General features: G+C 48.4%; 5 protein-coding genes across 7 annotated transcripts; 3 read left to right on the top strand and 2 right to left on the bottom strand.

The window, feature by feature from the left end:
• The first annotated feature begins 7,831 nt into the window (after positions 1–7,831).
• Positions 7,832–8,646, top strand: LOC114702196 (peptidyl-prolyl cis-trans isomerase A-like). Its single transcript, XM_037201190.1, has 2 exons — positions 7,832–7,858; positions 8,014–8,646. Exons 1-2 carry the CDS (start codon positions 7,832–7,834, stop codon positions 8,644–8,646), a joined length of 660 nt encoding a protein of 219 aa, XP_037057085.1.
• Positions 8,647–13,718: 5,072 nt separating this feature from the next.
• Positions 13,719–18,077, top strand: Nags (N-acetylglutamate synthase). Its single transcript, XM_028882565.2, has 7 exons — positions 13,719–14,619; positions 15,117–15,391; positions 15,486–15,699; positions 15,991–16,171; positions 16,439–16,610; positions 16,709–16,891; positions 17,525–18,077. The coding sequence occupies exons 1-7, from the start codon at positions 14,215–14,217 to the stop codon at positions 17,676–17,678; spliced, it is 1,584 nt and encodes a 527-aa protein (XP_028738398.1). The 5' UTR covers positions 13,719–14,214; the 3' UTR covers positions 17,679–18,077.
• A 2,850-nt stretch (positions 18,078–20,927) lies between these two features.
• Tmem101 (transmembrane protein 101) lies at positions 20,928–24,582 on the bottom strand. 3 transcript variants are annotated; one of them, XM_028882566.2, is made up of 4 exons: positions 24,383–24,582; positions 23,912–24,092; positions 22,746–22,892; positions 20,928–21,990 (listed from the first exon to the last, which is right to left on the bottom strand). In XM_028882566.2, the coding sequence occupies exons 1-4, from the start codon at positions 24,517–24,519 to the stop codon at positions 21,682–21,684; spliced, it is 774 nt and encodes a 257-aa protein (XP_028738399.1). In that variant the 5' UTR covers positions 24,520–24,582; the 3' UTR covers positions 20,928–21,681. The 3 variants fall into 3 exon arrangements, with proteins under 3 accessions (XP_028738399.1, XP_028738400.1, XP_037056835.1); XM_028882567.2 differs by having other exon boundaries at positions 24,321–24,475; XM_037200940.1 differs by having other exon boundaries at positions 24,343–24,475.
• A 10,528-nt stretch (positions 24,583–35,110) lies between these two features.
• Lsm12 (LSM12 homolog) lies at positions 35,111–60,488 on the bottom strand. Its single transcript, XM_028882569.1, has 5 exons — positions 60,224–60,488; positions 58,201–58,334; positions 39,843–39,952; positions 38,340–38,466; positions 35,111–36,735 (listed from the first exon to the last, which is right to left on the bottom strand). Exons 1-5 carry the CDS (start codon positions 60,345–60,347, stop codon positions 36,643–36,645), a joined length of 588 nt encoding a protein of 195 aa, XP_028738402.1. The 5' UTR covers positions 60,348–60,488; the 3' UTR covers positions 35,111–36,642.
• Positions 60,489–65,145: 4,657 nt separating this feature from the next.
• On the top strand, positions 65,146–69,364 carry G6pc3 (glucose-6-phosphatase catalytic subunit 3). Its single transcript, XM_028882570.2, has 6 exons — positions 65,146–65,523; positions 67,307–67,413; positions 67,787–67,877; positions 68,048–68,166; positions 68,345–68,486; positions 68,697–69,364. Exons 1-6 carry the CDS (start codon positions 65,306–65,308, stop codon positions 69,058–69,060), a joined length of 1,041 nt encoding a protein of 346 aa, XP_028738403.1. The 5' UTR covers positions 65,146–65,305; the 3' UTR covers positions 69,061–69,364.
• The last annotated feature ends 205 nt before the right edge of the window (positions 69,365–69,569 follow it).

Raw genomic sequence — 69,569 nt, 5'->3', positions numbered from 1 at the left:
TGCTGGGATTAAAGGCGTGCGCCACCACCGCCCGGCACCTTTTTTTTTTTTAAATAAAGTTTTAAACAAAATTTAAAACACTTTAAGCTGAGTGTAGGCTGTACATCCACATTAAGGAGGCTTACTCAGGGGGATCTATAGTTCAGAGTCAGTCTTGGTAGTCTACATGATGATTTTGGGGCGGGGGGCACAACCTAGGATACATGAGGTCTTGCCTTAAAAGAAAAAACCCTTTGAGACTTTAATGATGTCTGTGCCTAGATGCAGTTGTGGTCATGGTGAGGGCAGCTGTACATCCACCTTCAGCTCATGCCTCTCAGATGCTGAGTTGGACACTCAGGCTCTGTGGCTGTAGGCTTTCATACTGTCTTAGTCAAGGGTTCTATTGCTGCAAGAACACACCATGACCAAAAGCAACCTGGGGAGGAAAGGGTTAATTTGGCTTACACTTCAGCATCGCAGTCCATCACTGGAGGAAGTTAGAGCAGAAAGGAGGCAGGAGCTGATGAGGAGGCGGATGATGGAGACGTGTTCCCTACTGGCTGCTCCTCCTTGCTCGGTTTACAACACTTTACGGATGTGTCTCTGTATGAAGTTGTCAAAAAAAAAAAAAAAAAAAAAAAAAAAAAAAAACAGCGCACATCCCTAAGGACGGACTGTATTTACATCTCCCGCTACCGACTGCTTTTTGACTGCCAGGTCCTTCATGTGTGTGCTGCAAACCCCGCACATTCCGATGTATCTTGCATTTAATCCCTACAGCAATCCTTCCAGGCCGAGTTATTAGCTACCTCTTTACTTATTTGGAATGGGGCTCAGAGAGGCGAAGCAACCAACCCAGGATCGCACAGCCCAGAGAAGGCAATGCTAGCTCAGGCTAGTCTAACCTAGCCTTGTGAAGCCAGGCCACCAAGCGGAAGCCAGATTGCAGCACACTCCCCAGCCCTTGCCCGCGCGCGCCCTTCCTCCAGGCGGGCAGCACAGAAGTGGGTGACTCTGTCCTAGAGCCGCTTCTCTGGTCGCCAGTTTTCTCTGCCGGTGCAGGGCTCTCCAGCTCTCTCGCCTTCATCTCTCAGTTGCACCCAGGGCCTCAGTGGAGCGCTGGCCCACCTCCACTCTCCCTTTAATTACTCCTGGCTGTAACGAATGCCTCTGAGCCCCTGAGACTCAAGCTTCATTCTGAGTAGCTTCTTCCGCTCTCTCCAGCCCTGCCCTCCCCTCCCCTGACTGGTTTATCTGGGTTCGACCCCCTCCCCCGCTTCTCCCCCCCTTCCCCGTCCCTGGCCCTGTGGGGGACCTGTGGGGGCCACTGAGGAGGAAGTGACGCAGGCTGAGACCCCACCAAAGGAGGGTTGCCCAGATTGGGGGACGTGTCCAAGTCTCTATCCATCCCTGGGGTTGAGCAGGTCACTCACAAGGACAGCTGCCCCTGCCTCATGCTGACCAGACTCATGTAAGGCCAGCACAAAGACCTTTTTTTTTTCATGCACTTAGCAATCCCCCCTCACCAGAGGCTGCCTGTGTGCCCATTCCTGCCCCCCATCCTGTCACAAGACAGCATGTGCGCCCAGAGTCCACACAAGCAAACAACTCAGTTTAATTTTTTTATGTTTTCATTTTTATTCATCTATTTATTTTGCAGCTGGGTCTCACCATGGAGCTCAGCTCGTCTTCAACTCGTGATCCTCCTGCCTCAGCATCCTGAGTCCTGGGATTAGTAGGGAACAGCAGCACCTGCAGTTTAAGATTTCTTTTTATGCAGATGGATGTTTTGCCTGCTTCGATATCTATGCACCACGTGTGTGCTTGGTGTCTGTGGAGGTCAGAGGAGGAGACATCTGAGCATGGTGATATTTTATTTGTGCTGAAATGTGATTTTATTTGTATGTTAATAAATAAAGTTGCCTGGGGATCAGAGGTTATAGCCATTAAGCAGAAGTCTGGCAGTGGTGGCACACACCCTTAATCCGATCACATGGCAGGCAGAGTCTGTGTGTTCAAGGACACAGCCAGCATGGTGACACGAACCTTTAATCCAAGTACCAACCATAGAGACCTGGAGGTCTGTATAGACAGGCAGTGACGAGAAAGTCATGCGGTTGGGTTTAGAGCCAATGAGAAGGCAGAACAGAAAGGCAATAAAATGACAGACACAGGTTGGGGATTTAGCTCAGTGGTAGAGTGCTTGCCTAGCAAGCGCAAGGCCCTGGGTTCGATCCTCAGCCAAATAAATAAATAAATAAATAAATAAATAAATAAATAAATACAGACACACAGGAAGTAGGTCTCTCTCGGGGGAAGGACAACAGCAACAGTGAGGGGTAAGAAGGCGGTCTTAGCTCTTGGCTGCTGCTCTCTGATCTCTGGGCTTTTAACTCTGCATTTGGCTCTGAGTTTCTTATTTAATAAGACCGTTTAGAATTACATCTACATCTGAGCTCCTGGAACTGGAGATGTGTGTGAGCCACTGTGTGGGTGCTGGGAACCAAACCCAGGTCTTCTGTAAGAGCAGCAAGTGCTCTTAACCTCGGAACTGTTTCTCCAGCCCCACTTCCACCTCCCTCCCCTGCCCACCCCCACTCCTCTATCCCCACCCCCCCTACCCTCCACCCCCTGCCCACCCCCACAGACACCTGTAGTTGAAGTGGAGAAAGTGGATCTGAGGCAGAAAAACAGCTTGGGTTCTGGGGAACGAACACAGGGAGCTGGCTCAGCCTCTCCTCTCCCATGCTATTGAAGGCCTTACAGCAATGTGTACCTTGAAGCTTATAAAAGTTATTGTGTGTGTGTGTGTGTGTTGTGTGTGTGTGTGTCCGTGCACACGTGTACATGTGTGCATGTGCATGCACGAGAGAGAGTGAGGACACAACTTGTAGGAGTCAGTTCTCACCTTCTACTATGTAGGCCCTGGAGACCGAACTCAGGTCATCAGGCTTGGCAACAGGTGTCTCTACCCACTGAGCAATCCCACCGGCGCCCAGAAGTCAACTTTGAATCCTTCACTCTTCAAGGCCAATGTGGTATTATTGGATCATCCATGCAATGACTCACCTGTCACCTAAAACAGTCACAGGAAAAGGCCAGAGTAGGAGTGAGGACCCTACACCCAGGGAGTCAGGGGACAGAGGGCCTGCGTGAAGAAGATCAGGCACGGCCCAAAACTGCCACCCCACTAATTCAGGTAGGTTAAACCCCAGCACAGTTCCCAGGTAGATCAGAGAGTTAAATGTGGGGTAAGACGGTTTGGCTGGTAAATGTACTGGATGCCAAGTACATTTGTACTTGGATCCAAAAGTACTGGATCTTCGAATTTGAGCCCTGGGACCCACATGGTGGAAATACAGAACCAACAAACAAAAGTTGTCCTCTGACCTCCACACAAGCCCTGTGGCATGCACACACATGTGTATAACACACACATATGAAATAAGTAAATGGAATAAAATCTACTTTAACAGTTAAATGGAAAAATAAGGGTCAGAACTTCCAGCTGTTTTGGGAAGAGACCTTGACAAGCTTGAAAGTCACAGCAGCAACCTCAGAGAAGGGTTAATGCCTGGTCCATGGAAGCATTTAGCAGAGGCAGAGCCAGAGCTCTGGAACCAACCGCTGCTGTCAGCCAGGCAAACTCTTAACCTCTCCTGATTCAGTTGCTCAATGACCCTGAGAAAAAAGTGAAGATAATGTTTGTTTGTTCATTTGTTTGCTTGTTTGTTTGGAGATAGGGTCTCATTGTAACCCAGGCTAGCCTCAAACTCATTCATTCTCCTTTTAAATTTGTTTTTGTTTGGTTTGGTTCAGTTTTTGAGACAGGATCTCTCTCTATAGCCCTGGCTGTCCTGGAGCTTGATGTGTAGCCCAGGCTAGCCTCAACTCTGAGATCCTCCCGCCTCTGCCTCCTGAGTGCTGGGATTAAAAGTAAGTGCCACTATGCCTGACCCTTATTTTTATTTTTATTTTTTTTAAATATTTATTTATTTATTATGTATACAGTGTTCTGTCTGCATGTGTCCCTGAGGCAGAGATGCACAGGCTCATTACAGATGGTTGTGAGCACCATGTGGGTGCTGGAATTGATCAGGACCTCTGGAAGAGCAGTCAGTGCTCTTAACCTCTGAGCCATCTCTCCAGCCCCTTATTTTTATTTTTTTAATTACAGTATCTCTCTCTGTGTGTGTGTGTGTGTGTGTGTGTGTGTGTGTCTAGTGCCTGTGGAGAGGCTGAAGTAAGAGCGTGGTCGTGAGTCTCAGGCCAGCCTGGGCTACTGAGCAAGACCTAGTTTCTAATTTTAAGAAATTTTTAGAAATGAGAATGTAGAAGGAAACAGATCAAATACGAGACACAGGTACATTTGTAAGCTGGATAAATTGTGTTTAACCAATTTTCAAGTTTTTCAGTAATTTTCCCAAATTACTTTTATAACAACAACAAAAAAGTATTTTATTTTAAAAAGTAGGTAACCCTGTTGTAACCACCAGAGCCCCTACATCATCTGCCCTCAAGCACCAGCTTCCCAAGCTTCTGCAGGGGCCTCCTAAGTTGCTTTATGACCTTCCCCCGGGGACCCCCCCCCCACAGTCCCCTAACCAGGCCCTGGCCATCGCAGCCCATCCCACCGCTTAAGGCTCAGCTTCTCTCCCAGCTGAGATGGGACTCCGTACCCAGACGGAATAAGGAAACCAGGAGGCCTCCACCCTCCGGGTTCTGACTCCTGATCTAGGGCGGTAATCTCGGACACGAGGGGATCAGAGGTTCGGCCACCCCCTGCCCAGGCCCGGTCCCCGAAGCGACTCGATCGGTTCACTCTGGGGCGCAGCGCTCTTGATTGAGTACCGCGGCGTCGGACGGAGCTGCGTTTCGATATCTCCCTCTGGTGGTCATTATTTGTAACTACATACAAATATATTTTCGCGCGTTCTCAAGGGAGGTGAAGCACCACTGAATATTCATTTTGAAGATATGTTCATAAACCCGGACACTCTGCAGGCCTTCCCTTCACCCGTTCATTTCCCAAAGAAACTTCTGAAACATCCATTAATTGACCATTTTGTAACATTCGAACACAAAAGACATACATGAACTCTGACCACACAAGTTTACAGTGGCCAACAAGAGACCTGGCCTCAAAAATAAGGTGGAAGGTGAAGACCACCATCTAAGGTTATCAGATTCTCTCTTCCATTTCCTCCTTCTTCTCTCTCCTCACCCTTTCCCTCCTCCTCTTTCTCGCCTTCTTCCCCCTCCGCCTCTCTCTTCTAGTCATCTAAAAGTCTCAAAACTGAAGTCCCTGCCAGTACCACTTCTGACAATGTATCTTTTCCTCTCCACAAATCCCAAGGCAGTAATAAAAACACAAAGCATATGGCGCCCTCTGCTGGAAAGCACTGGTAGAACACGTAGAGCTGGAATTCATTAAGGTTTATTACTTTTATGAGTATGTGTGTGGCCTTGGGGAAGTTTTATGTGAGCCACATAGGTGCAGAAGCCTGAACAATAAGTGCTCCTAGCTGCTGACCAAAACCTGTCTCAAAACCCTGTCTCAAAAAACAAAACAGCAAACAACCCAAAAAAATCCAGCCTGGGCTACATAGCAAGACCCTGTCTCAAAATATTTTACTTAGTTTTTTTTTTGTTTGTTTGTTTGGGTGGTTACTTGGTTTGGTTTTTCAAGACAGGGTTTCTCTGTAGCTCTGGCTGTCCTGGAACTCACCCTATAGACCAGGCTGGCCTTGAACTCACAGAGATCTTCCTGCCTCTGCCTCCCTAGTGCTGGGATCAAAGGCAGGCACCACCAATGCCTGGCATTATTTTTCTTTTCTTTTTCTTTCTTTCTTTTTTTTTTTTTTTTTTTTTTTTGGGTTTTTTTGAGACAGGGTTTCTCTGTGTAGCTTTGTGCCTTTCCTAGAACTCGCTTTGTGGACCAGGCTGGCCTCGAACTCTTCTCTCTCTCTCTCTCTCTCTCTCTCTTATGTATTTATGGCTTAAAGGAAAACTACACCTGGAAGACCCTGACTTGCATGTATTGAGTGTCTCAACATATGGAAAAGCATTGGATTTTTTCTATTTTGAAAATATCCCAGGGCTGGAGAGATGATTTGGTAGTTAAGAGCATTAGCTGCTCTTCCAAAAGACTCAAATTTGATTCCCAGCACCCACACTGCAGCTCACAACTGTCTGAAACTCTGGTCTTGGGGATCTGGTGCTCTCTCCAGCACCAGACACACATGTGGTGCATAGACAGACATGTGAGCAAACCAACTGTACGCATGCACAAAAGAAACAACAAACAAAAAAGCTAAAACTAAAACCTTTTTTAAAAAAAGAAAGAAAGAAAATAAGCTGGGTGTGGTGGCGCACGCCTTTAATCCCAGCACTGGAGGCAGAGGCAGGCAGATCTCTGTGAGTTCAAGGCCAGCCTGGTCTACAAAACAAGTTCCAGGCCAGCCAGGGCTGTTACATAGAGAAACCCTGTCTTGAAAGACAAAGAATCAAAAACAAAATCTGAGACATGTTTTTATTCCATACATAAGTACTCAGACTGTGTACTAAAAAAGGCAGAGGGGTTGGTGTGATGACCCACCACAGGTACAGGTACTTGCTGCCAACCTTGAAAGCCTGAGTCGATCCCCAAAACTCACAAAGTGGAAGGAGAGAACTGATTCCCATGAGCTGGCCTCTGACCTCCCCATGTACACCATCACACACACACTTCTGCATGAACACACAAACACACAATAATTTTGTTTTGTGTGTTATAATTTTAAGTGCTGGGATCAAAGGCGTATGCTATCATACCAGCCCACAATAATTTTTTTTTTTTTTTAAGATACGAAGGGGCTTTGGAGATGGCTCAGTTGGTAAAGTGTTTGCTGAAGAGTCATGGGGATCTGAGTTTTTGACCCATTAAAAAGCCAGAAAGAGCCGGGCGGTTGTAGCTAGAGTTTTCCTGCCTTGCCCACAGTCAGGACAAATCTTTATCACCCGCCAGTCCCACAGCCGCTCAGACCCAACCAAGTAAACACAGAAACTTATATTGCTTACAAACTGTATGGCCGTGGCAGGCTTCTTGCTAACTGTTCTTATAGCTTAAATTAATCCATTTCCATAAATCTATACCTTGCCACGTGGCTCGGCTCATGGCTTACCAGCATCTTCACATGCGGCTTGTCATGGTGGCAGCTGGCAGTGTCTCTTTCTGCCTTCCTGTTTTTTCTTTTCTCCTCTCTGTTAGTCCCACCTATACTTCCTGCCTAGCCATTGAATCAGTCGATGTTTTATTTATTTACCAATCAGAACAACACATTTGCCATACAGAACATCCCACAGAAGACGGTGGTGGCACACGCCTTTAATCCCTGCACTTGGGAGGCAGAGGCAGGCAGATCTTTGTGAGTTCGAGGCCAGCCTGGTCTGCAGAGCGAGATCCAGGACAGGCACAAAACTACACAGAGAAACCCTGTCTCAGAAAAAAAGTAATAATAACCAACCAAACAAAACTGGACAAAAAGCCAGAAAGAGGTGCATGCCTATAATCCCAGCATGGAGAAGTGGTTAAGACCATAAGATCCTGAGGCCCGCTGGCCACTGAGCCAATCAGGAAGCCACAAGTTCAGTGAGAGACCCTGTCTAAAACATAACTAATAAACAAGATGGGGGCCGGGCGGTGGTGGCGCACGCCTTTAATCCCAGAACTCGGGAGGCAGAGGCAGGCGGATCTCTGTGAGTTCGAGGCCAGCCTGGGCTACCAAGTGAGTTCCAGGAAAGGCGCAAAGCTACACAGAGAAACCCTGTCTGGAAAAACCAAAAAAAAAAAAAAAAAAAAAAAACCAAGATGGAAGGTCAGGGAGGTGACTGTCAGGTAAAAATGCTTCAATCCCTGGAACCCATACAAAGATGGACAGAGAGAACTGACCCCATAAAGTTGTCCTCTGACCTCCACACAACCACACATCACACACACACACACACACACACCAAACAATAACAATAATTTTTAATTTAAAAACAAAATAGCCGCTTTGCAGATGCCGCTGTCCCCTGTCGCCACTTGCTGCAGCCACCACGGTCAACCCCACCGTGTTCTTCCACATCATGGCCGACGGCGAGCCCTTGGGCCGAGTCTCCTTCGAGTCATTTGCAGACAAAGTTCCAAAGACAGCAGAAAACTTCCGGGCCCTGAGCACTGGAGAGAAAGGATTTGGATACAAGGGTTCCTCCTTTCACAGGATTATCCCAGGATTCATGTGCCAGGGTGGTGACTTCACACGCCATAATGGCACTGGCGGCAGATCCATCTACGGAGAGAAATTTGAGGATGAGAACTTCGTCCTGAAGCATACAGGTCCTGGCATCTTGTCCATGGCAAATGCTGGACCAAACACAAATGGTTCCCAGTGTTTCATCTGCACAGCCAAGACTGAGTGGCTGGATGGCAAACATGTGATCCTCGGGAAGGTGAAAGAAGGCATGGACATTGTGGAAGCCATGGAGTGCTTTGGGTCCAGGAATGGCAAGACCAGCAAGAAGATCACCATTTCCGACTGTGGACAACTCTCATTCTTTCGACTTGCGGGCTTCTTACTCCCAGACCTTTCCTTCTGCAGCTCAGGAGACCACCCCACCCCATCTGCTCGCAGTACCCTGTAATCTCTGCTCTCACTGAAGTTCTCTGGGTTCCATATTCTCCTCATTCCCCTCCAAATCTAGCTGGATTGCAGAGTTAAGTTTATGATTCTGAATAAAAACTAAGTAAGAACCGTTAATATATATATATATATGGAGCGAGAAAGATGACTCAGTGGTAAAGGATCACTGACTACTTTTCCAGAGGACCCGGGTTCAATTCCCAGCATCCATGTAGCAGTTTATAACTGTCTGTAACTCCAGGATCTGACATCCACACACACATACATGTAAGCAAAACACCAATGCTAATAAAATAAAAAATAAATAAATAAATTTTAAAAAATAAAAATAAAAAATATGGTGGACAGCAATAGAGAAAGACTGCCCCCCCCCCCAACATCAGTTTCTGGCCTCCATATACGAACACACACACACAGGCACCCACACTCACATACGGCATACACACAGAGGCACCCACACTCACATACGGCATACACACGCAGAGGCACCCACACTCACACACGGCATACACACGCAGAGGCACCCACACTCACATACGGCATACACACAGAGGCACCCACACTCACATACGGCATACACACACAGGCACCCACACTCACATACGGCATACACACACAGGCACCCACACTCACACACGGCATACACACAGAGGCACCCACACTCACATACAGCATACACACAGAGGCACCCACACTCACATACAGCATACACACAGAGGCACCCACACTCACATACGAACACACACACAGGCACCCACACTCACACACGGCATACACACACAGGCACCCACACTCACATACGAACACACACACAGAGGCACACACACTCACATACGAACACACACACAGAGGCACCCACACTCACACACGGCATACACACACAGGCACCCACACTCACATATGAACACACACACAGGCACCCACACTCACACACGGCATACACACACAGGCACCCACACTCACACACGGCATACACACACAGGCACCCACACTCACACACGGCATACACACACAGGCACCCACACTCACATACGGCACACACACAGAGGCACCCACACTCACACACGGCATACACACAGAGGCACCCACACTCACACACGGCACACACACAGAGGCACCCACACTCACATACGGCATACACACAGAGGCACCCACACTCACATACGAACACACACACAGAGGCACCCACACTCACATACGAACACACACACAGGCACCCACACTCACATACGAACACACACACAGAGGCACCCACACTCACATATGAACACACACACAGAGGCACCCACACTCACACACGGCATACACACACAGGCACCCACACTCACACACGGCATACACACAGAGGCACCCACACTCACATACAGCATACACACAGAGGCACCCACACTCACATACGGCACACACACAGAGGCACCCACACTCACACACGGCATACACACAGAGGCACCCACACTCACATACAGCATACACACAGAGGCACCCACACTCACATACGGCATACACACAGAGGCACCCACACTCACATACGAACACACACACAGAGGCACCCACACTCACATACGAACACACACACAGGCACCCACACTCACATACGGCACACACACACACAGGCACCCACACTCACATACGGCATACACACAGAGGCACCCACACTCACATACGGCATATACACACAGGCACACATACATATGTAATAAAATAAATACTTTTGAAAAGATAGGCATTGTTTTTTGAGCCAGGTTCCCATGTAGGCTGGCCTTGAACTCACTATGTAGCTGAGGATGACCTTGTGCTCATGATCCGCCTTGCTGTGAGGAAGCCTAAATCAGACCACCCAGAAGGAGACAGGTGAGCAAGACAGAGGTCCAGGACTCAGCATCCGTCCTTGCCGATTCTGCCCAGCCATCCTGCCCAACCATCCTGCCCGCAACATGAAACTGTGAAGCAGAGCAGCTGGAGAGACCTTTCTGTATCCCTCACATCAGCATCCACCAGCACAGCTTCCTTTAAGTCACTGGATTTGGGGAGACATGTGATGCAGCAATCTATAAGCAACGGAGGATTATTCAATCATAAGGAAGGTCAAAGCCAGACTTGGGAGGAGGATTATTCAATCATAAGGACAAAGCCAGACTTGGGAGGTCGGGCCTGTTATCCCCACACTTGGGAGGCAGAAGCAGGAGGATTGCTACCAGTTTGAAGCCAGCCTGGGCTATGTGGGGGATTCCAGGCCAGCCTGGGTTAGAGTGGAGTCAATGAGCAAACTGAAAGAGAGGAAAGGAGGGGATGACTTCATCTCAAAACAACCCAAATAAAAGGACGGGGGAGGGGGGGCGGAGAAGGAGGAAGGCCTCTACTCTTAGGGCTGAGGAGTCCGATGTGGGAGGCCTGGCGGGAAGTCAGGTCACTGTTCCCATGCATTCATTACGTTCATGCGGGGGCTGGCCTTCCCTAAGCACGAAGCCTGGGGACACAGTGGCCCCAGGTCCATCAGCCTGGTGTTAATCATTCACTAGGGTACACCTGGGTCCCATTGGCTGCCTGGGGACACAGCCCTCTGGGTGGAAGCCCAGCCAGTATCTGTCTGTTCCCACAGGCTCCAGGGCAATGGGACTGATGCTGGTGACTCTTCCTGAATGGAACGAAGGGGTGGGTGGGCGCTCAGGATGCCCCCAGTCCAAGGAGGGAGGTGGCAGCCCTGTCTCCGGGGAGCTCCAGTCTGAGACAAGGATGGCAGGAATGAGATCAGAAGGAAGAGGAGGAAGACATGCTTGGAGGGGAGGGACCAGAGGATGAGCACTCAGATGGGCTTGAGAGAGAGCCAGCAAGAACGGGGAAGCACATCGGAGGCTGGGGGCTCTGATTCAGGGGGCAGTTTTAGGATAAAAACGATCATAGCTCAAAGGGTGGGTCCCCCTCCTTTGGAGACTGTGAGAAGTGTAATTAGTAAGGGGTGCAGTGGCCTGGCAGTACAGGGGGAAAGGAAAAGGGTCCTGGGGGAGTCCACAGTGTGAATGTGTGCTTGCATCTGTGTGTGTGTGTGTGTGTGTGTGTGTGTGTGTGTGTGCATGCATCTGTGTGTGCATGCATCTGTGTGTGTGCACACGTGCATCTGTGTGTGTGCATGCATCTGTGTGTGTATGTGTGTGCATGCATCTGTGTGTGTGTGTGTGCATCTGTGTGTGTATGTGTGTGCATGCATCTGTGTGTGTGCATGCATCTGTGTGTGTATGTGTGTGCATGCATCTGTGTGTGTGCATGCATCTGTGTGTGTGCATGCATCTGTGTGTGTGTGTGTGTGCATGCATCTGTGTGTGTGTGTGCACGCACGCGTGCGCGCACGTGCGTGCCCCCCACATGTGCCCGTGCCCCCGCACACAGACCCTCCCAGCCTTGCAGCACTGCCTGCCTAGTTTTTTAAGTTAGAGAATGAAAACACCAATGAGGAGGACTCAAAGGTCATGGCTCCTCCCATTCCAGACTCCCAGGCCAGGCACAGTGTGTGTGGGTGTGTTGAAGGGAGAGTTTCCAGGAAAGGGTCGACACGCTTACCCAGCAGCCTCTGGAATTTTTCTCACGTGGATAGATGCCAGAGCCTCTCACATATTCTACCCCACACTCCACCACAGAATGGGGCCCCTCAGGCCAGCGTCCTGGGAATCTCAAGTGGCCACTGCTCCTCTTCCAGGTGGTCTCCTGGGATCCTGGCCTGGGAAACAAAACCACACTAAGAGCTAGGTGTGCTGACACACGCCTGTGTACCCCACACTCAGGATGTTGGAGTGAGTTCCAAGCCAGCCTGGTAGACATAGAAAGTCACTTTTTCAAAATAAGCCCACAGAGAGACAACAAAACACTAGGGAAGATATGATGTCCCGACTCTGAGCTGTGTGACCGTGGCCAAGTCATCGTCCCCTTGCTATGACAGAGTCCCATTTCCTTCTCTATGACAATGGGGGACTAGACTGGATGGGGTGTACCCAGTACAGGACGGTCCTAACTGGGAGCACATGGGAGCGCTTCCACACAATGGACACACTGTTGTCCTGTGACATGTGCATCCCTGCGGATAAGCCGAGTAACCTTGGTTCTTTTCTAATCTGCGTCCCAAGGTCCTAATGACAAATGGGGTGACAGTAATATCTCTCCTGGGGTCACCATGAAGATGACAGATATGGGTTTCATAGAGCCGGCCTTCTGCCTGGGAAGGTGTCACCTAATACCATTGTTAGCCCCGTCACAAGCTAACTTTCCAAGTTTTCAAGCCAGCAGGCCATACTGCTCTATCTGGAATGGAATGGGTTTTTGTTCTCACCTTATTCTTAAGCATTTTTTTTTTTCTGTTTCTGGCAAGTGACACTGGCCTTCAAGTCACAATCCTCATATGAATAGATTTCAGCTTTAAACGGCCTTAAAGCGTTAATACTAACAAAGAGGCACTTTGGGGCTATGATAGTATTCCTCAGGGTAGCTCCTGGTGGCTGGAGTTGACAAACCCGGCTAACCTGATCATGAGCTCAGACAAGATTTAGGCCAAGTGATGGTAGTACACGCCTTTAATCCCAGCACTTGATGAGGCAGAAGCAGGCGGATCTCTGTGAGCTCGAGGCCAGCCTGGTCTACAGAGTGAGTTCCAGGACAGCCAGAGCTATACAGAGAAACTCTCTCAAAACACAAAAACAAAAACAAATAAAAAACAGGGTTTCATTAGCCCAGGCTGGCCTTGAATTGCTTACCAAGTCAAGGATGACCTTGACTCTGATCCTCCTGATTCCACTTCGGGAATGTTGGGGTTACAGGTATGCAACTATCATGCTGGGTTCTGTTTGTTTCCGGGTTTTTTTTTTTGTGGGGGGGGTGTCTTTTTTTTTCTTTGAGACAGGGTCGTCTCCCTATATTATAGTCCCCTGGCTGTCCTGAAACTCACTATGTAGACCAGGTTGGTCTTGAACTCGTGGATACAGGCCTGCCTCTGCCTCACGAGGACTGGTTTTTATCTTCTGATTAAAACAAGGCCCTGCTATGTAGCCTAGGTTCACCTAGAACTCGCAACAATCCTCCTGCCCCAGCCTCCCAGAAGCTGAGATTACAAATATGCCCCACCACGTTCAGCTTGACAACAGGACTTTGTTTGCATCCAGAGGCTACAGTAAGGACCACGCCGTGTTCAGTTTTCCCAGACTCCTCTTTCCAATTCAGGTCACCTGCCAGCACGACCCTGCAGATTCTCAAAGACACACCTGGGACACCTGAGCACTTCCTGGAACCGGCATTGGCAGTGGATTAAAGAGCTCCGCCACTCTAAATCTGACCCTCGTGACCATCTCTAAAGGTACCAGTCTCTTCCACCCGCCCCAAGGGGCCGAGAATTGTAGAGGCCCCGCCCTCAGGTCTGTGAATTGCCCCGCCCCAAACGCACCCAGAAGCCACTCGGGGCCTCCTATTCCGCCCCGCCCCGGGTCTGATCCAGCCCAACTCAGCCGCAAGTTAAGAACCCCCCCAGTGCTGTGCGCTCCAGACCGACCGCCACCTGTGGGTGGGGGGGCGAGTGGGTTTGGTTGTCGTCATGGCGACAGCATGGGTAGCCACAGCCCTGCGGTCGGCTGCTGCGGCCAGAAGGCTGCGCAGCCCCGGAGGTCCTGGGGGCTCCCGGAGACTGAGCGACAGCGCGCGGCGGCGCGGGGCGAAGAGCGCCAGCCCAGGACGCCGGCTCAGCACTGCCAGGGCTCGCGCAGAGGACGCCGAGGGCGCGAAGGGTCGTGTCCAGTCTCCTGCCGTCGAAGAGCCGTCGGGGACACCGCCTCCAACTCCTCTCGAATCCCCTGCGCCTCCCGCCGGCAGATCGCTGGTGCAGCGGGACATCCAGGCCTTCCTGAACCAGTGTGGTGCCAGCCCCGGAGAGGCACGCCACTGGCTCACGCAATTCCAGACCTGCTACCACTCGGTGGACAAGCCTTTTGCCGTCATGGAGGTAAGCCGATTCCTGTGTCGCCGTGTCACAACAAGGTGGTGAAGGCTGTTCAAACATGTCGTCAGTCTCGGCATGCCAAGCTGCGAACCCCCAGCGCAGGGGCGTTGAGTTAGTGCTGGGGGTGTGGGAAAGCCGGGAGGCTGCAGAAACTGTGCCTGGGTGCTGCTAGGAGGATGGGAAGCCCAGTACTCCAGCGGAGATGTCTGAGACAGGCCCCTCACCACGGACGCAGTTAGGGGTTCAGTGGGCAGAGCTGTCTCATCACCCCTCCCCCCAAGGTGTCCCAGAGTCCAAGGCCGCTGGGAGGAGCCGAGGGAGGAACACTAATGCTAGATAAGGGGGTGGCCAAGACCCAACGGGCAAAGGGCGGAGTAGTTGGCCAAAAGTGGGGCCTGAAGGCCCCTTAGTAGAGTGCAGTCACTGAGGGTCCTAAGGTCCGCGTAGGAACAAGCCCCTTAGAGCCAGTGTCGTGTCCCTGAACGCCTGCCCCGGTACAGGTGGATGAGGAGGTGTTCCAGTGCCCCCAGGCGGTGTCCAGCCTGGCTTTCGCCCTGGCCTTCCTGCAACGCATGGACATGAAGCCGCTGGTGGTCCTGGGGCTGCCGGCCCCCACGGCACCTTCGGGTTGTCTTTCCTTCTGGGAAGCTAAGGCACAGCTTGCTCAGAGCTGCAAGGCGCTGGTAAATGAGCTGCGGCATAACGCGGCTACTGCTGTGCCCTTCTTTGGTGGTGGATCAGTGCTGAGCGCTGCGGAGCCCGCCCCTCATGCCAGGTTAGTGTCAGCCCAGCCCACCCCGGCATCCTCAGAGCGGGCCACCCTGCTGGCTCTGCTCTGGTCCCTCTCAAGCACCATATCTGGCCCACAGCTACGGCGGCATCGTCTCGGTGGAGACAGACCTGTTGCAGTGGTGCCTGGAGTCCAACAGCATCCCCATCCTGTGCCCCATTGGGGAGACGGCCGCGCGCCGTTCGGTGCTTCTTGACTCGCTGGAGGTGACCGCGTCTCTGGCCAAAGCCCTGCAACCCACCAAAATCATCTTCCTCAATAATTCAGGAGGCCTGCGGGATAACAGTCAGAAGGTGTGCCCCTCTCCCGTGCCACCTCATGGCATTAGGCAAGACTGAATCAGTCCCCTGTCCTGAGTCCTCAGCATGACTCCATGGCAGGCCACAGTTACTCTCAAGCCGAAAGAGCAGGAAGGGTTAACAGAAGATGGGAGGGGGGCATTGGTCCTTGGTGCCTAGGTCGAGCACTCCGGGAGGAAGTCAAGGTTAAGTGGTCAAAGAGAGGTCCACAGGACAGGGCCTACTTTGGTACGGGCGGGTATCGGAGGCTGGAGGCTGGAGGCTCATCTTCTCCCCGGGACTTAGATCCTGAGCAACGTGAACCTGCCCGCTGACCTTGACCTTGTTACCAACGCCCAGTGGCTGAGCATCAAAGAACGGCAGCAGATCCGGCTCATCGTGGACGTGCTCAGCCGCCTGCCACACTACTCCTCTGCTGCCATCACGGCCGCCAGCACGCTGCTCACGGAGCTCTTTAGTAACAAGGGTGAGGGCTGCAGGAAGGTGGGCCGGGCTGAGTCCCAAGGGTGAGCATCCACCAGGCCTGGCTGCGGGCCAGCAGGAGTGGCAGCTTTTCCCAGCCAGGCTGGAGGCTGTAGGGAGGAGAGGCTGCACCAATGAGGGGGGGTGGGCGGGGTTGAGAGAACCCAGACCGTGAGGACCCGGAGGAAGAAACTTGAACTGGGGAGATGGGTGGAAAGCGCACCTAGTAGTGGATCTGACTCTGGCCCAACTCACTGTCCAATCTCCCCAGGCTGTGGCACTCTGTTTAAGAACGCGGAGCGGATGCTGCGAGTGAGCAACCTGGACAGCCTTGACCAGGGCCGCCTAGTGAACCTAGTCAACGCCAGCTTTGGCAAGAAGCTCCGGGACGACTATCTGGAGTCGCTGCGCCCTCGGCTGCACTCCATCTATGTCTCCGAGGGGTGAGCCTCTGGGCCCCAGAGGGCAGGGCCTGAGGTCCCTGGCAGGGCAGCTTCAGGCCAAGGGGAAGTCCCAGCCTGCCTCTCTCCCGCTGCGCCAGGTACAACGCGGCAGCCATTCTGACTGTGGAGCCTGTACTAGGGGGCACCCCGTATCTGGACAAATTCGTGGTGAGCTCCAGCCGCAAGGGCCAAGGTTCCGGCCAGATGCTGTGGGAGTGCCTTCGGAGGGACCTGCAAACGTTGTTCTGGCGCTCCAGGGTCACCAACCCCATCAATCCCTGGTAGGCCTTGCCCTTCTCCTCCAGGAGCCCCAGCCAGCGTGCCCCGGCAGCACAGCTGGGCAGTCATCCCTCCGTTTCACTTGCTCCCTTCTTCAGGGAAAAGTCTCCTCTAAGGTCAAGGTCGCCTAGTGGCATTCTTCAACCCTACATTGCTGTTCTTTAAAGCAAATGGCATTTAACTAGGATTCTGATCAGTCCTGACCCTTCCAGCTCTCCTTGGACTCGGTTGGCCAAGCTCCTGACTCTAGGCTCAGTCTCTGAGGGACACCTTCCTCTTCCATTCAGCAGCCACATCCTCAGCCCCCACTGCTCTGCTCCGTGGGCACTAGAAAATAAATAACAAAGTACCAGCTCCTTTGCTACATGAGGCAGTGGGGTGGGCAGTGGGGTGAGCAGGGGATGCCCCTGCTCTTACCCTCCTCAGCTATGAGGTCCTAACAAGTCACCCGAGATCTCTGAGCCTCGGCTGCTCTTTAGGGAAATGGCAATATAGACTTCATGAGATGCTCTGGCCACTGATCTTAGGATAAAGGTCCTTGTGGGGTGTCATGTAGTAGATAAATACCCTGAAAACAGAGTGAGCAGTGAGCACACCCTTGTCCTACGAGCTGAACCCTTCACCTCCACACCCAGGTACTTCAAGCATTGCGACGGCAGCTTCTCCAACAAGCAGTGGATCTTCTTCTGGTTTGGCCTGGCTGACATCCGGGATTCCTATGAACTGGTCAACCATGCCAAGGGGCTGCCGGACTCCTTCTCTAAGCCAGCTTCTGATCCAGGCAGCTGACCACCATCACCGGCCCTGTAAATCCTGGGATCGCCAGGGTGGACCAAAAGCCGTGCCTGCTGGGGATGACCCCAGGCAGCGGAGGGGAGGAAGCTGCACCTTGTCTGCTGAGGCACTGGAACAGGACAAACACAGAAAGAGGGACGCCAAAGACCCTGCTCCAAAGCCACAAGCAGATGGCCTTCGACGGTCAGCCTCGGAATGCGGATGGGATTGACTTCCAGGGCTCTGCTTCAGGTAACCGGAAGGGCAGGCCAGTTTCCGTGGCCTCTGTTGTCTTGAGGCTCCTTCGTCTCACACAGCATCTAAGCCTGCCTGATCTACCACTCATTTTACTTCCTTTGGGTCTTGCAATTCTTCAGGAGGCCTTGATTAAAATGCAAATGCTTGTCTGAGTCACACTTGTCTCAAAAACAAACCAAGAAAACTTAAATTACAGTAAGGATTTCAGGATATGGGGAGATCTTTTCTTCGATAATAGGGACGTCACCTAGGGCCTGGGACATTCTAGGCAAGTGCTCTCCTACTAAGCTACACCCCAGTTGATGTTTTAAGATTTCTTTTTAAAGATAATGGCCCTCTGGGAACAGGTGCTTGAAGGCCAGGGACCAAAGGAACCTGGATGGAGCTGGAAGGCACTGAGCGTAAACATGCTCATGTCTCCTCACTTAGGGACCAGCAACCCCCTAAAGGGCTTCTTCCACTCCTAGGTCAGGAAACATTCTCCACAAACCAGACGGTTGCCTGTCACTGTGGGGAACACCCCCCGCCCCACAAAGCTCCCTTCCCGTAATGGCAAAACCGCAGCTAACAGCAATGGTATATTTACCTTTAAGAACCCAGAGAAATCACAGGGTGGCCTTGGTTTAAAAGCCCAGACTTAGCCGTTCTTCCTGTCCCATTACAGATCACCTGTCATCTTTTAAAAAAACCAAAACCCTGGGCTGGGCAAGAAGCCAGAGCCCAAAGGTTTTTCATTCAATGTTTTTTTAAGATTTATTTATTATGTATACAGTGTTCTGCTTGCATATGTCCCTGCAGGCCAGAAGAGGGCACCAGATCTCATTACAGATGGTTGTGAGCCACCACGTGGTTGCTGGGAATTGAACTCAGGACCTCTGGAAGAACAGTTAGTGCTCTTAACCTCTGAGCCATCTCTCCAGCCCTCAAAATTTTTTGAAGATTTTTTTTTCAAATGGTGCGTGCATGCATGCATGCATGCGTGCGTGTGTGCGTTTCCTGCAGGTACCCACAGAGGCAAGAGGAGGACATAAGGTCCCCTGGAGCTGAAGTTCCAGATGGTTGTGAGCCACCTGACATGGATGCTAGAAACCAAACTGATTCTCTGAAGGGGCGCGAGTGCTCTGAGGCCTAAACATTTTCTTAAGATTTTTAGCCAGGTGGTGGTGGCACACGCCTTTAATCCCAGCACTTGGGAGGCAGAGGCAGGCGGATCTCAGTGAGTTCGAGGTCAGCCTGGTCTACAGAGCAAGTTCCAGGACTGTTACACAGAGAAACCCTGTCTTGAAAAGCCAAAAAGAAAAAAGAAAGATTTTTATTATGGGAGCTGGAGAAATGGCCCAGTGGTTAAGAGCACTGGCTACTCTTCCATAGGACCCAGATTTTATTCCCAGCACCAACATGGTGGCCCACAATTGTCTGTAACTCCAGTCCCCTAGAGTGATGCCCTTTCCTGACCTCCATGGGCACCAGGCATAAACATAGTGCAAAGATGTCCATGCAGGCAAAATACCCATATACATTTTAAAAAATATTTTATTTACGTCTATGTGTGTTTACGCATGCACCTATGGAGGGCAAAATATTAGATGTCTTGGAGCTGGAATTACAGGCATTCATGAGTCATCTGATGTGAGTGCTGGGATCTGAACTCTAGTCCTCATGACTGAACAGTAAGTGCTCTTAATCACTGAGTCATCTCTCCAGCCTACCCCCCACACACACACACACCATTTCTTGAGGCAGTCTAGCCCGGGATGGCTTGAAATTTACTATGTAGCTGATGAGTTACAATTCGGGAGTGCTGAGATCATAGGGATGTTTATTCCCACTGGATGGGAATTGAACCCAGGGCTACCAACTGAGCTGTATCTCCAGCCCTTGTTCAAACACTTTTTGATACACTCGGTGTCTCCATAAGACCACCACGGCACACCAGGAACTGTGACAGGCCCAAGGCCCAAGAGCAGCCTGTCTTCTCTTAGGGATTATGTGTACCAAGGACACATCCGGGTTTGGACGTTCCACAGACCTGACCAGCCATCTAGCTCCAGCCGGATTTGAGGCAAGCTGCTTACTTTCTCTGAATCCCCCATGTCCTCATTGTCACATGACATTAGTTCTCTCTTTCTAGCTGCCCTAACCAAAGGTTTCTTCAAAAGAGCTGCCCCAAATGGGCAAAGAAGGAAAGACAGGCTAGAAAAGGATGGAAGGGAAATCAAAAGCATAAACCAAGCTGGACATAGAGACATGCCTGTAACCTCAGCATCCAAGAAGTAGAGGCAAGAGAAACAGCAGCCTGAGACCAGGCTAGGTTACACAGTGAGATGCTGTCATTAATGCCAGATGTGGTGGCACTTACCTTTAATCCCAGCATTGTGAGACAGAGGCAGGTGAATCTCTGAGTTTAAGGACAACCTGGTCTACAGAGTGAGTTCCAGGACAGCCAGGGCAATACAGAGAAACTATGTCTCGAACAACAACAAAGAAGGCTGGAGAGATGGCTCAGAAGTTAAGAGCACTGGCTGTTCTTCCAGAGGTCCTGAGTTCAATTCCCAGCAAGCACATGGTGACTCACAACCATCTACAGTGAGATTTGGTGCCCTCTTCTGGCCTGCAGGGATATATGCAAGCAGAATACTGTATACATAATATTTTTAAAAACAAACAACAACAACAAAGAGACAGGGTTTCTCTGTGTAGCCCTGGCTGTCCTGGAACTCACTCTGTAGACTAGGCTGGCCTCAAACTCACAGAGATCCGCCTGCCTCTGCTTTCCAAGTGCTGGAATTAAAGGCGTGCGCCACCACAACCCCCAGCAAGTGTTCTGTTTGTTTGTTTGTTTGTTTGTTTGTTTAAATAGTTGAAGAACTACGGGAACTCTCAGAACTGGGAGTAGTGGGGAATCAGAGGAGGACCAGATTGGGCTTCACCAAAGATGATCTTTCAAGAAACCTCAAATCCCAGCCAATGGCAAAGTGTCTCATGGGGAAGACAGAAGCAAAGGCAAAATGTCTGTATAAAATGTTTATTCTTGGAGGACGTGTGGTCTGGTGTTTAGGAGGGTGCTCCACCTATCCAGTCAACCAAGGAGCTGAGAAGAGATGCAGTGGCCAGCAGCCTGGCAGACCTGCTCCCCCCTGCACATCCCAGAGCACACCGGGGCCAGCTCTGAACTCTACAGTCGGGGTCAGAGAGCTTAGATTGCTCCTGCCCCAGCAGACCCCCAAAGAGCCCACGGGACTTCTGTAGCACCAGTCACTCAGCCCTGCCTTGTAGGGCTCCCTCTACATGTGTGAAGACAAACGTGAACACACACACACACACACACACACACCTCGTCTGAAAAGCACTGTTTAGTTTAGCTGCATCTGCCAAGTTCCAAAAGGACTTTTCACATTTGCTCACTTCCAGATCTTCCTCTGTCCCCTACTCCTAATACCTGCACCCCAGCTCTGCCTCACTCCTTCCTCAGGGACTCCTCCCTCCTTGGACACATGGGGAAGGAGCAGATGGCCCCAGCTCTCCCCTAAAACAGGTAAGAAGAAAACAACAACCCTACCAGGCATTAGCATGAGGGTTTCCATCTTCCCAAGGTCTGAGCCACAAACTTGGGGAAGAAACCTTAACTATTAAAAAAAAAAAAAAAAAAGTAAACAAACAAACCAAGAAGCATAAATAAACAGCAACTGGACCAGCAAGGAGGAAGGTAAGGTGGCCCTCGGTGGCCCCCTGTGCCCAAATCAGCCTCTCCCTGGAGAACTCAGCCGTCAGTAGCCAAGATGACAGCAGCCCCGAAGATCCCCACACTCTCGCCGAGAAGCTTCATCTGGTTCCAGAACTCGACACGTCGAGTGTTGTGCCAATAGGAAACATTGCCATCGATGAGCAGCATGACCAGGGGCAACAACACAGCCAAGATCTGGGCAGCCAGGGTCACGTAGTAACCCGACAGGAAGGCCAGGGCCAGGACCCCATAGAGCACGAAGAACATCTGGATCATCAGCTCCCCTCCTGGAAGGTGGTTCAGGTACGCCAGGCGGTCCTCCTTGCTGTGTTGCAGGGAGTATGCCTAAAGACACGGCATCCTTTGAGACTGGCGAGGGCCTCCCCGAGGTGGCACCCACAGGTCAGCCCCTGTAAAGGGAGCCTCGAAGTTCCCTCTCAGAATGGGGACCCTCTGAAAGTATGGCCTGTCTCCCTCTCTGATTATAGGGCCCAGGAGGTAAGACTGATCTCTACTCCCCTGGGAGCTTCTGAAAGAAGGAAGTGTGTCTCCACTTTTGAATATACACACCATGGAAGCCCACATAGAACTCTGCACATGGGATATGGTTCCTGGTTCCTGGGGATGAGGTCAAGTGCCTGAAGCCTATCTTCGTCCTCATCTACACTGGCCTTCTCAAGCACCAGGAAGGACTACCTAACTACCCTACGTCGCCCCCATCAGCTCTAGGTGGCAGAGTGACAGCTAGGGCTGAGTTGCACCACACCTGTCCTTTGTCCTGTCTCTCAGTCCTCTGGAGGCTGAAGCAATGAAAAAAATCACCACATCTTGTTTGCTGGAGTCTCAGGATTGGGACTGAATGGTCAATTCAAACTCCTTATTTAGCTGGTGGCAATAATTGTTGGAAGGAGGGACCCTCAGCCAGGCATCAGGTATTTGGAGGGCCCTTGAGAACCAGAAGCTGTCCAGGGCAATCTCTAGGAACCACCAGAGATTACCTTCAAGGCCTTGCTCTGCCCAAGTGCCAGGATTCTGCCAGGCTTAAGCACATATTTCACCCCCCAACATAGGGACCTCCAATCAATCGAACCCCAACCTACCACACAGATGAGGTAGATGCCCAGGAACACCTGGCCAGTGGACTGCAGAGATCGGCTTCGGGGTTTCCGACGGTACAGCTCCCCAGCCCCACTGGCCAGCACCAGAAAGCCGCCGATGATGGCAACTGTGCGCGAGTACATACGAACCTAAGGCCAGGGAAAGAGGGGCCCAATCAAGAACTGCAGTCATTACATGTCTCTTGGTGGTCAAGAACACAGAACTGTTCCCTTCTACACATCCCATTCTATCTGATGAACCCTCTTTTCCCAAGTGTAGTGGGCAGGTACTGCAGAGAGAGAAATTCTCCTTACAAGGCAGAAACTGAGGGCTGAGAGGGGATAAGAAAAAGGTCCAGGGTCCTACAGAAAGTAAGTGGCAGAATCCAGATGCCCCATGTTGCCGACTCCACCCCAGGGTTCTTGCCCCTATGTAGTATAGACTCTATACCAACTAAAATAAGAATAGCCAGCCAGGCAGTGGTGGCGCACACCTTTAATCCCAGCACTCAGGAGGCAGAGGCAGATCTGTGTGAGTTCGAGACCAGGGAGGTCTACAGAGCAAGTTCCAGAAGAGCCAGGGCTACACAGAGAAACCCTTTTTTGAAAACAAACAAACTAGACCCACCGTCCCACAGGTGTTCACACATCTGCCTCCCTACTGGACTAACAGTCCAGTCTTTGAAGGTATTGCCTTCGTACCACCTTTCCTTCAGGCATGCAGGGTCAGCACTGCTTCTGCGTTTGCAGACACAAACTCTGCACTAATATTAACTACGTTTCATAAAACCTGATGAGTAGGCCAGGTACTCTCCAAGGTCTCTTTTGCTTTATGAGTCTGGGATTAATAAAGTAGTGGTTCAAAGGATTCTGGAAATCAGGTAACTCTGGGTTACAGGTCCCATCAGTACACTGTGGCATGATTTCGGAGAAAGTCCATTTCTCATCTCTGGACCTCCATTTCACACTCTACGAGGGAGGTCTGTGAGGTCTCTATGGGTCTGCCACGTCTGTGTTCTATAATAACCACTACACAACTGCTACAAATCCAGTGCCTCGGTCTTCCCAAGCTTCATGTTTGGGAGTACCACACGTGCCCACCAAGTGCCCCAGGACTCTGTAGTTCCTTCCTCCCACGGCTAAATCTCTTCTAGAGTTTATGTGCTCACCTTTAACCAGTCCCCGTAATGAACATAGCCCCCGATGTAAGCGGCGTAGGTGCTAATGGCTAGCTGGAGCGCGGCGCCCAACGCAAACCAGCGCCGCTTCACTCCGAAGGACATGAAGCTAGCACACAACACAGCTGCTCCCATGTCGAAATACAGGTAAGGCACTGGGATGTCGGGCTTCCTGTGAATCGAAGGTAGGGAGCAATGAGGACAGAATGAACGTTGAGTAAGTGTAAGTTCCCACAAGCTCCACTGCTCCCCAGAAACGAGACCCTTCTCACTGCTGGGGCCGCCGCATCAGCTCTGGTTATAGTGTGGGACCAGAACATTTCCCAACCTGTCTGTACCAATTCCACCCCATCCAAATGTCCCAACTTCTGGGCCCCAACTTCCCCCAACATCACCGCACCAGTTCCTGGGACAGGCCGTACCGCCCCCCACCGCATTCGACGGCTTCGTGGGCGCGCTCACCGGCGCGCCTCGGCCCTTTCAGCGTACAACATGAGCTGGCTGAAGCAACCCCAAAAGGGGCAGCGCGTGAGCAGCACCGAACCCAGCTGCATGATCAGCTGCAGCATCCAGCGTCTCGAACCAATCTTCGAAGCCATCTTGGGAAAGGGCAGTCCGCTATGGCCTCACCCGGGTTTGGGAGACGAGGACGGAGGATAATACAAGCAACTTCCGGTCCCTTACTGTTTCTCTTCGTCGGGAAACAAAGCCCTCGCTTTCTAGTTCCGGCTGGAAAAACGTGTTCTAGAAGAAGGCGTTCAACCTTTCCAAACTCTGCCTATGGAGAGCTCAGAGCTCCTCTTTGTACTTTCAAAATGGGATATTAGCAAGGAACATAGGGTAGGAACACCAAAAATTCTGGATCGCAGCTTGATGTATGGAAGCAATCAAGTCTAGATGTAACCAGACCTATACTCTAACCCGAAAACCAATCCTGCGTCATCTAAACTGAGACTCATCTGTGAAATGGGGATAATAACGTTCTACCTCACCGTTGCTGAAAGACTTAACAAAAGTGGTCCTAACACATAAGAAGGGTCCAGTAAACCGGGCGGTGGTGGCGTACTCCTTTAATCCCAGCACTTGGGAGGCAGAAGCAGGCGGATCTTTGTGAGTTCGAGGCCACAAAGGCAGGCGGATCTTTGTGAGTTCGAGTTCCTGGTCTACAGAGTGAGATCCAGGAAAGGCGCAAAGCTACACAAAGAAACCCTGTCTCAAAAAAAAAAAAGGGGGGGTCCAATAAAAGGTGTAATATATCCACACGGGCCCCAGAGAGAATTCCTTGGCTTTTGCTGGAGTTTTAAAGTAAGATGTCCTCTTGGCTCTAAGTCACCTGTTGGGTCTTTGATGTCTTTGTCTCCTGAGAAAAGAGGGAGGCCTACACATTTACTGTACTGCATCATAATCAGTCCGTTTTTCCCAACTGTGATATTCCCACTCTAGCTCAAACAGCCATCAGCTTAACTTCAGCATCCTTCAAGTGGCTCCCGCCTCCCCTATTACGTATTCTCCAAACATCTTTTTTTTTTTTTTTTTGGTTTTTTCGAGACAGGGTTTCTCTGTGTAGCTTTGCGCCTTTTCCTGGAACTCACTTGGTAGCCCAGGCTGGCCTCAAACTCACAGAGATCCACCTGCCTCTGCCTCCCGAGTGCTGGGATTAAAGGCGTGCGCCACCACCGCCCGGCATCCAAACATCTTTTGAGAGGAGATGAGGGCTGGTTTTTGTTTTGTTTGGAGACAAGATTTCTCTGTGTAGTTTTGGTGCCTGTCCTGGATCTAACTCTGTAGACCGGGTGGCCTCGAACTCAAGAGATCCACCTGGCTCTTCCTCCCAAGTGCTGGGATTAAAAGCGTGCACCACCAACGCCCAGCTGGAGGGCTGATGTTATTATTCACATGATTTCCTATGTAGATCAGGAGATCCCCCAATTTGTCGGCCTCCTGCCTGCACCCTAAGGGTACAGAGACTGTGAATATGCCTTCCCATGCCTGGCAGCTACTTTCCCTTTTACTCACTTTAGCAGAGGCAATTATGTATTTGCAATTCTCTTATCAATAAACACACACACACATGAACATGAATTCCAGGAGTACAACGACTATAAGCATGTAGTTTATTTATAGTCTCAGGGCCAAATATACATTCAGGAAATATGTGCTACACAGACAAATGAACATACAATGTTATCACTGTCTTGTAGTTCACTGTCAGTGTTCAGCAAGTACCAATGAAAGCAAAGATTCCAGGCAGTATGTAGTTGCCGCCACAAAGCTGCCCCCACCTATATTTTGAGGCACACATACCATACATAATTTAACAGATTAATTCACCCTCTAATATTGAAGTTAAGACCCTGTAAGCACTCCAGTGCCAATGGGTCATTTATTTGGGATCCGATTTCAATTCCCTGGAAGGAACTCATGTCCAAACAGCATTTCTGACCATGAGGGGGGAAAAAATCTTCCAGTTATCTGGTGAGTGAAAGGTGGACAAAAAAGCCTTTTCACTTTTTTCTTTTCTTCCTTTGTCTTTTAAGACAGGATTTTACTATGTAGTCTCGCTGGCCTGGAACTTGCTATGAAGATCTTCAAACTCACAGAAATCTACCTTCCTCTGCCTCTTGGGTGCTACAATAAAGTCACCATGGCCTCCTCCTGCTGCCCCCTTTCTTCTTCTTCTTCTTCTTCTTCTTCTTCTTCTTCTTCTTCTTCTTCTCCTCCTCCTCCTCCTCCTCCTCCTCCTCCTCTCCTCTTCCTCCTCCTCCTTCTTCTTCCTCTTCTTCCTTCTCCTCCTCTTTATTTGTTTATTTATTTATTGGCTTTTTGAGACAGTTTCTCCATGTAACAGCACTTAGCTGTCCTGGAACTCAATTTATAGACCAGACTGGCCTCAAACTCACAGAAATCCATCTACCTCTGCTTCTCAAGTGCTGGAATTAAAGGTGTGCACCACCACCACCCTGCTACATTTCGTGTTTTTTTTTTTTAAACAAAGACTAGATATATCAGAAAGAATGTAAGGAGATATATATGTATATAGATATACATGTGTATATACTTAAGGAGATAGATGGCTGGCTGGATGGATAGATAGATAGATAGATAGATAGATAGATAGATAGATAGATAGACAAACAGATGAATGGACACACCCATCAAAGAATGAGGGAGGGAATGGGATTATGTGGATACAAATTAGGCATGGATAATAGAAAAGGGCAATGAAAAAAGGTCCAAGTTAAAGGTTATTTTGTCAAAACTGGGAAGTGGTGTTGCAGGCTTTTAATCCCAGCACTCGGGAGGTGGAGGCAGAGGCAGGTGGATCTCAGTGAGTTAGAGGCCAGCCTGATCTACAAATTGAGTTCCAGGACAGCTAGAATGTTACACAGAGAAACTCTGTCTCTGAAAAAGAAATGGTTATTTTTGTCTACTTTCATCCCTCAGTGGTAGCCTCATGACTCATTTTCCTCACCATAACACAAGCCCATAGAACAGACCGCTCTGCAACTGATTTTACTTTCCTAGTCTCTTCCACCACCACTGATTCAAGTAAGGCAAGATCCATAGCCCTGAAGCATTAAGGAGGAACAGAACTTGGATTTACTTTTTTTCTGTGTGTGTGTGTGTGTGTGTGTGTGTGTGTGTGTGTGTGAAAGAGAGAGAGAAAGAGAGAGAGAGAGAGAGAGAGAGAGAGAGAGAGAGAGAGAGAGAGCTCTGCATGTAGACCTGCATGCCAGAAGAGGACACCAGATCTCTTATAGATGGTTATGAGCCACCATGTGGTAGTTGGACTTGAACTCAGGACCTCTGGAAGTGCAGCTAGTGCTCTTAACCCATGAACCATCTCTACAGATCCCTTTTTTCAGTTTTTCAAGACAGGGTTTCTCTGTGTAGCCCTGTCCATCCTGGAATTTGCTCTGTAGATCAGACTGGCCTCAAACTCAGAAATTCACCTGCTTCTGTTACTCAGTGCACTGGGATTAAAGGTATACACCACCACTACCCAGAAGAATTTTTTTTTTTTTTTTGAGGCAGGGTTTCACTATATAACCTTGGCTTGCCTGGAACTCACTATGTAGACCAAGCTAACATTAAACTCATAGAAATCTACCTGCCTCTCCCTCCCAAATGCTGGGGTTAAAGGCATTCACTTGACCAAGCTGGCAAAGCTGAGATTATTTATGTCCACAGAATAATTCTCAAAGCCCACCTGTCCTGTCTCCATAGGTAGAGGCCCACTCTCCCATCAGAGCCCTATCAATCAATTTTAACAGAGTCCCTGTGTGGTCTGAATGGGAATGGTCACCTTAGACTTATGTTTGAATGCTTGGTCCATAGGGAGTGTGTCACTGCTGGGGTGGGCTTGGAGGTCTCAGATACTCAAGCCAGGACTAGTATCAATTCTGCTGCCTGCAGATCCAGATGTAGAACTCGCAGCTCCTTCTCCAGCACCACATCTGCCTGCATGTCACCATGTCTCACCAGGATGACAATGGACTAAACCTCTGAAACTATAAGCCAGCCCCAACTAAATGCTTCCCTTTCTAAAAGTTGCCGTGATCATGGTGTCTCTTCACAGCAATAAAACCCTAAGACAGCCTCCTTCAGCAGAAGCCATCAACATGCGTGAGAGGAAAGACTGGTATTCAGGAAGCTTTCTCCGATAATGCATTCCACTCAGCCTTCTTCCTCCAGAGACTAACTCCTAGTCTCTAGGGTTGGGCCAGGTGTTAGCACAGTGCTAGGTCAGGGAAGGGGATAGATGGGCAGCATGTCTTGAGAATGAGTTCAGCATCAGCCCACCTCCTTCTAGCCCTGTCCTGACACACGGTTGAGCCCCACAGACATCTAAGGAACTTTTTTTCCTCCCACATCTCCTTTGAACTTCCACAGCCTCACTCACCTCACCAGAAGTTCCTCAGCTCTTCCCTGGTTCCACCAAGTCCCTGGGAAAACCTGCATTTGGTCATGACCACAGCCATAGTCACAGAGGTCAATATGGTGCCTATGATGCCCAAAACAGTGGCTGTTTTAGCCAGGCAGAACCATGCCTCTACACTGCTCAGCATGCCCTCAAGAGCCATACAGGTCCAGTGCATGTCAAGCACCTCACGACTCAGCTTCCCAAAGGATCACTGCAGATGATAAAAAGGGAAGCTGACTAGTAGAAGCCATGTGTCTGCCACATTATATTTAAGGTGTTGTAACAAGATAACCAAAGAGATGAGCTATTGCCCACAAGACCACAAAGGCCTTGGCTTCCAGTGTGCTGTAGCTGTTCCCAGCCAGAGGGGACTTTCAGGCCTGAAGTGATGGTCAGGGTAGTTCCTACTGCAATTAGTTCCAAGAACTGGTATAGGTGGAAGAGGCCTGAGCCTGTTGCTGCCCAATTTAGGCAGCTGGTTGTGACACAGGCCAAGCTGTCTCAGGCTCCCCCAGTGCTACTGGGTGTGAAGGTCCAGGGTGGTGAGCAGGTTGGGAAAAGGGTCCAGAGCAGAGAGCACAGGGCAGCTGAAAAGTCTGAAGGCAGGTTGGCCAGTCAGTTGTGGAGAGAGAGGTCCAGCAGCTCCAGGAAGTTTGGGTGCCCCAGAATCTCATTAGCCAGACTCCATAGGATACTGTGAAAAAACAGCAGCACCCAGTCCCCAGGGGTAGTGGAAATGCCAAGTGGCAGATGGCTGAAGTTACTGTGGCTTAGCTCCAGGAACCAGATTCACAATGATCATGGGAGGGAGGCAGAGCAGGAGGAGACTCCCATAGTCTGCTAGATGTCAGAGGCTTGGCAAGTGCAGACTGCTGTTAAATTGCACAGAAAGGCTAATCCCGCCATTATGGTGTGGTCACTGCGGCACTGGCCCACCTTTGTCCACTGAGATCCATCTGAAGATGGCACTGGGGAAATAGAGGATGCTGAGACCCTCATCCCATCCCTCCTGGAGAAGTGTGGTGATGCTAGGGAAGAAAACAACCACCACAGGACCCCTCACCATTTTCTGGGTCTCCAACATGGAACCATTCTCCATCCTCAACAATTTTAACTTACCCAGATTGCTGGCAAGGTTTATTTTAAGCTTGGCATGGTGACTCATGGTGCTTCTAATCCCAGCACTAGGGAACCCGAGGCAAGAAAATCTCCATGAGTTTAAAGTCAGTCCAGGCTACACAGTATGACCCTTTCACAAAACAAGGGCTGAAGATGTAGCTCAATTGGTAGAGTGATTGTCTATCAGGTACAGGATTCTGAGTTTAAACCCAATATTACATAAATTGAGCATGGCGGTGCAAGCCTGTAATCCCAACCCTTGAGGTAGAGGTAGGAGATCAGAGGGTCAAGGTTATTCTGCTATACATGGTAAGTACAAGGCCAGTCTGAGCTACATGACACCCTGCCTTTTAAAAAATCCAATTCAGAGTCTGGTGGTGACACAAGCCTTTAATCCCAGCACTCAGGAGGCAGAGGCAGGTAGATCTCTGTGAGTTGGAGGCCAGCCTGGTCTACAGAGTGAGTTCGAGAACAGCCAGGGCTGTTACACAGAGAAACCCTGTCTCAAAAAAACACAAAACAAAAAAGAACAAGGAAAATGATGGATGTGGTGATTCACAGCTATATTCCCCTACTCAGGAGGCTGAAGCAGGAGGATTACCCTGAGTTTTGAGGTCAACATGGGCTAGTGAGTTCCAGGCTGGCCAAGGCTATAGTGTAAGAGACAATCTTAAAAAAAAAAAAAGGGGGGGGGGGGGGGGGGGGTAGGCTGGATGTGTGTGATGCACACTCTGATTCCAGCATTAGGGAGGGGGAGACAGAGGCAAAGGCGGAGACAGGAGAGTATCTGTGAGTCTGAGACCAACTGGGGCTACATGAAGAGATCCTGTTTTTTATTTATATACGTGTGTGTGAAATATATATTTATACATATATATGGAATATATGTATATGTATGTATATATGGATCACTTTGCATTTCAACTATCAAGGATGGCTTCATAGCTGCCTCTTAAGCACAATATCATAGGATTAATTCCAAACATTTCATAAACAACAATTGTAAGATGCCAACAAATGCAGAGCACACCACTGACTCAGTAATGGGCTCTGTGGCTAGGGAAGGAGGGCCATTAGCAAGTTCAACAGTGAAGTAGGCTACATCTTCAAAAATTCAATGAGCGGGCCAGGCGGTGGTGGCACACGCCTTTAATCTCAGCACTCGAGAGGCAGAGGCAGGCAGATCTCTGAGTTTGAGGCCAGCCTGGTCTACAGAGCGAGATCCAGGAAAGGCGCAAAATTACACAGAGAAACCCGTCTCGAAAAACCAAAAAAAGAAAAAAAAAAAACAAAAACCCACATGCAATAAACAGGAAGGTAACTTTTACTCTAGAAAATTTTATCTGTATGGCAAAGAATATAGGTTTTAATATTTTGAGGAAATAGGTGAGAAAGCCTTTTTTTTTTTTTTTTTTTTTTTTTGAGACAGGGTTTCTCTGTGTAGTTTTGGTGCCTGTCCTGGATCTCACTCTGTAGATCAGGCTGGACTCTAACTCAGAGATCCGCCTGGCTCTCCCTCCCGAGTGCTTGGACAGCGGCCATACTTGCCTTCTTAATGTTCCAGCATAAGCCGCCATATAAGGCTTTTTTAAAGAGTTTAGTTCACAACACACTCAGCAGTCCACTGTACCTCTTTTTTCATCTGTAAGGTACTTCATGCTATTTATTATTGATCATTACATGAAATTCCCAAAGTTCAGGCAGCACTCTGCGTTGATTTCAATTTTCTCTCTTTTTTTTTTTTTTTTTTGGTGGCGGCGGGGGGGGGGGGGGGGGGGGGGGGGGGGGTGTTTGAAGACATGGTTTCTCTCTATGGCTCTGGCTGTTCTGGAATTCACTCTTAGACCAGGCTGGCCTTGAACTCAGAGATCCACTGCCTCTAGTGCTGGGATTAAAGGTGAGTGCCACCACCACTTGGTTGATTTCGGGTTTCTTTGGGGGGAACTCTGCTGCCAGTGATCTTGAGCAGAGATGGGAAGGTGAACCCTCCATGTGACCAACCGCTACACCTACTCCCACCTCTGACCTAGCACTCACTCCATCTGACTAGCTGCCTGCATTACACATCATCCTTGGTAGTTGAAATGGAGAAGATGGTGCAGTCCCACTAGAGGAGAGATCTTTTTTTCATTCAATTTAAAAAAAAAGTCTCTCTCCATGTAGCTCTGGCTGGCCTCAGATTCAGAGATATCCTCCTGCCTCTGCCTCCCTAGCGCTGAAATTATAGAAGTGTGCCACCACAGTGTATCCTCTATGCCATTTCTTCCTTACCAAGGAAGTTGTGTTCCAAGGAAGACAATGGACTAGCTGTATGCAAATGAAATGCCAGCATGTGGTAGGGGAAACATTTTTTTTTAAGTGTTATGTGCATGGGCACACATGCCTAGCACATGAGTCAGAGGACTTCATGGAGTTGGTTCTCTTCCCACCTTTACATGGGTTCCAGGGCTCAAACTCGGGATGCCAGATTTGCACAAAGTACCTCCTCTGCTGAGCCACTCTGCCAGCCCCAAGAACAGATTTCAACAGTTAGGGAGCGGGAAACGACTGGTCAGAGGGTTCAGCAAGTGAAGGCTCTCGCCACCCACCACACCTGACGACCTGAATTTGATCCTTGGGATACACACACTCATTCCCTGACCTCCACATCTGCACAATGGTAGGTTCACACCCACAGCCAAATATAAATTTTTAAAAATTATTTTAAAGTGTTATGGGTTAAAATGCCATGAAGCAGCCAGTAATATGGCTCAGGACATAAAGGTGACCATTCCCAAGCCCGATGACCTGGGTTCTAGCCCCAAGACCTACAGTATGAAGAGAACCAATTCTTGCAAGCTATCCTCTAATCCCCACATTCGCCATCTCTCTCTCTCTCTCTTCTCTCTCTCTTCTCTCTCTCTCTCACACACACACACACACACACACACACAAAGTGAAAACACAAAAACCTAAGTGTCGAGGGACTAGAAAGATGGTTCAGTGGTTAGAGCACTTGCTCCCCCCGCTTTCAGAAGATCCCAGTTCTCAGCACCCACCCAGAGTGGCTCACAAGCACCTATAACTCCCCTCCAGCTCCAGGGGATCTGTCACCATCTTCAGACCTCATTGGGCAGATACACACACTCTCAAAAATAAATCTTAAAATTTAAAGCACCAAGGAGACGTTCCCCTCAATCACTGGTTCCTAGGGTGGTGCCATTGAACTAACAGTCAATGCTGGAGAGCAAGTTCCCAAACTTGAAAACAAACAAATCAGATGCCCAGACTCCAGCAGCATAGATTCAGTGTCAACCCCCACAGGAAGGCTGCCCCATATTGGCCACTAAATAGCAATGACACCGCCGTGTGGAAAGGCAGATCGTCAGATGCTGGGTCAAGGGCCACGTGGGGAGGAAAGAAATGCCCGCCGCCAAGGAGACACAGTGCAGCTGCCTGTGCACACTTCATCAAAGACGTAGTCCTCTGCACCTTATTCTTGGCTAGCTCAGTGTCTTTTCCACCTACAGGGCACCTACTCTTGCATCTGCTCCACACTCGCTTCCCAAACCTAGCAAATAAACAGTGCAGAGCATCGGTCAGAAACTTCATAATACACTAGGAGCCCATGGAACTAACCAAGGCCTGGGGACGCCTCCAGTTCCGCCATCACAGGCAGCTGGAGCACTGTGGAGAAGTCACTGGCCTAGATGGAATTCATTCTTGCTGGGGGAAAAATAATTTTTCAGCTAATAATCCAATTCTTTTCACAGGGACTTCAAAGGTAAGAAATCTGAGGGGCTGCGGGCAGGGATCACCTGCCAACACGTCTTACTAACCTTCCTCAAAATGACCTTTCACAGGGCTGGAGACAAGTGCTTGCTTCTTTCACAGAAGACCTGGTTTGGCCCCTGGCACCCGCACAGGGTAGCTGAAGAATACTCTTTTCCACCACCCTCCCCTTTTTTTGCAATAGGTTTAGCCATATAGCTCAGGCTGGCCCTGAACTCATGATCTTGTCTCAGCCTGTCAACTGCTGTATTAGGGGTACATTATCACATCTGATTCTGAATGAAAGTTAAGAGTTAGACCTAGTAAGCACTGAATTCAATCTCATCTCTCAATTTAAACATTCTAGGACTATTTATATCAGGAACATCTTCTAAGTATCCAACACTTAAATACTCTACTAATTAATCCTTTATGCCAATTCTAGATGAGTATTTTCCATGTTCAGAGCTGCGGAAATGGTCACAGGCAGGCGCTGTGTCTCTCCAATTACAAAGAAAAAGAGTAAGGACTTGAAGCCGGGCGGCAGTGATGCACACCTTTAATCCCAGCACTAGAGAGGCAGAGCCAGGGGGACCTCTGTGAGTTCAAGGCCAGCCTGGTCTACAGAGTGAGATCTAGCACAGGTACCAAAACTACATGAAGAAACCATGTCTCGAAACAAAAACAAAGAGTAAGGACTTGAGGGGTTGGGGATTTAGCTCAGTGGTAGAGTGCTTGCCTAGCAAGCACAGGGCCCTGGATTTGGTCCTCAGCTGGGGGGGGGGGGGGAGTAAGGACTTGAACCCAACTGCATGACTCTGATATGGTCTCTTCGCTAAGGTCTACAATTCTGCATGAATTAAATCAAAGGTTGGTCTTTGAATCTGGCCAACAGCAAGTGATGAGTGAGTTCTCTTCTCAGCCGCTCTATCAAGACACTTAAAATGAATGAACGCTCTATGACGACGACGATGACTACTACTACTACTACTACTACTATACACACACACACACACACACACACACACACACACACACACACACACAGAACCCTGGGTCCCTCCCCTTTTCGAACTTGTGTGTGACCATGCATGTATATGCCACAGAATGCATGTGGAGTTGGGTCTCCTCCCCTTTTATGTGGGTTCCAGGATTCCAACCTGGGTCACCAGGCTTGTGCACCAAGGGCCCTTACCTGGGCCACCTCACCAACCTGGATCCCTCCTTACAGCACACTGTATTTGCACTGTACTTCTGGGTGACTTCTCAGGGGTAAGAGTGGGAAAAAAGAAAAGCAGGCAATCTAAAGAGAGGCTGAACGCAGCAGGCACACCCCCTCTACATTTCAGACCCTTCATTTGGGGGCACTAAAAGTACGCACAAACCTGAGACATGAATGATGGTTAAAAAAATTTGGGTTTATTGTTTTTGCTAAACAATACTAAAAAAAAAAAAGTTTTTTCCATTTTGAAGGCAGGGCTTGAATTATTTAATTTTGATCCATTTATTTAATTAAAAAGAAAAAAAAGGGAAAAGAGATCATGGCCAAAAAAATTAGCCCCACCCTACCCCCAAAGCTCTAGCCAGTCACATGAGCATCACCCACGTCCCACTCAGTGCCTGATATTCAGGTGGTGGCACTCTGCCCCATGAGACTACCCTGGAGGTGCAGGGGCAGCAAGTACCAGTTTCGGCTCTCAGCAGGTTAGTCAAACCAGGCAAACTGGTGGGCTAAAGTCCAGAAATTCTTTCCAGGTTTTCTGCCCATTGGCTGAGCACATACAAACTGTCATTAGCTTGTAAGGTTTCGGGGGTAGGAGGGAGCAGAAGAGTAGGAGGATGGTAGCAGAGAAACTAGAGGTTATTCAAGCTTTTCCTGGGCTAGAGGCTCTGGACACAGACTTAAGAAGGTCAGGGTAGATCGAGTCCAGGTTTCTTAGAAGAGAAAATCAGCCCAGAGGAGGAAGAGCTGAGATGTGCCATGCCAGTCAGTCCCTCCTGCAGAGGCACAGGGAAGGGGTGGCCGACTCCCAGTGGACAGAGAGAGTTCGTCTAGTACCATGAAGACAAAGGCAGAGGGAGTCCTGAGGTTGGGACCAAATGTGAGACAGGTACACACAGTCAAAGACCAGAAAGGCCCGGGACCCTCAGGTCAAATCCTGTCTGCACACTGGCTCTGCAGGGCTGCAGGAGGGCCTCACTGTGAACTAAGTCAAGTTAATCGTCAGGCTCCGGGTGGGAGAAAGGACAACACATTTTTGTTTTCAGAGGGATGATGTGGGAAGAGTGGCCATGATCTAGTAAAAAGAGACCTGCAAGAAGCAGAAAATACTTAGAGAACATTTTAATATATATTTCCATATATATATTTAAAGTTAAGAAAAATAAAACTAATTCAAGCCATGCCCTGTGCAAAAAAAGAAAAAAAAAAAAAGTCAAGAAAAAAAATGAAAAATGTAAAGTGAGACCTCTGTCTTCTGCTCTGGTCTCAACTTCAGAATCACAGTCAGCTTGTTACTTTTATTTTGGAAGAAAAGATGTCAAAGTTTCTTTCAATCATTCAGAAGGCAAGTATATCCACTTAGAAAAACAAAATGGCAGAACAGACTAGGAAAGGAAAGACAGGTGAAGGGCAGTGGGAAGGAACTTGAAAAAATAAAACTAACAAGATGACTGTTCCAGAAGGGGCCGTGAAAAGGACATGGTGAGCCGAAGTCCGTTAGTCAAGTAATGATTCAACTTTTAAATTATTCTCTTGTTCTTTTTTTGTTGGGTGTTTGTTCAAGTCTAGGTTTTTTTGAAACACTGACTCTTTCATAAGAGTCAGCAGGAAATATAGGATCCCTTCCCTCCCCCGGCCTGCCTCCGCCGAAGCCACCACCACCATCTCTGTGGCTGGATGCTGGAAGAGTCCTCCATGTTTGCGGACTCAGGATGACAGGGCAGCCTCCTTCTGTGGTTGTTGGGCTTGTGAACGCTGCAGTATCTTTTGGCTTTCCACATCTCTAAAATGTTTTTCAACCTGCAAGAGACCAAGTAGCCGAGTCAGAAATGGAGAAGGGGGACGGTCTGTCTCTTCCTCACAATCTAAGGCAGCTTCGCATGCCCAGGCCTGGCTGTCTGGCCGTGAGCTCTGCAGTCGGCTTTGGCCTTGCTGCTGTCGACTGGCCTCCTCACCTGCAAGGAAGGCTGGCAGGAGCCTCTTATTTCAGCCACACTGTGGCAGCTGAGCTAAAACTGGCTTAATATTGTAGCTATAAACTAACATATAATAAAGTAAGGGTTGATTGTTACTACAAAATTCCTCTTTCCTTTCTAACAAGGTTAGATTTTTGTTTTTATTTTTAGTTATGTGTAGTTGTGTGTGTGCATGTGGGGATGTATGCGCCGGGAGTGGAGAGCGCTGGTGCCATAGGTCTTGGATCCACTGGAATTTAGAATACAAACAGTTGTGAGCTCCCTTACATAAATGCTGAGCACAGAACTCAGGTCCTCTAGAAGAGCAGCAAGTGCTCTTAACTGCTGAGCCGTCTCTCCAGTCCCTTCTTTCTGACATAAATGCAGAATAAAAAGCTAACGGAGAGGAAAATCAGTCCTGTTATACTTTACAGATCCACAACAGTGTGGGCCTGAGGGATGGGTCAGCAATTAAGAACACTTGTTTTTGCATAGGACGTGGGTTCAATTCCCAGCATCTACATGGCAACTCACAGCCAGCCATAGTTCCAGTTCCGACCGCTGTCAGAGCCACGCATGCACATGGTACATATACAAACACACACACCATCACCCAGCTGGATTTTTGCTTTTTCTACAACTGTTATACTCTGGAAAGTAAGGTAGAACCTATACTTTTTGTTTGTGTTTTGTTTTGTTTTTTTGAGACAGGGTTTCTCTGTGTTGCCCTGAGTGTCCTGGAACTCACTGTAGACCAGGCTGGCCTCAAACTCAGAGATCTGCTGCTTCAGCCTCGCTAGTGCTGGGATTAAAGGTGTGCAGCACCATTACCCAGCGAAATTACAGTTAAGAACCTGCCTAGCAGCCGGGGATTGGTGGTGGTGCACACCTTTAAACCCAGCACTCCAGGAGGCAGAGACAGGTGGATCTCTGTGAGTTCGAGGCCAATCTGGTCTACAGAGTGAGTTCCAGGACAGGTTCCAAAGCTACACAGGGAAACCCTGTCTCAAAAAAAAAAAATAAAATAAAAAAAAGAACCTGGGTGGTTGGTGACACACGCCTTTAATCCCAGCACTTAGAAGGCAGAGGCAGGCAGATCTCTGTGAGTTCAAGGCCAGCCTGGTCTATAGAGCGAGATCCAGGACACCCAGGGTAACACAGAGAAACCCTGTCTTGAAAAACCAAACCAAACCAAACCCCACCTGGAGCTGAGAGGAAGGAACAGCTCAAAGCCTATCCCACTGAATGGTCTAATTCTATAGTCATGTGGTGAAAGACACAGGGCTGAGCGCTTACTCTATCCCACACCACCAATGTTCCTATCCCCACATCGTTCAAGACACAGCCACAGAGGGGCAGAGGCAGGACTTCTATGGGCACCATGCCCTGCTCTGATGGGGACGAGGAACCGTCCCCATCAGAAAGCCGTCCTGCGGCTCGGTTACTTACTATTTTTCGTACATGGCTCAGTGCGCTCCCCTCCTTGCCTTTACAGTTTTCCACTTGATATGGGGGTGTAATAACAACTTCTTCCATGACTACGATGTTTTTTTCTTGCCATTTACAGTCTTTAATGCTGGAAGGAGAAGAATATAAGTGAATGTGACATCCTGGGGACATCCCATACCTCCCATCTAATGAAGATGAACTTTAGAGACGGGCATGGTGGTGCACATCTTTAATCCCAGCACTCAGGAGGCAGAGGCAGGGGGATTTTTGAGTTTGAGGCCAGCCTGATCTACAGGTCTTGAAAAAAATAATAAAATAAATAATGAAAAAAACCCTACTTCCAGTAGGCTGACCTCAAGTTCCCAGTTCACTACTCAGCCAGAGAGAAGCTAACAAACATCCTCTGGCATCGCTGGACAGGAAAGCAATGACACTAATGTACAGTCTCCAAAGGAGAGTCAGAACTGTTAGTCTGGACCATCAGGGGCCTGGAGAACCACAGAACATTTGGTGGCAGCCTCAGAAGTTCAAGTCAAATTACAAATGAACAAGCAGACCTAGGCCGCTCGATCTGACGTAGTGGCCTGGAGAGGCATGGGAGTGGCAGACGCTTGGCAACTGCTTTCTATCCAGGGTCACAGCAGGAACACCTATGGAACTCGGCCAACATGTGACACATACCCAAGGGGCAGACCCACCCACCCCTGGCCTAGGGAGAGACACCACTTCTAGAAGTACAGAGACCTGCACTTTGCCTCCACCATGTAAGCTGCATTCCACCTGGCCCCACTCAATTACCAGACAGCCAGACACCTGCCACACAGGAAACTCCATTGGAGTTCACACACGGGGAATCCCAGGGCAGCTGACACTACTCTACGAGTTCCTTCACATACCTGGAAATGCTCAGCTACACCCGGCCCCAGACAGCTCTACTGCCAGCTGCCATCTGTGCACCAGACCCTGGGTGACTAAACAGGGTAACAGAAGGCTGCAGGGGAGTTGAGGTGGGTGTCAAATGTTCCCAGTTTTCAGCAGTTAGGGAAGCTAGTAGAGAGTTTGACTTCTGCTGTGACAATATGTGTTTCAGGAGGAGTTAGCCTTCTGTTCTTCCTAACTCCCTGTGTTTGTCCCAAGGCACAACTAGGGAAAGTGATACAACTCCCTTGATACAATCACAGGGTTTAGAGGAAGGGGCAGCAACAACAACAAACGAGAAGCTGAACGGAGCTCTACCTTGTGGGTTACTATTACCAGGGCCCTTACAAGACAACCCAACCCAAACAAACTTCTACAGACAAGAAACCAAAGGACTCAGTTAGCATCACACTATTCTACTGTGCAAAGGGAGCCCAAGTGCTGAACCTCTGGATGCCAGTGTGCTGCCAATATGCCACCCCAGCTTCCCTGGTACACTTTCAGGACAACACCCAGAAGCTTTTCATCAGACAAACAGCCAGTATCAGCTCTAGGAAAAGGAACCCCTCTGTTCCCACAACTCACGTCTTGTGAATGGTCTGGAAGAGCTGCTGGCCCTCCAGGGAGACGCCAGCGCTGATTGCATAGGCCTGGCTCAGCTTCTCCTCCTTCTCCGTCCGTGCTTTGCTGGCAAGCTATGGTGAGAGAGAGGAAAAGACTCAGTAAAACATTCACCTTCACTCTTTCCAACTCAGGACCTTCAAACTAAGGAAGCAGGTCAGAAAAGACTGCTCTCTAGTCAATTTGATTAGAAATCCAGTAAAACAACCAACCCCCAAACACAGAGTCTAAACAGTTACTGTGTGCAGTCCCTGCAAACACCCTCTTTCCTTTTTTTCCTGAGGGCCTCCTATGTGCCAGACATGTACTGTGCTACCTAAGAGATTCAGCCTGAAGGGCACATGAAGAGACCAGACCACCCTGTAAACAGGAGACAGCTCCAGTGAAAAGGACACGGTGACATGTAGTATGACAGGGGTGGGGATGGCTATGGGGAATGATGGCTGGAGATAAACACAGTGCATACATGTCTACTTAAAGAAGATAAAGTGCATTCATCCACTACTGTGCTAAAGCTTCCTCTGTAGAAACAAATGTGCCACCTTCACAAAGAATTGAGGCACAGATCTTGGCAATCAAGGCTCAGCCTGTCCAGCACCATCTGCTCACCTAACAGCCAAGTCTAAAGTACACCTGATCTACCTTCACCTGAGCTGAGGACAGCCTGTGCCCCAATCTGCCCTGCAGAAAAAGGAATGGCCTCGTGCCTGCTCCTTCACTGCCCCCTGGTGGATCAGTCACAAACTGATAAAAGGAAAGTCTAGTAAAATCTGGTGGTCTAACTAAAATGTTCAGAATCCTTCTGGCAAGGGTGGATCAACCTGTATTGTCAACCTGTATTGTCCTGCTTTATACTAGTGCTTGCTAGAAAAATTGAGTAGGAGACAAAACAAATGTGTACTACAAGGAAGTTAAGAAAAACAGGCAGATAATGCCCCTGAAAAGCAAGAGAACGATCTAAAAGATTTTTCAGTTCCATGAACACAAACATAATGAAGCTGCAGAGCGCGCGTGCGCGCGCGCACACACACACACACACACACACACACACCACACACACACACACACACACACCACTCATAAATACTTAGTGAACATAGATGGGCCAGTCCACACATGCTGTCATTTTAGCCTCTCCAGAGAAAAGCAGAAAGCATGACGACCCTCTCCTGTGATCTGAAGCCAGAGCTCACCTGGTCTTTAGACACAGACAGACACAAATAGGGCGGCAGTGTATTAATAATCTTGCAGGCCTGGCTGCTCTTCTGGCCCCATCAGGCTACAACTACACAGAGAATCAATGTACTCTGAGCAAGGCAATCCCAGCAGAAGTGAGAAAGCCTCGGTACTTGGAAACACTGAGTTTCTATGGAAAGAGAACTGCTGGTGTGTATTTTAAGCAACAAGCAGTGCTTTTTCAGGAACCAAGAAAACCCTGGTAACCAACCATGAGGGCTTTCCTTGAGTCTTGCTTTCCAAACAATGTCTCAGAAACGAAGTCTCCAAAGAAAGAAGGGTAAGCCAGAGGGCAGTGGCACCTCTGGGAGCTGCTGATGGCAAGAGCTCCTTCACTGAGCTATGCTTCAGCTCCTGGACAATGGACTCAACTACTCTACCCTATAGGACCTGCAATTAAGCTCTATGCACCTCCAGCCATCAGTTTACATGCTGTGTTTTCAAGTCAATCTAAAAAAGACTAAGAATTTGCCTTCACCACCAAGGTTGTACAATGGGGTCAGTTTCTCTCACAGACGCCCCAACAAGGCTGAGGCTATAGTGTAGTTGGTCCAGTGCTTGCCCAGCAAATATGAAGCACTAGGTTGGTGCACAGCATTGCAGAACTAGGGAATGGTGACAAAGGCCTGTAACGGCAGTAGAATGAAAAGCCCAAGGTCACTCTAGCAATACAGCAAGTTCCAGGGATAGGTCTGTGAGATCCTCTCTCAAAAAAACCCAACCAAGCCGGTGGTGGCGCACGCTTAATCCAGCACTAGGAGCAGGCAGGCGATTCTGTGAGTTCGAGCAGCCTGGCTACCAAGTGATTCCAGAAAAGCGCAAAGCTACACAGAGAAACCCTGTCTCGAAAAAAAAAAAAAAAAAAAAAAAAACCAACCAAGCCAAGCATAGTAATGAATGCCTTTAATCCCAGCATTCGGGAGGCAGAGGCAGGAAGATCTCTGTGAGTTCAAGGCCAGCCTGAGTCTACAGAGTGAATTCCAGGACAGCCAGGGCTAGACAGAGAAACTCTGTCTCAGAAAAAAGAGACAGAGACAGAGACAGAAACAGAGAAAACCTGTCTTGAAAACAAACTAAAAATCCAGAACTAATCAGGTATAAAAAGATTGTTTCCCAGGCTGGAGAGATGGCTCAGTGGTTCAGAGCACGCACTGCTATTCAAGATGACCCAGGTTCAATTCCCAGCATGCACATGGCAGCTCACAACTGTCTATAATCCAGGGAATCTGGTACCCTCACACTGACACACATGCAGGCAAAATACCAATGCTCATAAAAATAAATAAAACATTTTAAAAAAGAGAGAGAAGAGATTGTTCCCACAAAAACAATGAACATGTGTCTCCTCTCCTCAAAACTGTGAGTCAGGAAAGAAAGACATCACCTTGATCTTCTTTATCAGGAGTAAACTCACACAGAACACAGATCAGTCTTCTTCTGTAAAGCAAATGCCCAACACTCTCTCACCTCTACTGTTTACCAATAAATCTACATACGCCTATGCTACTGTTAACTGATGATATGCTCCAGTTATTCCAAATTAGCAAACTTAAGGTCCTTGACTGAAGACCAGAGAGAACTAATAATAGCTATCCCCAGGGGCAAAGGTGCCAAGCGCCTCTCTTGGGCTTGATAGGGTTTTAGCACATTAAAAAAAAAAATGCATTGACTATCATCTACCCTAGCTTATGATCAATGCTAGCTGCTGGCTTTGCATCAATCAAAACAAGCACTAACCAGGCAGCACATCAGAAAATAAAAAGCACTCAAGTTTAAAAGCACACCAGGTTCCGGCAAACCCAAAACGTAAACCCACAGTACCTGTCACTAAGAGTATGAGCTTAACTCAAACCATGCACCTGACAACCTGTACTTGGTCCCTCCTCCCCCGCCCCCTTCACTGTGTATCATTCCCACTGAAAACAAAGTAACTTCTACAAACCAGAGCTTCCTTCTGAGGCTACTTTATAAATAGCATCTGGATGTGGGCAAAGGGAAAAAACAGATGAGTATGTGATACCAAACAAAGCACATCCATAGTAAGTGGTTCTGGGCTGGCAAGATGGTTGAGTAGGTAAAAGTGCTTGCTGCCACCCCCAGTGACCTGAGTTCAATCCCCAAAACCCACAAGGTGGAAAGGGAACCAGCTCCTGCAAACTGTCCTCCGACTTTCACATGCATGCACATGTGCACACATATACACACAAAACATGTGAAAAATTAAAATATTTACATTAACTAGCTCCTAGCCGAGTGATGTAATGAACACCAGAAGACAGTCCTTTGTGTGTGTACTCAGTGACATGTTGGGAAAAGGAAGACTGTAAAGAAAACCCAAGCAGTATGTACTTCATCTTGTTGCCAGCTGAGCCATCTTATTTCCACACAGCCAAGAAAGCACAGGTGCCGTGGGGACTCCAGAGGGATTCCTACTGCAAACATTTAACAGACTGAGACAGCTGAAGGGACGAGAGGAGCAGAGCCCAGGAAGAAACCTGCCAGCGTGACCTCCTGACTTCACCCCGCCCGCCCCTCTCAGCTTGCCTTCTTCCCTCTGTGTCTGGGTCTTGGGAGCAGCTGCCCTTGCAGAGGGTTAGGAAGCAGTGCCGCTGCTGTCTGAATGGCTGCTGTGCCTGCAGGCCTGGTGTGGACAAGGGCAGACCAGAGCAGCTAACAACAACTGCCATCCTAAGAAACCTTACTCCTGTCCTGGCTCTTCTTTCAGATCTGAAGCATGTTCTTAGGACCTCCCCTCCAAAACTCTTAAATTTAATTGTTTTTTGTTTTTGTTTTGTTTTTGGTTTTAGAAGACAGGGTTTCTCTGTGTAGCCCTGGCTATCCTGGAACTTACTCTCTAGACCAGCCTGGCTTCAGACTCAGAGATCTGCCTGCCTCTGCCTCCTAAGTGCTGGGATTAAAGGTGTGCGTCATCGCTCAGGTAAATTTAACTGATTTTTATGTGTATGGGTGTTTTGCCTGCATGTTTATGTTTGTGTACAAGGAGCATGCCTAGTGCTCAGAGGCCAGCTGAGGGTGTCAGATCCCGAGACTGGAGTTACAGGCAGCTATGAGCTGCCATGCAGGTACTGGGAATGAACATAGGTCCTCTAGACGAGCAGCCAATGTTGACCACTAAGCCATCCCTCCAGCCCCTCGGAAGTCCTTAGGACGCAGGGTTTCAGTACACATCACTCAGGCTGGCCTAAAACTTACAAGCCTCCTACTTGCTTGAGGGTGCGGATTACAGATTTGCACTACTAAACCCTCTGGAAAATCCTCATTCTTAGCTAGCAACAAGCAAGCTCTCAAAAAGATACCTTCCAAATATCAATACTTGCACATCTCTGCTTCCCAGCTGACAGCTCCAGGAAACACTACTCTAGGCCGGGTGCAGTGACATGAGTGTGACCTGTACCTGCGGACCCCGCTTCGCGGGGGGGGGTGGGGGGGGTGGGGGCGGAGGTGGTGTTGCTGGAGCCAAAGAGTTCAAGGCCAGGCTGGGCAACATGGCAGGACCCAATCTATTCAAAACGTGTGCAAGCAGTCGAGAGGGACGGATGGACGGACGGATGGAGGGAGGGAGGGGAGAAAAAGATCTCCTTACAATCCTGGTCAGCTGGAAACTAAAAACTACAGTTCCCTGTGTGAAGCTGTGTCCCAGAATACATAATGCTGAATCGAACGGGAATGGTAGAGCCCAAATGCCTGGCAGTGAACACTAAAACTCTAAGATCTAACTCTGAATGAGAGTTGATGCCAGGCTATGCACCAAGACATAATAAAACACTTAATCCAAAACAATCCTCTGAAATAGGGACTAAAACTACTTCTATTTGATAGATGAAAAAAACGAAGGCACAGATGACAAGAAAACTGACCCAAATGACCAAATTAGGGTCTAGATTTGAACCTGGGCAGGCTGGTTCCAGAACATTCTACTTCTCCAGTGCTGGAGACAGGCTAAGGGCGTGACACACGCTGGTAGAATGCTCTGCCAGTGACACAAACCCCCTGCCCGGAGCAGTGCTCTTGACCACTGTATTCTGCCTCGCGGATTCACCAGCAAGACTTAACTCAGGGCTGGTGAGCCAGAGGGCTCAGTGGGCAGAAGCACTTGTCACCCCGTTGGACGAACTAACTGAGTGGAGGAACACAGCGACTCCCTCAAGTTGTCCTCCCACGTCCACACAAGTACTGAGTGCTCCAAATACATGCATACAAATAAATAAAAAAAACACACGCTAGGCAGATCTCAATGAGTTCGAGGCCACCCTGGCCTACATGAGCAAAATCCAGGACAGGCACCAAAGGTACACTGAGAAACCCTGTCTCGAAAACTAAAAATAAACAAATAAATAAATAAGCACAGACTTATTTTAAAAAGAAAAATGAAATCTAGTCTAAACTTTAAAACAGATAAAAAGGAAAACAAAGGAAGAAAAAGAGTGAAGTCTAAGCACACTTGCAATCCCAGCACTTGGGAAGTTAAGGCAGCAGTGTTCTGCATTCCAAGCCGCTTGGCTACAGAGTAAGATCCTGTCTCAAAAACCAACAGAACAAAAGAGAGTGAAATCCAAGGCTGGCTAGAGTTTCAATCTCCAGGATCAACATGGCAGGAGCAGAAAACTGACCCCTCTCACCTCCACATTGCACACACCCCCAAAATATGAAATAAATTCCTAAAATGCAAAGTTTTTTTAAGTCTAAGTTACTGTTGAAAACAGTTATAAATCTGAAAACATAAGATATCTAGGTACCAGCAAGATGGCTAAGAGAACCAAAGTGCTTGCTGGGAAAGCCTGATGACCTGAGCTTGATCCCTGAAATCCACGAAGGAGGAAATGCCCCAGAAGTTGTACCCTGACTCTGTACCTACAATCACATACACAAATGCCATACACACAATATTAGTAAAAATAAAATATTCTAGGCAGGCAGACGTGGCACACACCTTTAATCTCAGCACTCGGGAGGCAGAGGCAGGTGGATCTCTGTGAGTTCGAGGCCAGCTGGTCTATCTACAAAGTGAGTTCTAGGATAGTCAGTAATATACACAGAGAAACCCTGTCTCAAAAAACAAACAAAAATAAAATATTCTGCTTGTCGGTGGTAGAGCATGCCGGTAGCCGCAGCACTCAGAAGGCAGAGACAGGTAGATCTTTGTGAGTCTGAAGCCAGTCTGGTCTACAGAAGTAAGTTGTAGGATAGCCAAGGATGTTACACAGAGAAACCCTATCCAGACAAACAAACAAAAATTATGAAAAGAGGAACTATAGTTGAGTGCAATTAATCTCACTACTTGAAAAAAGGCTGTGAATCATATTAAGAGCCAGGATGCACTGGCAACAAAGTGATCCAAACTTAAAAATAAGGTGTCTCAGCCCGGCAGTGGTACATGCCTTTAATCCCAGCACTCAGAAGGCAAAGGTAGGCAGGTCTCTGAGTTCAAAGCTAGTCTGGCCTGGTCTACAGAGCAAGTTCTAGGGACAGCCATAGCTGTTACACAGAGAAACCCTGTCTCGAAAACAAACAAAAACATATCTATAATCCTCTTTTTTGTTGTTTTGTTTTTGTTTGTTTGTTTTTGTTTTGTAGACCAGGCTGGCCTTGAACTCACAGAGATCTGCCTGGCTCTGCCTCCCAAGTGTTGGGTTAAAGGTGTGCGCCACCACCGCCGCTGCCCTCTATAATCAATCCTCTTAGCTGAACTACTGAACTAATGGATTCTGGGGAGGGACAGTAAAATTGCCTTCAGTTGTGTGTATCAAATGATGAACTCACCAGACGCCATCAATAGTCCCAAACTCCAGGAATGAGAAGACAGAAGGTTGGGGTGAGAACAGAATACTGTATACGTAAGTGAAACTGTTAAACAAGTTAATAAAACAAAAAAAGAATTTTACAGAGTCCAAGATGATGTCAGGAAAAGTAATAAACAGGGGTGGCGGTGTGTGTGTGTGGTTCTTGTAAGATCCAGTTGCCTACAAGCCCCTTTTCTGTAATCCCAGAGAACTGCCATGACTTCAGTCAGCCAGGTCTACCAAACAAGACCTTGTGGAACCCCTGAGTAAGGCTGCTGACAACCCTCTTCCCTCTGCAGTGCACTCAAAACCTGCCTTCTTTGAAATAAACAAAAGGTCTGTGAAGAAGCATTCCAAAGAACACAGAGTCTGTGACAGAAAGCCATTTCTTTCGGCTAGTAAGAATCGGTACGTCCCTCAGAACCGCCATTTCTTTCTTGAAGCTCCAAGACCAGAGCAAGGCAGGCCCAAGAGGAGCCTCCTGATCGTAAAGTTCAGATGCATTAAGTGCTTCTCTGTAATGAAAACACTACAAATCCAAGTTGCTAGAGGATACTGTAAAATCCACAGACTGCAATCACAGGATAGGCAATCAGATTTCAGTCAGTCAATATATATTACAGGCAGAATTTTATCTTTAATTAGTTTAAAACAAAAACACCATGTCAGCAAAGCCAACAGTTTTTGTCAAGTGTAATTATATCATACATAAAACATTCACAGCTGTAAGAAACCACTGCAGCTCCTGAGTATTGACAGTAATTTCTGAATCCTAAGATTCTGAAACCATGGTTTGTTGTCAGAAACCTGTGTCTGTCAGAGGGAGAGAAACCCAACTGGAATGCAAGCTGAAACTGACCTCAACAATCTCTCTCAGAGACTGTCTGCTCAAACACAGTCATCTCACAATGTGACCATTCAAGCTCTGTGAGGAGGTCAGGACAGCAGGTGAGCTCCAGAGCACCGGAGAGACAGTAGACATTATTTTAACATTATGGGCACAGAGAAGCCGGCTTGTGGGCTATTTCTAAAAAAGCTATCTAATCCAGTCCTTCCTTTAGCCAATGAGCTCACTGCTCCTCTCTCCCCTTTTCTTATATGTCTTATTGCATGCTTGAGATATACAGTATGTTATTTAAAAAAGAACTACTCCAGTGGCTAGGTTCACATATCCAAACCGACTTGGTGGTGCACAGCTGTAATCCTGGCCCTCAGACCGCTAATGCAGGACAACCACAAGTCCCGAGCCAGGGTTCTGTGCTTCCTCCCCCAGAAAACAGACACTGGCTTTTAACAGTCCTTCTCCAATGCCTCCTGTTTAGCCAGTGACAGACAATATAGACAAGTTGAGCAATGTCATTTGTTTGGTAAGGTCACATATGAGAAGCCCTACTAAGAAGCTCATTGTGTTAGCCGGGAGGTGGCGCATGCCTTTAATCCCAGCACTCGGGAGGCAGAGCCAGGCGGATCTCTGTGAGTTCGAGGCCAGCCTGGGCTACAGAGTGAGTCCCAGGAAAAGGCGCAAAGCTACACAGAGAAACCCTGTCTTGAAAAACCAAAAAAAAAAAAAAAGAAGCTCATTGTGCCAAGGTCCATGAATCACAACTAGGAGCCAAATCCAGCCAACTACCCACCTGAGATACATTTTACTGGAGCACAATCACAGCCACCTGACTGGAGTCTACAAAGGGAACACTGACTAGTATTTAATACAGGACGGTCCACAAAGCCTACAAGAGTGACTGCCTGACCCTTTACAGGAAATGATTGTCGCCCCTTTCCTATGCTGTTATCCCCACTCATTCTTGTCACCATGGATCTCACCAAGTTAATGTACCTGAGAGGGACAGTGCACTCAGCATGTACAAAGGCCTGGATTCAATTTCCAGAATACCTCTCAAAAATGCTACCATCCCTCAATACTCCCAACAAATGAGATTCCTCGGGGCAAGGTAAATGTCCTAATCTTCCTGACATTTCCCAGTACCTGGAAAGGAGGAAGAACGAGAGAGAAGGTGGACAGAACCAATCACAAAGCTAAGGTCCCAGCAGTTAAATGATTTATATGGTCACTCAATTCCTCAGCAGTTCTTCAGGGCAAGGCACACACATCTACTCCCAGTACCTGGGAGGCTGAGGCAGAAGGACAGCCAGCTGGAGGGTGGCTCAGGCTTTGTAAGAGACTTGTGTCCCCACCTAAAAAGAAGAACACAGTTCTTCAAGCATTCCACATTCTACCACGCCATACTTTTGGTAAAGTATGTGGATCCTTTCACTTTCCATCTCCAGAGCAATTTCTGGCATTTCCCTAAGCTAGCCTAGAAATTCCAGTGCTAGAATGAACTATATCACCTGTTCTTTGCCAGAAACCTAAGCCAATAGAATATCCTCTCAACACTGGAAGCAATACCACCACTGGAGCCACCATAAAATCCATACTTTGAACTACCACCTCTGGGTCAGAGAGGTGACTGCAATACTTTATGGCCCAACTCTGTCAATCACAGTGGCTCACAATTTGTCTTTTCCTGTGAACAGTGGTTCTTCGTCACACCCTATGATGCTGAGAAGGCCCCTTGGTAATCAATGGCCTAGGGAGGGCCATGGAGTTAGCTGGCTGCCACGCACTGTAGGCCAGCTGAGTTCCAAGCTCTCGTCTGGAGCAATGGCTCCTCTACCACCCTTCTGTCAGGGTGACTCTCGAGTCTGAATGACAACAAACTGACCTTCAAAGAACCAGTGGTTCTTTCTTTCTTTTGTTTTTCGAGACAGGGTTTCTCTGTGTAGCCCGGACTGTCCTGGAACTCTCTCTATAGACCAGGCTGGCCTCAAACTCAGAGACCAACCTGCTTTAATCCCAAATGCTGAGATTAAAGACGTGTGCTGCCACAGCCTGGCTAACCAGTGTTTCTTAAATGGCAGTCAATCTCTACCTGCTTGACACTTAACATGCCCCTTGCCATTCAGCAGCACAGAACTCTTCCTCTCCACTTCCCAAATGCATCTCCAGATAGATCCATGACAGTGTCTCCCAGAACCAGGTACATAGCCTATTGGTAGACTCACACCTAGGACTGCAACCCTGAATAATATTCTAAAAATTATGGCCTCTAGGAGCCAGAAAAGTTATATCCCTTCCCACATAGACCAAATACACATACAAAGAGATGGATGTGCGTGGGTGTGCTTGCGTCATATGTGGAAGGCCCATGGACTTGATCCTAAACACTGGCATAAAAATACATACCCATGCCAGGCAGTGGTGGTGCACACCTTTAATCCCAGCACTCAGGAGGCAGAGCCAGAGGGATTCGTGGCCAGCCTGGGCTACAGAGTGAGTTCCAGGAAAGGCACAAAGCTACACAGAGAAACCCTGTCTCAAAAAACAAAACAAAACTCCTAACTAAACAGAGTGTGACCAGGGACACTACCTGTGACTCTACTTGGTATTAACACCATACCTTAACACATTAGTTTCAAGATATAGTAAAGGGGCAGGGGCTGGAGAGATAGCTCAGAGGTTAAGAGCACTGGCTGCTCTTCCAGAGGATCAGGTTTCAATTCCCAGCATCCACATAGCAGCTCACACCTGTCTGTAACTCCAGTTCCAGGGCTTCTGACACCTCACACAGACATACATACAGGCAAAACACCAACCACCATAAAATAAAAATAGACTATATAATTAAAAAGATATACTAAAAGGGACTGGTAATGGGCTAGGTTCACAAACAGGTCACAATCTAGTAACTATCAACCACCCAGGAATTTACTCAAACTTGGGAATTTAACCATCAAATCGCCAGAAAATTCTAAGATTATGTTGAATCTTAGCTGTGAAGCTGGTAAAATTTCAAATAAAAATTAAGACAATTTGCTCTTCATTGTAATAACATACTTAAAGTTCCTTTTTAAAGAAAGCTGTATTTTCTGTATTCTCAGCTTTGCCACCACCAGACCTAGCTCCAGATCCCACGTTTATTCACTCCACACCATCACCGGGGCTGATAAACAATCTGAAACTCTTCTCTTCTGGTTCTCTTTGGTCACTCACTGATGATTAATTAGTCATGAAAAGGCTGACAAACCAGTCAGGGGTCTGGGAAGGGAGGTGAATACGTAACTTCTCTATTACCCATGGATTTCCATTTCCCATTTGCTTCTTTTTCCTGTGTCCGTAACACCTGTAGAAAGTATTTTCTAACACGCCAAGATGTTAAGAGATTTACATCAAATGTAATTCTGCACTGGATACATTAAATTTCCAGGCATGTTCAATCTGTAGCCCATGGGTTGTATGTGTCCTAGGACAGATATGAAGTGGCCCCAACACACATGGAGATGATGTCATATCACAATGTCAAAAGGTTGGACACCTGACATAAACACATGTCTACATAAACACATGTCTACAAGCTGGCCTTGGCTGGGTCGTCTCAAGAATTCCACAGGCTTTTGGAAAAGCACAGCTGCCTAGGTTCTCTAGTGTTCACTGTGACCTCCAGTACTTGGGTAATTGTTTTATGAACTATGTCGAGTGATAACATCGTCCTAGAAATCCCTGCTAGCTCTAGTCAACAAAGAAAAACGTCTCTATCCTTTCGTGCAGTATTTGTGGTAGCCAGTACAAACTCAATACTCTTCCCTCCGGATAACCCTCAACTCTAACTCAATGACGATAACATCACTGCTCTTAGCCACCTTCCCTTTGACACACAGTCCCCTTCCCTTGGTCCCAACATCCGAGCAGACCAAATCCTGTATACCTGTCATCTCATCACTCAAGAGGACAAGCCAGGAAGATTATGAATTCCAGGCCAGACCATCTTAGGCTACACCAGAAACTGTACCAAGAGGCTGGTGGATGAAGAGGCTAGAGATGTAGCATGCATGAAGCTGTAGATTTGATTCTCCAGCACCCCTAAATCAGGCAGGGTGGCACATACCTGAAATGCTAGTACTTGGAAGATAGAGGCTGGAAGACCAGAAGTTTGTGTGTGTGTGTGTGTGTGTGTGTGTGTGTGTGTGTGTGAGAGAGAGAGAGAGAGAGAGAGAGAGAGAGAGAGAGAGAGACAGAGAGACAGAGAGAGACAGAGAAACAGGGTTTCCTCTGTGTAGCTTTGGAGAGAGAGACAGAGAGACAGAGAGACAGAGAGACAGAGACAGAGAAACAGGGTTTCCTCTGTGTAGCTTTGGAGCCTGTCCTGGAACTCAATCTATAGACCAGGCTTGATTCGAACTCACAGAGATCCACCTGGCTCTGCCTCCCGAGTGCTGGGATTAAAGGCTTGCGCCACCACTGCCCGGCTTGAGGACCAGTTTGAGAGTCACCCTCAACTATACAGTGGGTTGGAGGCCAATCTGGATTTCATGAAATCCCGCCTTAAAAAAAAAAAAAAAAAAAAAGCTAGGCAGTAGTGGCACACACCTATAATCCAGAGCAGAGGCAGGCAGACCTCTGAATTTGAGGCCAGTCTGGTCTGCAGAACAAGTTCCAGAACAGCCAGCCAGTACACAGAGAAACCCTGTCTCAACAATACAAGAAACAAAGAGAGAAAACAATAATGAGCTACAATGGTGAATAATCTGGACCTCATTCACAACTGGCTTTGGTATGTTCTTGTACTTTTTTTTTTTTTTTTGTTTTCCGAGACACGGTTTCTCTGTGTAGCTTTGCGCCTTTCCTGGAACTCGCTTGGTAGACCAGGCTGGCCTCGAACTCACAGAGATCCGCCTGGCTCTGCCTCCCGAGTGCTGGGATTAAAGGCGTGCGCCACCACCGCCCGGCTGTTCTTGTACTTTTATTTGAAAGATTCTATCAGGAAATTCTGAACACTGTAACAGGGTACAATATTACCACAGAGAAGATAAAATTACATTCAAAGAGGAGTCACTCAGCAGTCCAGCACTTGCCCAGCATTCTCTGGGCCCTAAATTCAATCTCCATTCCCCCAACCCCCAAGGACATTCAGGACTTCTACCTTCTACAATTCCACTGTCCTCTCAAAACTTCCTCTTCTATCCTACTGCTAAGGCTAGACGGAAGGTCTAGTAACCTGCTAATCTAAAGCAAACTGGCTCATTTCCTGAAGTCGTTAGTTTACACCTTCTCTAATTGAGCTATTATTAAGTATTTCCTTTGAAAGTTCACCTCTTCCATTTCCTGCTGGGTTTGTGCAAACAGCTATCTGGTTTACATCAACAGGCTGACTTAGGTAGAGAGAACTTACTACATCAGCAAGATGAGCCAGCATACCAGAGCATCTCCCACTGAAGTCTTTAAGTGCAAAACATTCCTGATACCCTGCACTGCACCAGCTTTCTTCCAGCTTCTCAGAGAACATCAGTTCCCTCCACAGGCTTCAACAACCCTCTAACATCAGGAAACTTCAAGCCCTGCTCTTAGAAATGAGACAAATTTGGGGGAGGGGCGATAGTGGGAATCAAAATAAGTGTATTTCAGAGTGTGATAGCACACACTCAGCTTGAGAGACAGAGGTAGGAGGAACTCTATGAACTCAAGGCTTGATCCACATAGCAAGCTCCAGGCCAACCAGACAATACAGTGAGACTCTGACTCAAAAAATAAACTAAAAGCCAGGCGGCGGTGGTGGTGGCGGCGGCGGCGGCGGTGGTGGTGGCGGCGGCGGCGGCGGTGGTGGTGCAGCACACCTTTAATCCCAGCACTCGAGAGGCAGAGGCAGGCGGATCTCTGTGAGTCTGAGGCCAGCCTGGGCTATAGAGCGAGTTCCAGGAGAGGCTCCAAAACTACACAGGGATACCCTGTCTCAAAAAAAATAAAAAAATAAAAAAACAAGCCAGGCAGTGGTGGCACACACCTTTAATCCCAGTACTCAGAAGACAGAAGCAGGTGGATCTCTGTGAGTTCAAGGCCAGCCTGGTCTACAAAGTGAGTTCCAGGACAGCTAGGGCTGTTAACAAAGAGAAACCTTGTCCTGAAAAACCAAAAAATAAAATAAAATAAAAGCAGCAGTGCCTTGTGCATGCTAGGCAAGCATTCTACCCTTGAGCTACATGCTCAGTCCAAGAACTTTCCATGTCACTCAAGCAACAAGTAACAGCCACTCAGACTGTTTTCAGTAACAGCCCAGCAGGCAGTCATATCTGATTAAGTCTCCAAAGAGAAAGGCAAAGTATCCTGCATGGTCGGTTTGAAAGGAAAGCAGACTGTTCATTCATAAACACCTCTACAAATGAATATTGAAATGAGTTCAGAGACAACCAAACCCCTCAACTAATTTCAGTTCCTGACTTCTCTTCCCAGCATATCCTCTCCAAAATAGGCAAGCCAACTGTACAGGTCTAAGAAAGAGTTCTAGCCCAGCAGTGGTTGCGCTCGCCTTTAATCCCAGTACTTGGAAGGAAGAGGCAGGCAGACCTCTGTGAGTTTAAGGCCAGCCTGGTCTACAGAGGGAGTTCCAGGACAGCCAAGGCTACACAGAGAAACCCTGTCTCAAAAAAACCAAAAAAAAAAAAAAGAAAGAAAGAAATAAAAGAAAAAGAGTTCTGGTGTTCCCCAAGCTAGGAATTCTTGCTGTTTTTTTTATAAAAGTAGGTAAACAACCGGTTTTAACAGTGCTGGTAAATAATTAAGACTAACCAGCAAAGCCTAGTGGTGGCGCATGCCTACATCTCAGCACTTGGGAGATGAAGGTGCAAAAGTTCAAGGTCATCCTGAGCTAGAGTGAGCTTGAGGACAACCTGGGACCCATGAAATCCCACCTCAAAAGATCAAAATAAATTAAAAAATAAAAAAACCCACAACACTGAATAGCAGAAGCCAAACACTAAAAGCAAAGCTAATCCACAAACTAACCTAAGCAAGAGCTGCTACAATTTAAGATTAAATACCAAAAAAATTCTTCCTTGTAATGGTGCATGTATGTTTATGTGCTCAAAGATTTGTTTCTCAGAAGTTCCCACATAATAGTACCACACACTCCCAACCCTTCTAAATGGTGGTACTTGGTCATAAGGACAGGAATCTCTTTTATCTTTTTATTCTTTAGTATCTTTTGAGAAAAATCATCCCCTTTCCGATAATCATTACTATTTACTAAGGTCCAGGGGAGAGACATTTCATAAATACAGAAGGTAACAGCTGCAGTCTAACACCCTGGGAATAAATCACTTCATTCCAATCTTTTAAAATTTCATGTGCTATAACAGAAGGCCACCCAAAGAGCTCCAATATTCTGGTAGGAAGCATCTGACTAAGCCAGGGTTTTAAACATCTACAAGCTTCAAAAACTGGGACAGTCAGAATGTAACTATCCTTGAGATGAAACCTAAGACCCTTCCAAACCTGTCCTTAACCATGACTTAAAAAAACAAAAAGAAAAAAGTGGCATTTCCCTGGAATCTGACAAGAGAACTCCAGATCTCACTCACGTAACTCCATTCACTACCTCTACTGCGTGCTGCAGCTGTCAAGTATTTCCTTGCTTTGCTGAACTGTAGCAAACACCCCATTCCCTCGAGAGGCAAGAGAATATACATTATTACAAGACTCCTCTACAGGGAAAAACTTCCACACCAAGCCAATCCCAGACAGCTGCTACTAAACTGGTCATAACTCACATCCAACAAGTCGTCCACTAAGCACCTACTCTGTGCAATACACCCAATGGTGAACCTAAGTGTACTCAATGGTAGAGTGTTTGGCCAACACACCCAAGATCCTGTTACTAAAATAAAAAATCACTAGTATTACTTTAAAAAAAAAATGAACCTAACAAAGTTTGACAAAACAAATATTTGACAGTAAGTAACATAAAACTCTAACTACAAAAAGGCTACATAAGTAACTTTGGGGCACAGTTTACGTAGGACACATCACTCTGTACCTGCTGTCCAACTGTTAAACAAAAGTACCTCCTTTACTCTCAAAAAATGTCCCCCTGTACTCTAAGCTATGAGGTGAGAAGGAACAGGGCAGACAGACTGCTTCAGGCTGATTGATCAGAGGCTCCTTGGAACAGGTGCTGCCTTATTTAGTCCTGATAGTTAAGTTCCCAGATATTCGGAAAAGAGCATTCCAAGTGGAGGAGACAGGACAGGCTCTGGCAAGGTGAGATGGGTGGGTATCACTCCTGATCAACATTTTGTTTGACTAACTGAGGAGTCAAAAGATGTGACTTGTGTTCCCATAAATCAACATGGATATGTAAGATTAAAATATCTTAAACATCTGAGAGGTGTCAAACCTCAAAATTAAATATGAAGACAAAAAAAAAAAAATCCAATGCAATGTCTTTCAAAGGTGTTTTGTTTTGTTTTGTTTGTTTCTGGGTTTTTGTTTTATAAGGGCTTTTGTTTGTTTGTTTTTTGTTTTCTTGAGACCAGGTTTTTCTGTATAGTCCTGGCTAGCCTAGAACTCAGAGATCCATCTGCCTCTGCCTCCCAAGCGCTGGGATTAAAGGTGTGAGCCACCACATCTGTGTTATGGCTTTAAAATGTTTAAGTCATGAATCTCTTAAAGTCTGAAACACTCCTAAATCTTCACCCATTGTACAAATACCCCTATCACATAACTCCAGGTCAGTGGGCAATACCCCTTACAAACCCCACCACCACCAAAAATTAAAACATGGACTCTAGGTCTAAAAAAGGATGAGAGCCAGGCAGTGGTGGTGCATGCCTTTAATCCCAGCACTCAGGAGGCAGAGGCAGTGGCAGTCAGATCTCTGTGAGTTCAAGGCCAACCTGGTCTACAAAGAGAAACCCAGTCTTAAGAAACCAAATAAAAAGAAAGAAAAAGAAAAAAGGGGGAGGGTGAAGGGGAAAGAGAAGAGATGGATCAGTTGTAGTTCTTGGCACACAAACAGGAGGCCATGATTTCAATTCCTAGGACCCAAGTAAAAGTCTGGCTGACGTAGCTTTGGACTCTCTGCTCTGAGGAGGAGAGACAAACAGAACCCCGGAGTTCTCTAGCCAGCCAGTCTGGCTGAATCAGTGAGTGCCAGTTCAATTAGACCCTGTCTCAATAAGTAAACCGAGAAGTGAAAGAGGAAGAAGTCCCATGTCAACCTCTATTCACCCAAGTCCCCTTTATAAAGGCAAAGGCAAGCTCTCAACTCTATCTGAGTATTAAGATTAGGCTAGGTAAGGGCTAGAGAGATGCTTTCGTGGTTAAGCGCATTTGATGTTCTTCCAGAGGATGCAAGCACCTGCCATCAGATGGCTCACAGTCGCTGTCACTCCAATTCCAGGGGATCTGACGCCCTCTCCTGGCCTCTTCAGTCACTTCAACACATACAGCACACACATACACAGAATAGGCTGGGCATGATGACGCACGCCTTTAATTCAAACACTTGAGAGGCAGAGGCAGGTGGATCTCTGTGAGTACAGGGCCAGCTTGCTCTATATTAACAAGTTTCAAGCCAACCAGCGATACACAGTGAAACCCTGTCTCAAAATAATGAATAAACAAGTCAATAAATAAATAAATAATTACTATTTGAATGTACTATTATTATTTGTATACTGTTCCAATCTAGAATTTGCTATGTAAACCAGACTGGCCTTGAATCTGCTGCAATCCTCTTGCCTCTGCATCCTGCACGCAAGGATTACAACCATGCCCAACTCTCAAGATACACGTATTTTTTCCCTTTGTGACAAGGTCCCATGTATTCCAGGCTGGACTCAAATTCATTTGGTAGCTGAGGATGACCTTCAACTTCTGAACCTCCTGTGTCTACCTCCCAAGTGCTGAGACTGCAGGCATGTACACCAAAGATATCTTAAGGTACAACAAAGATATTCAGAAATAAAGGGGAAAAATCATACAAATATACATTAGAAAAGATACCAAGCCAGGCATAGTGGTGCTCACTCATAATTTTAGCACTTAAGAGGCATAGTCAGAAAGATCTGAATTCCAAATCATTATTACTAAGTCTACATAACAAGTTCAAGGCCAGCCTAGGCTACATGAGACCCTGTCTCATAGAAACCACAGGAAGGCTGGGGAGGAGCTCAGCCTGTGAAGTGCTGGTGTAGCCTGCAGGAGGACCTGTGTTTGATCCCCATCACCACAGACACTACTTATGGTAAAACACGTCTATAATCCCAGCACTCAGAGGCAAAGTCAGGAACATCTGAAGTTCAAAGTCATCCTTGGCTATATATTAAGTTCAAGGTTAGCATGGGACATATGAGCACCTGTCTCAAAAGGGAAAAAAAGAGAAAGTTGTCCCTGCCCCACCCAAGAAAAAAACAGAATAAGCAATGTATATACCACCAAATAGGATCCTTACCTTACTAACATTGAGTGAAGCTAGGGGAGGAGGGGTTTCTGTCCGATCATTAATTATTTCCACTTCTGAAACATACTGTAAATTTATAAGCAAGATGTCTGCGTGGTTGGGCTTTCCACTGGAAGAGGGACATTCTGGTGAGAAAATAAAGTTAAGGAAAATAGGACAAAGGCACATCGCACAAGGAGTATAGCAAAAAATGCAGACTGATAGAAGACAAACAAGCCCCCGTGAATCCCTTGCTCGCTTCAAAACAAATCTCCCCTTATTTCTGCCCAAACACATAACCAAAAGATCTCAAGCTTTTCAAAGTCATGTACAGACAGAAACTGAAAGCCTTGAAAGGGTTTCCGTCACTTTCTCTCTATGGGTTTGATGGAGAGAAACACAGTTTTAATGCTGTGTGTGTGCTGTTTGCCTTGAACTTAGGAGTCAGTGCTTTCAGGTCTGAGTTAATACTCAATGTCTCCCTGCATCTACAGAGCGCTTCTTACTCACTTAGATTCCATGCTCTTCTTTCTTCAGTTTCTGTTCCCCACTTACAATTTTCCATTTTTCAGAGGCAAAAACTACACTATTTGGGAAGGAAACTACTCAAAATGACACCTAGTTCATTCATCCATCCATTCATTTCCCAACCATTTACTGAGATCCTTCCGTGTGCCAGGTAAAAGTAGAGTAAGTCTTTCTTTTTTGTTTTTTTTTTGTTTTTTGAGACAGGGTTTCTCTGTGTAGCTTTGCACCTTTCCTGGAACTCACTGGGTAGCCCAGGCTGGCCTCGAACTCACAGAGATCCGCCTGCCTCTGCCTCCCAAGTGCTGGGATTAAAGGCGTGCGCCACTACCACCCCGCTAAGTCTTCCTTTTAAGACTCTCCCAACTAAGCCACCAAAGAGTTTTAGGCCAAGTATGATCTCTTGTTTTTAAAATAACACAAGATAAAAGGACTGTTCCTGCAATTCATTTATGAAGAATCTTTCTGAGCCAGAAATCGACAACTCATCATTAAATTAATTAAAAGGCAGCAGACTCTGTAAAAAACTTCATTTTAAAGACAGAGGCTACCTTCTCCTAAAGATAAAATAAATAAGTGGTAACTCAAGAAAGCCCACCTGTAGCTCAAATAAAGGGGGAAGGAGTGGTACATTTATTCCAACCAGGAAGTGTTTTGTTTTCCAACAGTGAGTTTGCAGGAGTAATTCAGAAATCACTTCCACCCCAAGGGAGCAGGGCCACCTCCTCCATGAAGTTTAACATTGGTACTTTAAAAAAGGAGGGCATTACTATGGAAAACTGAGGACTTCCATGTATTGAACTGAACAGGGGCCCACACTGTCATACATAAACCCCCCAAAAGGTGGCAAGTCCTCTCTGGACCAGGCTTCCAATTCCAACACCCCCTAAAGCAGTTTTCAAATGACTGAGCACCTCACACACAATGACACCAAGCATACACGACTCTAGCAAAATTAGCCACCAGTTCAGAATACAAAATCTGTCCTGCACTTCCTACCCCAAAAGTGGCAAGGGCCATTTGGTCACCATCCCACCGCCCTTTCATGAACCTCATCAGCAGACAGCCCACTCCTAAAGTCCATACCCTTGCCCTACACCAGCAGCTCCTGACCCTACACACCCCTCCCCATAGCATTTTATCGCCCCCCAACTCCATCCGGGCTCCAATCCCCAGCGCCCTCCCCACCACTCCCCCCTCCCTTAATCACTGAGTCCCCTTCACACACCGTCCCCTCCCGAGAACCCACCCGCGTGTCAAGCCCCGCTCCACCCACCAAACCTCGGCAAGGGCCCAGCTCTCACAAGGGGTGGGAGACAAGGGTCCCCCAAGTGGACCGAAAGGCCCGCGGGAGGGGGAGGGGAACTCGGCCGTGCGCATGCGCCCGGGGCGACGCGGTAGCCGGTCGCCCCTAGGCCGAGAGGGCCCTAGCTGCCGCCGCCGTCCCCCCGCCCCCCACCACCGCACCTACACGCCGGCCCGGCCTCGGGGTCCACGCAGACAAGGATACTTAGAGCCAGCATTTTGGACTGGTAGTCGAAGGCTACCACCTCGCCCTGCAGCCGCTGCTCCTGGCACGTCCGGCACGACACCTGGCTCCCAACGCTGAAATACTCGCCCGGAGGAGCCGCCATCTTGGGAGAGCAGCCGCGGCCGGCGGCGGCGGCGGCAGCAGCGGGCGAAAGCCGGGCCCCCAGCAAGCGCCGCGCCGCGACGCACGGGGCGTGCTGACGTCACGCGCCGGGGCGTGGTCTGGCGCTGGGTGGGGCGGGAGCCTAGGTGGAAGAGGGAACAGGAAATAAAGGGAAATGTGAGTAGCGTGGAGTGTGTGGCCACCGGTCGGCTTGGTTAAGTGCTTGCAGGGTTCTTTTGAAAGTTAAGAAAGTAAACAGACGTAAGGCATAAATAACCCTACCTGGAACGAAATGGAGAAAAGAGAGGCAACCGGAATCTCTGCTTAAGCCCACACCTTGCACAAAAACGTTTAATGAATGAACTCTTATAAAATAGACTCCTCAATTGCATACGAAGAACTAGAAGCTCAGGGGACTTAACTCACTCAAAATGATTACAACTAATTACAAAGTAATTATGCAAAAACATTAGCTGTAAAGTTAGGCAAACTAGAATCTGAGGCCATTTACCAAATAATGTGACCTTAGACAAATTAGCAAACTTAATTATGTTTCTTCAGTGGGATCTAAATACCACTTATTGAGCTTCCAGCAGCCCGGCAGGGCAGGAATCAATATCTTCATTTTACAGGTGAAGAAATGAAATCTTGAACTTGAAAGAGTCATACAACTGGTAAAGCCATGGTTTTGACTCCAACAAAGATGCTCTTGACTACTGGCCTATATTAGATAATAACACTTGCCTCATAAGGCAACTAGGAGGCTTAAGTGAGATAACGCATACATGCATGTCATACAGGAGCTAAATAAATAAGTCACCCCAGGATCACCTATCACCTTTGGGACCCAGAGCGCTTCTGTCTCCCTGTGTGCCCTCTCTCCCAGAAAGCCAGGTAAAAAGGAAGAACAGCTCTGGAATGTAGCTCAGAGAGCACATACCCATTGTTCAGGTCTCAGCACCACTAAAAACCAGGAAAAATAAAAAGGAAAGAAGGAAAGTCGGGAACAAGGAATAGTCACAATGACAAAGGGCTTTGGGAGGGGTCTGCCCCCCTCCCCCTAATAATATCCATCTCACATACAATGCTTTACTAACCTTATGGAAGGAACTGTGCAGATGCACTTTTTTGTTTGTTTTGGTTTTTTGTTTGTTTGTTTGTTTGTTTTTCAAGACAAGGTTTCTCTATGTAGCAGCTCTGGCTGTCCTGGAACTCACTCTATAGACCAGACCACGCAGATGCACTTTTAAACCTCTCACCACCAACTGCCATCCTTCATCCGCCCAACCCATAATATAAAACTATGAGAAACTGGTTGACCTTTCTCTAGCTTAGAGGGAGGCAGAGGGCCAGCTTTGGCACTACTGGTGAGCCTGAACAAAGTTCAAAAGTGTTTCCTTGTGCTCCAACAGGCAAAAACTTCCTTGTGTTGGCAGCATTGGTACAATCTTTTTTTTTTTTTTTTTTTTTTTTTTCTCTCGAGACAGGGTTTCTCTGAGTAGCTTTGGAGCCTGTCCTGGAACTCACTCTGTAGCCTAGGCTGGCCTCGAATTCACAGAGATCCTCCTGCCTCTGCCTCCCGAGTGCTGGGATTAAAGGCATGCAACACCACCCGGCTGGTACAATCATTTTAATAGGCATAAAAATTCTCCTCCATGCTTAGGCTTTTCTCAGAGGAGTGTTGTGTCTTTCTGCTCTGGCCCTATAGTAAGTCGTGGATAACTCCACGTCTCCAGGAGAGGAGGAGTGCTGGGATTGAACCCAGGACTTTCTACCACCACTGCATCCTCAGCCCCGACTCCACTTTGTATGACGTAAGGAGTCTCCCCCTTTCCCAGTGCACGCCTGAAACTCTGAAAGTAGAAATGTCTACAGAGAACGTTGTTTTCTATTCATACATACAGATGACAAAGTTTATGTTAGGCCCAGTAAGAGCTTAACAACTTCTAATTGAAATAGAATTTTTTTAAATAATATATCATATAAAAGTTTCATGAGTGCAGTCTCTCGGTTTCAAAGTATCTGTCAGGACTTTCACCATTCACTTAAAGGAAGCTTCTCTTTGGCATTTCTGAATCACATCACCATAGGGTCGTCATTAAGTAAAATAAGAATTACTTGAATACAAGTACTTTGATTCCAAAAGAGTTGATCTCCTTATCAAGATGTCTAATTGACTAATGGATTAAATAGCATGTACAGCATGGATCTTAGACAAAGGGGTGATCCACATCCCAGGCTGGATGGAGCATGATAGATCCAGATTCCATGACACTTCACTACTCAGAACTGGACACAATTTAAATCATTTTTAAATGTTTATTAACTTTATATATATATATATATATAATATATATATATATATATTTTTTTTTTTCTTCGAGACTGGGTTTCTCTGTGTAGCTTTGAGCCTTTCCTGGAGCTCACTTGGTAGCCCAGGCTGGCCTCGAACTCACAGAGATCCACCTGGCTCTGCCTCCCGAGTGCTGGGATTAAAGGCGTGCGCCACCACCGCCCGGCTAACTTTATATATTTTATCTTATTTACTTATTTTGGTTTTTGGAGACAGGTTTCCTCTGTGTAACAGAGCCTTGGCTGTCCTGGAACTTGCTTTGTAAGCCAGGATGGCCTTAAACTCACTGAGATCTTCATGCCTCTGCCTCCCGAGTGCTGGGATTATAGGTGTGCGCCACCAGCCTGTACTATTTTACTTTTATGAGTAAGTATTTTGCCTGCACATATATGTATGCATGCCACATGCCCTGTGGAGGTCAGAAGATGGTATCAGATCCCCTGTGGAGTCACAGATAGTTGTGAACCACATGTGAGTGCTGGGAAATGAACCTGGGTCCTCAGCAAGAGCAGCAAGCACTTAACTGCTGAACCATCTCTCAAGCCCCCACAATTTAAATCTTCCAGAGACCCAAGTTCAATTCCCAGCACCCTCATGGTGGGTGAAAAGGTTTTACTGGAAAAACCAACTCTTTGTCCTCCAGACATATACAAACAATAATAAATGAAAAAATTAATAACAATTTTTTAAATTTGTAAAGCATGGCTTGAGGATATAGTTCAGTGGTTGAAGACTTGACTCTTTTGTGCCAGGCCTTGGGTTGAATTCCTAGTAACTCAGAATAAACTATTGTAAATCAGGGTGCTAATGTAGATTGATGAAGTTGTGACTTTAGAGTCTGGAGCCAGAGCAGAATTTCCAAGACCGGGCGGTGGTGGCGCACGCCTTTAATCCCAGCACTCGAGAGGCAGAGGCAGGCAGATCTCTGTGAGTTCAAGGCCAGCCTGGTCTCCAAAGTGAGTTACAGGAAAGGCACAAAGCTATACAGAGAAACCCTGTCTCGAAAAACCAAAAAAAAAAAAAAAAGTGGGCAGTGGTGGCGCATGCCTTTAATCCCAGCATTTGGGAGGCAGAGGCAGGCAGATCTCTGTGAGTTCGAGGCCAACATGGTCTAGTGAGTTCTGACAGCTCAAAAAAAAAAAAAAAAAAAAAAAAAAAAAAAAAAAAAAAAAAGTGGGTAGTGGTGGCCCATGCCTATAATCACAGCAGCACTCCTATGGAATTAGGAGTTCAAGGCCAGCCTGAGCCAGATTTATCTCAAAACTAAATAAACTCAAGCTTAACCCCAGCAGAGGCAGGTGGATCTCTGTGAACTCAAGGCTACCCTGATCTAGTGAGTTCCAGGACAGCCAGGGCTCTGTCTCAAAAATAAATAAATATGTAAACTCCATATGAACTTTTGGCTTCTTGAAGCAACTGAAAAACACTTTCAAGGTCACGAACTGACTGAGATTTACATCCAGCTTCCCTCCACAACACCTTCTTAATTTCACAGCCTCATTCTCATCCACTCTTTGGAAAACTTCAAGACCAAAGTAGCTTGAGGCACTAAAACATGAAGAGCACCGGGCATGGGGGTGCACGCCTTTAATCCCAGCACTCGGGAGGCAGAGGCAGGCTGATCTCTGTGAGTTCCAGAACAGCCAAGGCTACATAATGAAACTGTCTTGAAAAAAACAAACAAACCAACAAAAAAGAAAAGAAAAAGAAATCGAAGAGCTGCCTCGACAGGCTCATGCCTCTACCTATAAGCAGACTTTCATTAAAACGGCTGTGATTTCTTCTGTGTCCCTCCAAATTATTTCAAAAACTATAGGCACGCGCCCTTCCTCTTCTCATGACTACCACTTGGTTGATCTGCCCAGCGAGGAATTTTTTACGGCAGGAGGGTCGTAGAGGTGAGGGCAAGGCGAGTTTCTCGCACATAACACACACGTGTAAGCCCTGGGTTCTTGAGGAAAGACATCTCAAAATCGAGTTGAAGATGAAGTAGCATGGGAGAATCCTGAGCTAGAGACAGAGTAAAGGGTGTGTGTAACTCAAGGAGCTCCAGCTTGACTTCCTTCTCTCCAAATGATCTCGAGTTGAGAGAAGTGGGTAGTGATGCTGGAGAAGAGAGGTCAGATTCAGCAGGTACCCCGACCCTGCAGATTAGACATCCGCCTTCTCCGCAGCAGAACAAGGAACCACCGGGACACACCGCCGGTCCCCAGGTTCATCTGTTCCCTGACCCGGAACCGCAGCGGGTTTCTCCGCTACGCCGGCAGCCCACGTGCTGGCAACAGCGGCCACGTGGGGCCCTGAGGAAACGCCTTCGCAAAGGTTTGTCCCCTCCGCTGTCCAGTAGAGAGGAAGGCCGGGGAAGAGCGTCGTAGGGAAACAGTACCCGCCACAAGCCCAACGGCGCGTGCCGGGGACTGCGGGGGCGGGGCGGGGCGGGGGCGGGGCTTGTTTTAGACCCCCGGCGGGGAGGGCGGGGCCCGGGGCGAGAAGGGGTGGGCTCCGGGGGGCCGGCGGGGAGCCGCCGCTCGGCGTTTGACGGGGTTCCCTCCCGCCTGCGCCCTACCAGCCTGACCGACGCCAGCCTGACGGACCCCTGACTCACCATGGAGTCCACGCTGATCGCGGGCATCGCGATGGCCGAAGCGCTGCAGAACCGGCTCCCCGGGCTAGAGAACATGTGGCTCTGGGTCACCTTTCTGGGCGATCCCAAGAACCTCTTCATATTCTTCTTCCCCGCGGCCTACTACGCCTCCCGCCGACTGGGCATCTCCGTGCTCTGGATCACCTTCATTACTGAGTGGCTCAACCTCATCTTCAAGTGGTGAGACAGATTCCTTCCGGCATCCTGGGCCCCCTACCCCTTTGAGGTCCTGATCTCCCTCGAGTACGTACCTCAAAGTCAATGCCACCCTTATTATCCCTTAGGCCCTAGTTTTCACCTTGAGTTTTTTTTTTTTTATCTTGGCCGCAGACCTCGCCTTCCGCCCATCCTCGAACTGTCTCAATCAGGAATGACTTAAGGGGCGTGCGTGTCCAACTGCAAATCAGTCCCCGCCTCAGACCTACTGATTCCGAAACTCCAAATTCAGTTGTAGTTGGGAATCCATTATTAGCAATCATTCTAAATAATTTAGGTAGCCGAAAGTCTTCTTTCTTAGCCGGCCGTTTCATTCACCGGTTCATTCGGTTAACTTGGGCTAGGCAGCAGTTGCTTTCTAAACGAAGGTGTGGTCCCTGGCTCCCGCTCAAGAGCATAGGCAGTGCTTGGAGACTTCTAGAAACACAGAAGTTCAGGCTCCAGGCCAGATCTGCATTTTAACAAGGCCCCCTGGTTGTAGAGTGCCCAGAGAAGTTTAGAAGGCACCAACCAAACTTTAGAGACTAAAAGGAAGCCTTGCCCTCCCTGCAGGGACACCTCTCTTCTTTCCCTAGCAGTCACTAGTTAGCGTTCTCATTCTAAGAAGCCAGGGTCCGGCACTGCTGAGCCTCCTGCGGCCCTTGGGGTTTATCTGTGCCGCTTGGTTTGTTGTTTCGTCTTTAGAGTGTCGAAGGGAGTTGACTGGGCGGGCAGCTCCACCTCAGCTGTTTTTGCCCAGTCCCCAGCCCTGAAGTAGAAAGGGAGGTTCTTAAAGAGACACTGAATGGCTAGACTGACTGACTGAAACGCAGACGAGGAGTCCCCCTCCCTCCAGCCCTTTTCCACAAGGGCTCCATCCTTACTTGTAACTAAAAGCGGTTGTCTCATCACTTCCTTCTGGCCTAACGGCCCCCATCCTATGCTTTGTGCTCTTCCCTCCTTCAGTCTGGCTAAGACCAGTGCTTAATTTCGGAGTAACAAAGCCCCTAATCCTCCTCCTCCACTGAAACAAGGTCTCACTATCTGGGCCGGAATGGTGGTCCTCTTGCCTCGGTCTCCCTAGTGCTGGGATGGCAGGCATGCACTAGCATGGCTGACCCCATATCCGTTTTATAGCTTTGTGGCCAGCACTTGATGTGTGTGAGGCCCAGGTTTGGGTGAGGAAAGGCCCGTCTCCTCTGAACTCTTCCCCACCTCCAGCTCTTTGCTTCCCGCTCTCCTGCCTTTTCTCTTCCTGGCCACAGCAGCCTCCTCTATGTTGGGCTCTCCAGAGGCCAGACAAGCACCCGCTAGGCCAAGGGAGTTGGATTTTTTTTTTGGGGGGGTGTCTTTCTCAGACCCTTCTGTACATTTTCTCCTCCCCATTTTACACTCGAGACACTCGCCTATATAATTCAGGAGCGGGTGATCCAGGCTGAACCGGGGACCTGAGAGCGGGAGCAGGGATGGGGAAGGATGTCATGAAGGCCATGTCCCAAGAAGAGCTGACCATGCAGTGGGAGGGGTAAGAGTGGGACACGTGTCTCTGAGCATATGTACAGAGTCTCTCTCCACAACCTCTGGCCTCCCGATCACTTTCAAAAGAAAATATGTGCTTTTCTGTATTCCACAGTAGAGAATCCTGGTAAGACTATAGCTAGAATCGGAGTAGCCTTCTGAGTGCATCCAGCGGGTCTTCCGGATTCCTAGTGTCCCTTAGCACTGGGTGTGTGTGTGTCAGCGTGGTCTTCTACCTTGTGTCTTCCAGGTTTCTGTTTGGACACAGGCCCTTTTGGTGGGTGCACGAATCTGGGTACTCCAGCCAGACTCCAATCCAGGTTCATCAGTTCCCCTCTTCTTGTGAGGCCGGTCCAGGTGGGGAAAGTTCCAACTTCCTCCCATTCTCGGTGTGGTTAAGGTTAGGATAAACATTTCCACGCACTTCAGCTAGGGTGGTCCAAAGAGGCCCAGCCTCTCAGTTACTGATTCCGAAAACAAACTCTGGGCAAGACCAGGCTGAGTGGCCTGCCTCATGCCAGGTAATCACCTCACAGAGTGTAAAGCCAGGGACGTGGCAAGGCAGAAGCCCGAGAACAGTGACCTTGAGAGAACGTCCTCAGGGGGAGAGATAGGCTGCTACTGGCAAGCTGTCTTCACCTCCAGGGGAGGCAGATGTGGTGAGGGGTCACCGGGGGCGCTTGGGTCTCACCTCTGTTTTTTCACCGTGTACTTCTGGATCTCCCGGCAGGCAGCCCTTCTGGCCACTGCATGGTCACCGGAGCCGCTCTCTGGCCCATAATGACAGCCATTTCTTCTCAGGTGGCCTCTCGGTCCCACAGGTACGACCACGATACTGTCCACCGGTAGGAGCATTGTGGACCTCAAAGTCTCCACGTCGTGTTAGTTTGGGAGCTAGAGCTGTGGTGACCTGGGGGCGCTGGGTCAAACGCTGAAGTCTTTAGATGCTGAAGAAAGCCACGCCCCTCCCCGCCTTTTGTCTTCTTTCCAGCCCCTGGGTAAGGGCGATTCCTAGCCTGGCTTATTGCACCTTCCTATTGGCTGTCGGCCTATCTCGGGTCTTCCTCTTGGCACATTTCCCTCACCAGGTGTTGGCGGGCCTTATAAGTGGTGAGCAACTGGGACCAGAGGGTGTCTTTGGCAGTGGGAGGACTTCCCAGCATCCCCAGCTTCTGTATAGCCAACTCAAGGTCCCCACCTTTGCCTTTGATTTCCTGCCGGGATGAATTGCAGGTGAGGGGGTGGCTCATGTCCTCAAACATCTTGAAACTGTTTTGCATCCCTTTAGGTGCTGCCCTTGGGTGGCTGATGGCCCCCCGGGTGCCCATGGAACGGGAACTTAGTTTCTATGGGTTGACTGCTCTGGCCCTCATGCTGGGTGCCAGCCTCATGTATTGGACTCTCTTTACATTAGGCCTGGATCTTTCCTGGTAAGTCCTGCTTTGGAGTCTGGGCAGCTGGGCCCTGTCCCTAGATGGTGGGTCTCTGGTTCACTGTGGCCGTGAAAGGACACACGAACTGTTCCTAGACAGAGATGCCGAGTCAATATACATGCGAGCAGGCCCCCAAGGGAAGACAGCTAGCAGCCGGTGGCTCTCTGGATTCCAGTCTCTCCTGGCAAAAACTCTTCTTCCCCACAGGTCCGTCAACCTGGCTTTCAAGTGGTGTGAGCGGCCCGAGTGGGTGCGTTTGGACAGTCGGCCCTTTGCCTCACTGAGCCGGGACTCGGGAGCTGCCCTGGGTCTTGGCATTGCCCTACACTCTCCCTGTTATGCCCAGATACGGCGGGCACACCTAGGAAATGGTCAGAAGATAGCATGCTTTATGCTGGCGATGGGGCTGCTGGTCATCCTGGAATGGCTGGGCCACCCACCTCAGATCAGCCTCTTCTACATCTTCAACTTCCTCAAATACACACTCTGGCCCTGCCTGGTCTTGGCCCTGGTGCCCTGGGTGGTGCACACCTTCAGTGCCCAGGAGGCACCACCCGTTCGCTCCTCTTGATGTCTCCTGCCTCCTGCCATTCTCTTGCCCAACACTCCTTGACCACCATACTCTAAGAGGCAGTCTTTCCCTGGGCTCCAAAGCAGGCCCGGATCACACTGAACATCTTTTCTGTCTCGTGTCCTGCAGTGTTAGCCCCCTTTAAAGAAGGACCTGTTTCCCAAGGAGGCTGTCTCCTGCCTGCCTTCCCCCAGGGTCCCCACAAAGCAAAAACAGCAGCAGGCGAGGTGGGGATGGGGAGCTGGGTTCCTGACACTGACAAACAGCTCAGGAAGGTCCCAATAAAGCTCTTGAAACTTCTGGATTCCTTCCTTGCCTATGCTCACAGCTCCACTGACGCACACGTAACAGTGGCGTCTCTGCCCTGTACAAAGACAGAAGTAAAAGGGGCTGAGACCTCACCTCTCCTCCCTGCCAGGCCACAGCAGAGCTCTCTTGAGATAGGTGGAGGTGGCAACAATTCAGTGGACACCCCCAGTAGAATGGAGATCTCCCACCTTAGCCCCCCT

The sequence above is a fragment of the Peromyscus leucopus genome, chromosome 8b, assembly GCF_004664715.2.
Source record: "Peromyscus leucopus breed LL Stock chromosome 8b, UCI_PerLeu_2.1, whole genome shotgun sequence".
NCBI lineage: Eukaryota > Metazoa > Chordata > Mammalia > Rodentia > Cricetidae > Peromyscus > Peromyscus leucopus.
Note: the sequence above shows the minus strand (reverse complement) of the source record. Positions and strands in the feature narration are given on the sequence as shown.

Bases quoted from the DNA above. Each gene is read 5' to 3' on its own strand.
- G6pc3 (XM_028882570.2), top strand. From the start codon at position 65,306: ATGGAGTCCACGCTGATCGCGGGCATCGCGATGGCCGAAGCGCTGCAG. The intron at 65,524-67,306 runs GTGAGACAGATT...TGTGTCTTCCAG, and splicing joins CTCAACCTCATCTTCAAGTG to GTTTCTGTTTGGACACAGGC. The intron at 68,487-68,696 runs GTAAGTCCTGCT...TCTTCCCCACAG, and splicing joins TTAGGCCTGGATCTTTCCTG to GTCCGTCAACCTGGCTTTCA.
- Lsm12 (XM_028882569.1), bottom strand. From the start codon at position 60,347: ATGGCGGCTCCTCCGGGCGAGTATTTCAGCGTTGGGAGCCAGGTGTCG. The intron at 39,953-58,200 runs GTAAGGATCCTA...CTCTCACCATAG, and splicing joins CTTCACTCAATGTTAGTAAG to CTTGCCAGCAAAGCACGGAC. The intron at 38,467-39,842 runs GTGAGTTGTGGG...TTCTCCTTCCAG, and splicing joins TTCCAGACCATTCACAAGAC to CATTAAAGACTGTAAATGGC.
- LOC114702196 (XM_037201190.1), top strand. From the start codon at position 7,832: ATGGAAGGTCAGGGAGGTGACTGTCAG. The intron at 7,859-8,013 runs GTAAAAATGCTT...AAAACAAAATAG, and splicing joins GTCAGGGAGGTGACTGTCAG to CCGCTTTGCAGATGCCGCTG.
- Tmem101 (XM_028882566.2), bottom strand. From the start codon at position 24,519: ATGGCTTCGAAGATTGGTTCGAGACGCTGGATGCTGCAGCTGATCATG. The intron at 24,093-24,382 runs GTGAGCGCGCCC...TTCGATTCACAG, and splicing joins GAAAGGGCCGAGGCGCGCCG to GAAGCCCGACATCCCAGTGC. The intron at 21,991-22,745 runs GTAGGTTGGGGT...CCGTGTCTTTAG, and splicing joins GCATCTACCTCATCTGTGTG to GCATACTCCCTGCAACACAG.
- Nags (XM_028882565.2), top strand. From the start codon at position 14,215: ATGGCGACAGCATGGGTAGCCACAGCCCTGCGGTCGGCTGCTGCGGCC. The intron at 16,611-16,708 runs GTGAGCCTCTGG...CCGCTGCGCCAG, and splicing joins TCCATCTATGTCTCCGAGGG to GTACAACGCGGCAGCCATTC. The intron at 16,892-17,524 runs GTAGGCCTTGCC...CTCCACACCCAG, and splicing joins ACCAACCCCATCAATCCCTG to GTACTTCAAGCATTGCGACG.